This window comes from Indicator indicator, chromosome 32 (genome assembly GCF_027791375.1).
Source record: "Indicator indicator isolate 239-I01 chromosome 32, UM_Iind_1.1, whole genome shotgun sequence".
Lineage (NCBI taxonomy): Eukaryota > Metazoa > Chordata > Aves > Piciformes > Indicatoridae > Indicator > Indicator indicator.
Window position 1 is genome coordinate 2,833,499 of NC_072041.1, and position 69,215 is coordinate 2,902,713.

The 69,215-nt window shown below is 49.5% G+C and overlaps 1 protein-coding gene across 1 annotated transcript; it reads left to right on the top strand.

Annotated features, from left to right (window-relative positions):
* Positions 1 to 7,181: 7,181 nt before the first annotated feature.
* On the top strand, positions 7,182 to 34,641 carry C1QTNF12 (C1q and TNF related 12). The gene is made up of 8 exons (XM_054395082.1): positions 7,182 to 7,352; positions 15,262 to 15,381; positions 16,157 to 16,268; positions 16,498 to 16,679; positions 21,433 to 21,541; positions 24,132 to 24,222; positions 29,312 to 29,390; positions 34,543 to 34,641. The coding sequence occupies exons 1-8, from the start codon at positions 7,182 to 7,184 to the stop codon at positions 34,639 to 34,641; spliced, it is 963 nt and encodes a 320-aa protein (XP_054251057.1).
* Positions 34,642 to 69,215: the final 34,574 nt, after the last annotated feature.

Sequence of the window (69,215 nt, forward strand, 5' to 3'; positions counted from 1 at the left end):
GTGAGGTTGTTACACACAGGTAGGGTAAGGAGTTAGAAGCTTGAGCCAGAAGATAACTTGGTGATTGTTTTCAACCCCCTCTTGAAGTTTTTTAAATCCTGGATTTGTTTTTAAGCAGTTCTGTTCCCCCTATTCAAGGTCATGGGAGCTGCCTTCAGGCATGCACTTGAGGAGTAGGAATGACTGCCTTGTGAAGTTGTTTGTTCATAATAAACATCCGTGAGGAAATTTAGCCTCCGTAGGACTGGTGTTGGGAAAGGAATCACTGGGAAGAAGTCTCACAAAGCATCTCTAGATTGTGTTTTTCTTCAAGTGAGTTTGGTATCCTTTACACCTGTGGTAAAGCACCTACAGGTAGTAAGAGATTTGTTCTGTCATGACAAACATGTCACAACTGTCTCTGCAGTCTTGTTTTCAGTAGTGGGAGGTGGCTCTGCCCATGGCAGGAGGTTGGAACTAGATGAGCTTTAAGGTCCCTTCCAACCCAAACTATTCTATGAACCTAGCCCAGTAGAAGGCCCCACCAAAGGTCAAAGAGAGGAGATGCTTCTTGCCCCTCTGATGGCCACATCTCCACAGAGGAGATGCTTCTTGCCCCTCTGTTGGGCACATCTCTACAGAGGAGATGCTTCTTGCCCCTCTGTTGGGCACATCTCTACAGAGGAGATGCTTCTTGCCCCTCTGTTGGGCACATCACCACAGAGGAGATGCTTCTTGTCCCTCTGATGGGCACATCTCCACAGAGGAGATGCTTCTTGCCCCTCTGTTGGGCACATCTCTACAGAGGAGATGCTTCTTGCCCCTCTGATGGGCACATCACCACAGAGGAGATGCTTCTTGTCCCTCTGATGGGCACATCTCCACAGAGGAGATGCTTCTTGTCCCTCTGATGGGCACATCTCCACAGAGGAGATGCTTCTTGCCCCTCTGTTGGGCACATCTCCACAGAGGAGATGCTTCTTGCCCCTCTGTTGGGCACATCTCCACAAAGCAGATGCTTCTTGCCCATCTGATGGCTTCCCCAAGTTGCCTTGCAAGTGAGCAGTCAGCAAGTACCAAGTCTTCAGCAGAGCAAGCTCATAATTAGTCTTGAAAATTATTTCCTTGAGCTTTGTGCCTCACAAGATGCTTTTTAAATGTCCCTGAGTAATTTCTGCTAACAGTTTGTGGCTGTTAGTGGCTGACCTTGCAACCCAGTCATGGGCTTGACAAATCGTGGACAAAGAGGATGGTTTTTTTGACTGCCCAGCAAAGGCCAGATCTTGCTGCTTAAAGCAGCAGAATCCTGTTTCCAGTGCCCTGCATGCACCAGAAGGGAGGATGTTGAAAGCTTGAAGCATTCACATCTGCTACTGAAAAGACTTTTTCTGGGCAGTGAAGGAGGATAATTAATGAAGCTTCACCAGGAACCTTTATCAGCAGTGAAAAAGCTCTGGTCGTGTCACACCTCGGGACCAGGAACCTTTATCAGCAGTGAAAAAGCTCTGGTCGTGTCACACCTCGGGAGCTCTGAGGATCCCGCAGCGTGGGGAAAGCTTAGGAGCAGCAGCAGAGGTTCCCAGAGGTCTCGCTCGGCGTTTCCAGGGACTCACCACGAGGTGGCGCAGCGGCCCCGCCTGGATCGCCGTGGGATGGGTAGGGGAGAGGAGAGCCAAGTGGAGCTGAGGAGGACACAACTCTGCAGAATGGCAGCTGAAGGGCTTATAAACCCTTGATTTGTCTCCCCAGTGCTGCTCTTTACTCTGCTGCTGTGTTTAGGTTTGGTCTGAACGGTTTCTTTCATAGGAAGCCAATCACCAGCTTGAGTTGGTGTCAGACCATCACTGGGAACCTTCACATTTGAGCCAAAGGGATCCATCAGAGAAGCTCTCTAGCCCTGCTGTGAAGATCAAGAGAACCTAACCTGCTTTGAAGCAGGGGTGGGTGGCAGTGGGTGGCAATGAGCCTTCTGCTGCATTGGCTGAAAACATCATCTCTGAGCAGGGCTTTAGCAGTTGTTCAGTCTAGCTACAGTGGGCATCTGGGAGAGGCTCAGCTTTAGTCCTTGTGCCTTTTGGATGTTCTCAGCACAGTTAGCTAAGGTCTGTCTTGAGCTCAAGATGAGCAGGGATTGAAAGATCAAAGTTTCTTGCCTGACTATTCAGCTTCCAGCTTTACACACACCCCATGGGGTTTGCAAACCTGCATTTGGGTTCTTGCAGGCAGTTTCAAAATGCAAAAGTGGCTTCTGATGGTATCATAGAATGGTTTGGGTTGGAAGGGACCTTCAAGATATCTAGGTCCAGCCCCCCCTCCTGTGGGCAAGGACACCTTCCACTAGCCCAGGTTGCTCAAAGTATCTTCCTTACTTCACAGCTTTCCTCATGCAGAATTGGCTGTGGCACTCAGAACTCCTCCTGCTGTTGCTGCAACGATGCTGTGCTCAGAGAAGAAACTATTTGAGATCCTTGGGTTTGCTGTGCTCCAAAGGGCAACATCAGCCTCTTCCTAGCTCTTTGCACCTAGGGGTTGGATGTTGGGGCTTTGGGATGTGGGAATAGCAGCAGCAAGGTGTGCAGTGCTCTGCAGATGCTGCAAATTGCTGAACTGAAGGTTGGAGGAGAGGCAAAAAGTCTGCTGATGCTTGTTCCATCCCAGCACAGAGACAAGTGTGCATCTGGGAGCCAGCTACAGTCAGTTTGTCCTGTTGGACCATCAGATAACTTCACCTTGGAGCCAGCTACAGTCAGTTTGTCCTGCTGGACCATCAGATAACTTCACCTTGGAGCCAGGTACAGTCAGTTTGTCCTGCTGGACCATCAAATAACTTCACCCTGTGCTTGCAAAGTCAGTTTGGATTCACTTCCCCCCAAACCTGAGAATATAGTCTTGGGATTTGGCTCTTGCACTCGGAAAGGAGATGTTGCAGCAGACAGATGCAGCCTGCCCCAGCAGACCAAAGCAGTGATTGCCCCATTCCAGCCCTGACTGTCATTTCTTGCCCTGCTGTGTGAATCTGTCAGGCTGTTTAGCTGCAATATGACAGATTGTCCTATTAATGTGTCATCAAGTGCACTTTTACAAATTCATGGCTTGTCTACAACTAACCTGGAAAAAAAAAGAAGAAAAAAAAAGAAGAAAAAAAAAAAAAGAGAGGCTTAAGTATGAGAAGGCGCCAAAGAAAGTTAAATATTATTAACAAATAAAGTCTGCCACGTAGTTTTGATGGAATGTGAGCTCCTTGGGGGAGGGGTGATATGCTGTTAACTATTTAGCTCCTGTGCAGCTTCCCTCCTTGCTCTCACTCTCTTCTTCTTCTTCTTTCCCAAACTCTGTTCCTCTCACAATATGTTGTAAGGAAAAAAAAAACCCCACAACAAAAAAAAAACCCAACTCTGTGTTCCACTTCTGGAGTTTGCACTCAGGTTGGTTGTGCCTCAGTTTCTCTGAGCCATAGGTTCATAGAAAGTTTGGGTTGGAAGGGACCTGAAAGGTTATCTGGAACTTAAAGGTCATCTGGAACTTAAAGATCATCTGGACCTTAAAGATCATCTGGACCTTAAAGATCACACCTGGACCTTAAAGATCATCTAGTTCCAATCCCCCTGCCATGGGCAGGGACATCTTCTGCTAGCCCAGGCTGCTCAAGGCAAGGAGCTGTTGCTCCTCACCCACCCTGGCTGCATTTAAAGTGCAAGGAAGAGCTATGCTGGAGTAATTACTTTGGGCTACAGATGGCAAAGGGATTGTTTAAAGAGAGCAAATCTGTTGCCTTGCTGACTGCATAAAGGCACTTCAAACTGATGTGATCCTCAAGCTTCCCCGTGGTACAATCTCAAAGAAACCTTTGCCTGCTGTCAGAAGGATATTTGTTGGAGGTGCTGTGGAGCTGACAAAGCTTTGCAGGCAGCCCAACTGCTTCAAGATCTCCCTGTAACCTTTGGGGTTTTCTGTCCCCTTTAATAAGCAGCCCACCCTCCTCTAAAGGAATCAGACGCCCCCTCTGAGCCAGCCCCTAATGAGAGCTGGGGGAGGGGGGGGGGAATAGACAAGGAGGGGCTGAAAATGTTGTGAGGACAGAGCTAAGCAGGGTGTAAAGCAAGAGCTGTGATGGCTCAGCCTGCAGGGTGATGCTGCTGCTGCTGAGTGCCTTTTCCAAGCCACATATTTTTAGCTCTCCCACACGCTCTGCTTTTCCCAAAGTTCCCAGAAAAATGGTGATTTCTCTGAGATAATGAAAAGGGGGAGGTCCAGAGCAGGGCTGAGGGGAGGGAGCAGGGAATGGGCATTGATTTAAATCTGCCTGGCACATGGGCCAGTTCCACTTATCAGTGAGTCTAATAGGAATGTGAAGAGAAGAGGCTTGACAGCTCATTACAATGTGAGCCTTCCTCCTCCTTTTTTTTTCTCCCCCCTTTCTTTTTACTCCTCATTTTTTCTCCTTGTTTTTCCCTCCCCCTTTTCTTTTATCTCCTAGTTTTCTTTTCTCCTCGTTTTTTTTCCTCCCCCCCCTTTCTTTTTTCTCCTCGTTTTTTTTCTCCTCGTTTTTTTCTCCTCGTTTTTTTTTTCCTCCTCGTTTCTTTTCCCTCATTTTTTCTTCTCTTTTTTTCCCCTCTTTTTTCCTCTCGTTTTTTTCTCTTTTTTCTCCTCTTTTTTTCTCCTCTTTTTTCTCCTCTTTTTTTCTCCTCTTTTTTCTCCTCTTTTTTCTCCTCTTTTTTTTCTCCTCTTTTTTCTCCTCTTTTTTTCTCCTCTTTTTTTCTCCTCTTTTTTCCCTCCTCTTTTTTTCCTCCTCTTTTTTCCCTCCTCTTTTTTCCCTCCTCTTTTTTTCCTCCTCTTTTTTTCCTCCTCTTTTTTTCCTCCTCTTTTTTCTCCTCTTTTTTTCTCCTCTTTTTTCCTCCTCTTTTTTTCCTCCTCTTTTTTCTCCTCTTTTTTTCCTCCTCTTTTTTCTCCTCTTTTTTTCCTCCTCTTTTTTCCTCCTCTTTTTTCCTCCTCTTTTTTCCTCCTCTTTTTTTCTCCTCTTTTTTTCTCCTCTTTTTTTCTCCTCTTTTTTTCTCCTCTTTTTTTCTCCTCTTTTTTTCCTCCTCTTTTTCCTCCTCTTTTTTCTCCTCTTTTTTCTCCTCCTTTTTCTCCTCTTTTTTTCTCCTCTTTTTTTCTCCTCTTTTTTTCCTCCTCTTTTTTTCCTCCTCTGTTTTTCCTCCTCTGTTTTTCCTCCTCTGTTTTTCCTCCTCTTTTTTTCCTCCTCTGTTTTTCCTCCTCTGTTTTTCCTCCTCTGTTTTTCCTCCTCTGTTTTTCCTCCTCTGTTTTTCCTCCTCTGTTTTTCCTCCTCTGTTTTTCCTCCTCTGTTTTTTTCCTCCTCGTTGTTCTTTCTTTCTTTTATTTTTTTCCCCCCTCCCTTTCTTGAAGTTGATGGAAACTCATTCAGGGAAGAAGCCCTTACTTGCTGAAGTAAAGCAGCAAAAGCTGAGGAGGCTTTTGCCAGCGTGCAGCTGGGGAAAGAAGCAGTGAGAAGGCTCGGATGTGATCTGCACCTGAACTCTCGCCTGGTGTGAGGGGAGATGAAGATGAGGAAGGCACAGGAGCCTACATCCTGACAGCTGCTTGTGGCATCAGGAGTTCCTGCTCATTGCCTCACTAAAGAAAAGTGAAGATCAGCTCAGATGAAGAGAGGAGCTAAGACTTGGGAAAACTTTGTCTGTTCCTAGTGGTCCTAGGGACATCCTCAGGGTCTTTGCTTCTCCGTGCTTGAACTTCTGTGAGATGAGGAATTGATTTTTCTCCCCAGTAGGCTGAGCACTTGGCTGAGCTGGGATGCTTGCAGCCTCCTCAGGGGAGCAGTGGCTGTAGCAACCTTGGATTACAGATCCCCAGCACCTTGAAAGGGAAGGATGAGGACTTGTCACTGAGGAAAGGGAAGCGTCGCCGGAGGGAGGATGGATGGAGCAGATTCAAGCCTGCTCTGAGCTGAACGCAAACCTTCAAGTGACAGAAAGGGAAATCTGCTGAGGAGCAACAACCTAACAACCCCCCCCTAATGAGTTTGTGTTGTCAGCTCTGGCCTGACAAACTGTTGCCCTGAGCAATTTGACTTTCTAGGCTTCATAGTTGAGTGCATTTTAAACGAGTCTGAAGCCTTATTGAGGTGGTGGTGGTGGTGGTGGTGCGTGTGTGGGGGGAGTGACACTTCAAGGTGGGTGGCAGGGACTTTGCAGGGCCTCTTGTATTTATGTAAGCTTGGAGAGGCTGAATGGACTTACCTCTTGCCTCCAGTGAATCCAGATTTGCAAACAAGTTTTATCTAGACCAGTTCCATGTGTCCTGCTTGAGCAGAGAGCTCTCCAGCAACCAGGGCATCCCTGCATGCTGCTCCTTTGAGAGTGCATAGCCCAGAGGATCACCTTGAAGAGTTGTAACCTTTTTTTTTTATTCCTCTTTTTAAATATATATATATATATATATGATTTTTTTTTCAGAGAGAAGTCTCTGTCTATTCTTATTGCCCTTCTTCATTTTTTTTTTATTTAAGAGAGAAGTCTCTGTCTATTCTTATTATTGGTGGTAAAGGTGTTTTGGGGTTTTATTTGGGCTGGTTTGTTTATTTTTTGTGTGTGCTTGTGAAGTGCCCTTCCTCATTTATTTTTTTGATTTTTTTTTTTCAGAGAAAAGTCTCTGTCTATTCTTATTATTGGTGGTGAAGGTGTTTTGTTTTTTTTTTCTTTTTTTTTTGTGCTTGCAAAGTGCCCTTCCTAATTATAATTTTTATTTTTTAATTTTTATTTTTTAGTTTTTATTTTTTAATTTTTATTTTTATTTTTTATTTTTTATTTTTTATTTTTTATTTTTTAATTTTTAATTTTTATTTTTTAATTTTTAATTTTTAATTTTTAATTTTTATTTTTTAATTCTTATTTTTTAATTCTTATTTTTCAATTTTTATTTTTTAAGAGAGAAGTCTCTGTCTATTCTTATTCTTGGTGGTGAAGGTGTTTTGGGTTTTTTGGGTGTTTTTTTGTGTGTGTGTGCTTGCAAACTGCCTTTCCTCATTTTTTTTTTTTATTCTTTTTTATTTTTTTTTTCAGAGAGAAATCTCTGTCTATTCTTATTATTGGTGGTGAAGGTGTTTTGGGGTTTTTTTCTTTGGGTTTTTTTTTTTTTTTTTGGTGCTTGCCAAGTGCCCTTCCTGACTTGGCCCCTCCCTTTGCAAAATGAAGGGGTGCACCTGGGTATTTGTGGCAACTTTACTTTGTCAGCAGTTTTGCCTCTTCAGAGTCATGGCAGCAAAGAGAGAGAGGAAGATGAAGAAAGAACCAAACCAGTACACAGAGCCCTTCAATGCTACCCTCTCAAACAGTGAAGAGCTGCATGGGCATCCCAAGGTAGGTGTTTCTGTGTGGGCAGCACCTGGTAGCACTTTTTTCTGGCAGGGATGTGATGCTGGTTCCTTTTTTTTTTTTGTCTTTCCTGGTGATTGAGGCAATCTTGACCAATTTGGTTTTAAAGAGAAATGTTCTCTCTTTCTCCTCTCTCTCTCTCTTTTTCCTCTCTCTCTCTTTTTCCTCTCTCTCTCTCTCTTTTTCCTCTCTCTCTCTCTCTTTTTCCTCTCTCTCTCTCTCTTTTTCCTCTCTCTCTCTCTTTTTCCTCTCTCTCTCTCTCTCTTTTTCCTCTCTCTCTCTCTCTTTTTCCTCTCTCTCTTTTCTTTTTGCTTTTGCATGATTTATTTTGTAGCTTACTGAAGCCAAGACTGAAATCCTACAGTTTGTGGTTAGCATTTCCAGTCCCACAGCAGCTGATTAAGTATAAAGACACTTTGGAGCTGAGGGAAATGAACACTGTCCTGGGCAGAAGCAACTGATTGAGGCAAGTGTAGCACAGTGATGCTGGTGCAGTCAGGTCTCTCCTGCAGGCTTTTTACTCTCTGAAATGTTGCTTGGAAACTCTCTTAGGCAAAGACAAGAGTGTAAAACACCTGAGGGTGCCTGAGCTCACTGCACCTTCCACTAGAGAGGTTGTGGTGATGGAAAATCACAAATGAGGAACTTCTGGGGTGGTCAGAAGGTCTGTTTAAGGTGATGGTGGCTCTCGTGGGAAAAGGATTCAGGATGTTGCCAGCTGTCCAGAAGTGGCAAGTGTAAGGCTGTGGGAATGATACCTGGAGCTGATGACTTGCCAAGGCTTAGGGAGTAGATTTTGCAGGGTGTTGATCCTTCCAGTTGTGTGTTTGGGAGAATCACCTTAGGGAGTGGATTTTGCAGGGTAGGATCCTTCCAGGTCTGTTTGGGAGAATCACCTTAGGGAGTGGATTTTGCAGGGTGAGATCCTTCCACTTCTGTGTTTGGAGAATCACCCCAGGTTGAAAACTGCAAAAAATGTCCAATCAGTTAATCAGAGCCCCCAGAATCCTTTAAGATGAACATTTGCATAGAATGCTTGGGAGTAGGAGAAGAGGGTGAGGGAATTAAAAGCAGATTCTAGGATTAGGAGCAGGATGAAATGGAAGGGAGACTACACTGCTGAGAAAGAAGGGAGTCTCCCCTACCACTCAGCCCCTTCTCTCTCTCTGCTCACACAAAACTGTCTCTTGTTTTGTCTCAAACAGAGGTGACCTCTACAAGATGACTTTGATCACAAGCATTAGGGCTGGCAGTCACTATAGCAATAGAGGAGCAAAACCTGTCAAAAATTGGGGCATGGCAGAGGGGGCAAGCCAGAACAATTGGGCTGACATTCTAAATGTCCTCTGCAAGGCTGTTGGGAGAGTAATTGGTTAAGGTTGGACAAGTCTGGGGGGGAAAGAAAAAAAAAGAAAAGTCCTGTGTATGAAAAAGAAAAAAAGCAAGCTGGCTGCTGCACTTCAAATTGTCATTAGGGGACTGCAAGCAGCATTTCTTCAGCTCATTTTTTTTTTTTTTTTGGTTGTGTGTTGCAGGGCTCTGTCAGGACAGGTTGTATACATGTGGAATTCTTGAGGTGCTTATAATCAATCACTTTCTCCTGCTCTCTCTAGGATGGCTTTGCTCTGCTTGCTGTTGATTCTTCTTTTTTTTTTTTTGTTTTGTTTTGTTTTGTTTTTGTTTTGTTTTGTTTTGAAAAAGGGGCCAAGATCCAAATCTGGCACCACTCAATTGCAGTTTCTTCTGGAATTAATTTGGCTCGATCTGAAGCCTATTAAGACCTGGAGCAGAATAGATTCTGATTGCAAAAAAAAAAAAAAAAAAGAAAGAAAAAAAACAAGCAGAAACTGGTCCTGGTTAATTCTGCTCTAGTCATACCTAGGGTTGTTGCTGGAAGAATCACAGGGCTGGTTGGGAGGCTAGTGGGCATTCATTAAAGCAGACATTGTTTGGGAGCTGCAGTTCCTGTGTTGAAATCCTGTGCTTGCAAATATCCATGGCAAAGGTTTGGCTGCAGTGAGGGCTGGCAAGTGGAGTGCAGGCAGGTTCTGTGCAAGAAGGACAAGGAAGAAACCAAATCTTTGGTGCTTTGATACCTGCTCCCAGGGTTTGCAGCGTGAACCTTTCTCTCCTTGGGAGCTGTTTGAGGGTTGAAATTCAGGCTCTGGTTGCATTGCTGCTAAGTGTTGTGGGTTAAGGGAGTGGAACATCTCCTTGCTGGGGGAGCTGGGGCTCTTCAGCTTGGAGCAGAGGAGCCTGAGGGGTGACCTCATTCCTGTTGATAAAGATGTGCAGGGCAGTGTTGGGAGGACAGAGTCAGCTCAGGGATCTCCAAGGACAGGACAAGGGGCACTGGGGGCAAGCTGGAGCAGAGGAGGTTCCATGGGAACAGAAGGGAAAACTTTTTCACTGTGAGGGTGCTGCAGCCCTGGAGCAGGCTGCCCAGAGAGGTTGTGGAGTCTCCTTCTCTGGAGGCTTTCCAAACCTACCTGGAGGTGTTCCTGTGTGAGCTGCCCTGGGTGGTGCTGCTCTGGCAGGGGGGCTGTACTGGAGGATCTTTGGAGGTCCCTAACTTTCTGTGACTGTGATTGCATTGTGGTTTGTGTTTCTACACCACCTGCCCCAGCTGAGGGATTATTTCACACATTCCTCTAAACTCAGTGCTTAAGAGCTGCCACCAGTTTCTGGGGCAACTGACAGCTGCCATTTACAGCAGAGCATCACAATTTGCAGTCACTGAGGGAAGAAGTGAAGCTAAGAGTGAAGTTATCCTTCCCTCACCTAGCAAGCTGAAGGAGAGCAGTTCTCTGTGGAGGGCTGAGCTCTCTGAGCCTTGAAGGTGCTCCTGTGAGCAGTTTTGTTTCATGGAAGGATAGCCTGCAGGGGAAAGTGAAACAACAGCAACCTCCCAGTTCGTTTCTCTGCAATTCCCTGGAATTTTGGTGGCCTTGTGCAGTAAAAATTAAGGCAGTGTTTACCTTGGAAGAGTCTGTGGCCAGCTGGTAAGTTTACCAAAACAGCAGGAGCAGGGAGTGAAATGTTAGCTGTGAGTACTGATTTTTATCCCCACTGTGTTTCCCTTCTAATTAAGCAAAACACCTTGGGACTAATTTCTCTTGGGGAATTCTTTTGTATCTGTCTTCATTGTCAGTCAGTCCTGCTCTGGCATATCAAGGACAGGAAGGGCTGTGACCAAGAGGTTGCCTTCTGCCAGTTCCTTGTGGGCCATGTAAAATAGAATCAGACAATCATAGAATGGTTTGGGTTGGAAGGGACCTCAAAGCTCATCCAGTTCCAACCCCCTGCCATGGGCAGGGACACCTCCCAGCAGCCCAGGGTGCTCAAGGCCTCATCCAGCCTGGTCTTGAACACCTCCAGGGAGGAGGCATCCACAGCCTTCCTGGGCAGCCTGTTCCAGTGTCCACCACCCTCACTGTCAAGAATTTCTTCCTAATCTCCAGTCTCAATCTAAATTCTTCCAGCTTCAATCCATTCCCTTCCATCCTAGCACTCCAAGCCCTCATACAAAGTCCCTCCCCAGCTCTCCTGTAGCCCCCTTCAAATACTGGAAGGATGCTCTGAGGTCTTCCTGGAGCCCTTCTCTGGGCTGAACAGCTCCAACTCTTCCAGCCTGTCCCCACAGGGGAGGTTCTCCGGTCCTTTGATCATCTTTGTGGTCTCCTCTGGACCCACTCCAGCAGTGTGATGACTCCAAAGTGAATCAATAATATGAATACATGACCATAGAATAAATAGATAGATAATAAAGGCATCTATAGAATAAAGAAACAACACAAATGACCTACACATGACCTGAGCAAATAATACAAATGCATCATGTTGATTGTCCCAGCTGCCTCAGCACAGCAAATGCTTCACTGCTTGGTCTCATTTCTCATTGGTAAAGGTTTGCCAGGCTCATTATTAAAGCAGGTAGTCCTCCAGCAGCTGTGTGCTCCCCCTGTTCTCTTCAGGATGCTCAGTTGTGCTCTCCCTACAGACAGAAATCTCCTGGCACATCCATTAAGGGGGCAGCACAGCTGGCAGAGCACCAAACTGGATGTTTTCTCACCCAAAGAACCCCTTGCTCACATCATCTGCTTCCTTAAATCCATGCTGAGTGTGGGACCTGGAGGCAGCCTGTGTTCAGGTGGAAGGGAGAAGCTTTTTCAGAGCCCTTTGCAGTGAAGTTTAATCTTTCAGTCACAAACCCAGGGTGGGAATTCAGGTAGGAATTCCATTTCAGATTTAAGCTACCAAACCCTTAACACTTCTGCTCTAGGGCAAAATCCTGGAGATCTGTAAAAGCCACAAGTGGTCAGGAGCTTGGTTTGACATCTCATTAATAACCAAGGGTGTGCATAAGCAGAAGTTGTTAGCAGCTGACAGAGGACTTTTTTCATGCTGAAAAAGAAAAGAGATCTCTCACTTGTTAACATTACTGAATCAAATTGCTTCTAATTTTCACCAGGGCTTGTTGGGATAGGATGGGAGGCAATGGATAGAAGCTGGCAGAGTGGAGATTTGGACTGCAGGGAAGGAAGAAATTCTTTCCACTGAAGGTGGGGAGACACTGGAACAGGTTGCCCAGGGAGGTTGTGGATGTGCTCCAGGAGGTGCTGGAGGTGTTCAAGGCCAGGCTGGATGAGGCCTTGAGCAACCTGGGCTGGTGGGAGGTGTCCCTGCCCATGGCAGAGGGGTTGGAACTGGATGATCTTTGAGGTCCCTTCCAACCCAACCCATTCTGTGGATCTATGAATTTTATCATGAAGCTGACAGAACTCTTGCTGGTGTAGATCAGGTCTGACAACACAGAGCTCTGTGAATTAAGGGAATTGAAATGGTTAATCAGGTTCATTGTGTGCCTGGCAGCTGCTGAAGCAAAGAGTTTTGAACTATTCCGTCAGAGATGGGCAAATAGAGAGAGACCTGAGCCCAGCTTCCTGGGCAGTAAGTCCAGGTCCATGGCAGGTGGATTTGGCATGGTTGGGTAAAGTCCTTGGCCAGACATCTCTGGCTAATTGGGAGAACTTTGGAGGTCCCTTCCAACCCAGACTATGACTCTGTGATTGCAGGTGGAAAGGATGCTGTTCTCTCCCCAGAGTGGAACCTTTCCGTGCTTCCCCCCATCCTCTCCCACCCTGAGAAGTATTTAGTTGTGCCTGAGAACACTTTGAGATGCTCCCAGGTGCAGAGACTTGCTCCCAGGTGGTGTGGACTCTTCTCTTTCATTCATCCACTCCCTCAAACTACTTTTGTCCACTCCCCTTTGGTTTCCAGCAGAGATGCAGACTGGATCCCAGCAGCCTTGAATTTCAGGAGGGTTCAGACACAGTTCAGAAATTTCTCAGGTTCCAAACTCTGCTCCTTGAGTGCAGATTTCTGCTAGCAGCTCCTTCCATGCTGGCTGAACCCTGGCCAGAGGCTGTGTGTGTCCCTGGGCAGGGTGTGCTGCTCTGGGAGCTGGAGCCAGGAAGAACCACAGGTTCTGCTGTGTGTTCTGCAGGGCTCAAGTGGCCCTTTGGTGTGAGGCAAGCCAGGGAGAGGGTGTCACAAGCTGGTTCTGAAGGCCTTGATGCCATTGTATTCAGATTCCAAAGTCATGTTTGAAGTCCTGATTGGAAGTTCATGAAACATTTGCTGGCAAGGCTTCTGTCAGTCTCAGAGGTTCCCTCTCAAGGGTTAAGGAGCAAGCCTGATCTCACTGCAGCTAACAGGAGGCTTCCTCCTGACTCCCAGAGCTCAGCTTTGCTCTCCAGACAGCACCCCAGGAGGGACAAGTCCTCTTTGCTGGGATTCCAAGGCCCTTCTGTCAGCCCTGACTGATACCTGAGTTGGCTGCGAGGTCTCTCTGACTGCTGGAGGCTGCTGCTGCCAAGCAAAACAGAGGCTTGCATGCTTGGTGCTGGGATTGCTCATGCATGCCATAGTAATTAAATAATAATACCACAAGGATGGAGCATTCATTTTAGCTGTCAATCATCCTCCTGCTGGGGAAGCTGGGGAGTGCCATGACTGCCTTGTGGAGGGAGCTGTAGTTTAAGGGAGGCACTGGAGAGCTGTGGGGCTTGGAAAAGTATTTTTCTTAAACCAGAGGAGTTTTTATTTTTGATTTTTTTTTTCTGGGATGTGCCATCTGGATTTCTTTCCTGGTTTGCTTTGTTCCCCCCCCAACCCTCTTTCTCCCTGACAAGATGTCTGCTCTGGCATCCTTCTTCACAGCTGGAGCTCCAGAAAGGGCTGAGGGACATCTGTTTGCCTTCAGAGTTAATGGTCACCTTCACAGCATCACAGCATATCAGAGGTTGGATCCTGCCCCTGATTGCTGGCTTCTGCTTCTGGCTGGCCCACTGCCTTGCTTTTGCAGCAGGGGGGAGGCTTTCTCCCTGCCTTGCAGCTCACTGGAAGGCAGGAGGGTTTGAACAGCCTCTTCCACACCTGCAGCCAATGCTGCATCCCAGAGGCTCTGTTCTGGTGGTTGCTACCCTCTGCACTTCTGAGTTCCTGAGCCAGCCCTTTCTGAAGGCTGAACTGATTTAATTTCCCTTTTCTCTGCAGCCCAGCTGTGTTTGGTGGTTTTTTTTTTTTTTTTTTTTTTTTTTTTGCTGGCTCCTGTTGCACTGAGGGAATTCTCCATCCTGCCTGAGCTGGGTGCTTCCATTAAGAAGCTGCTTCCTCTCTGGCTTTTTCATTGATGGTTCTGAGTGGTTCATGAAGCTCCTGCATGGTTTCTGCTGTTGTTCTCCCTGTGCTGGACACTGATGTGTCAGCAGATTGCTACCTCCCCAGTCAACAGTTCATTGCTCTTGATAAGAGTGTGGCAGGATATTGGTAACCAAAGTGATTTCTGCTGCTTTTTTTTTTCACCTTTGCTTTAAAGTTAGAAGTTCATCCTTGGCCTAGGAGAAAAACAGCCTAGGGATGGCTGTTTGATCACTTCTGGGTGTAAGTCATGGGAATAAGTCCAAAAAGATGTGAACTCAAATGCAGAAAGACAGATCTTATTCATTTGGGTTTTTTTTCATCCAGAACTAGGCTCTGTGATGTCAAAGCTTTCCCTAGAGAATTCCTCTCTGGCTGTGATGCATTTGCAGAGCACAGGAAGGGGCAAGGTGGTTGCCTGCCCCAATAGGCAGCTTTTCTGGGAGCATACATGGACTCTGTACTTCATGGTGAATTGGTTTGCTACCCTGGGGTGTACATTTGTCCCCCCACAGCCTGGGATTTGAAAGCTATGGAGCACTTTCTCTCCCTTCTAATCCCCTTCCGTTGCTTGAGTGATCCAAGTGATCAATGTCAAATGCCAGTGGTGAGCAATCTCTGGCATCTAGGCAGCTTTCCTGTGGCATGTAGCAGACCTGGGAACCTCAGCAGCTTGAGAAAGGTCTCAGCCTCCCTGCTCTTGGCTCTGTCTGGTTTCCTAAGCAAAGGGAGGTGTGGGGGGAGGCTGCAGGTGATAAGATATTGAGCTAGTAGAAGTATTTTGGTGTTGTCAGAGCAGCATATGCTGAACCGTGGGATAGTTCTGCTGGCAGGCTTAGCCTCTCACTTATGAGGAGGAAAAAATCCCTCACTTTAAAAGGACACTCTGGAAGGCTGCAGGTGTCTTTCATCCACTGCATCAGAGCTCAGGTGGAAGTCCTGTCCTGCACTGGCAGTGCTCCTGTAGATGGAGACAATTCAGTCTGGAGAAGCCAAACCAAGCTGCTTGGTGCAGAAGAGTGAGATCCCATTTCATCCCACCTTCAATGTCCTCCCAAACGCAGTCCATTAGATCTGAGGTGTGGTTTAGGCAGCAGGCAACAGCCTGGTCTGGAAACGTCTGCATTCCCTGACTCCAGGTAGTGGCCAGAGGGACAGAGTGGTGTCAGTCCTTGTTGTTGCTTCTCCTCAGATCCTGGAGTCTCCAGATCCTCGAATCACAGACCCACGGCGGACCTGGATCTCCTTTGTGCACCGCCCAGATGATGGCAACACCTCTAAAAAGAGATGCAAAGGGAAGGACAAGAAATTAGTAGGTTATGGCTAAATTCCTGTTACCTAAGGACCTCAGGCAGTGATAGGACTGGGGGGGAATGGAGCAAAATAGAAGTGGGTGGATTCAGATTGGATGTTAGGAAGAAGTTTTACCCCATGAGGGTGGTGAGAGCCTGGCAGAGGTTGCCCAGGGAGGTGGTGGAAGCCTCATCCCTGGAGGTTTTTGCAGCCAGGCTGGATGTGGCTGTGAGCAACCTGCTGTAGTGTGAGGTGTCCCTGCCCATGGCAGGGGGGTTGGAACTGGCTGAGCCTTGAGGTCCCTTCCAGCCCTGACAACTCTAGGATTCTATGTGCAGTGGTGCTGCTAAGTGAGGAGTTCTCTGTGCTCCACAGTTTTATTTGTTGCTTGATTTCTCCAAGTATTTGGGAGTCTGATTTCCTCAAGTGTTTTGGAGAACCTTGAGACAGTAAGTGCTGTGTGCTTTGTAAGGTGAGGGACATCAGTTGATGGAATCATAGAAGTCTTTGGGTTGGCAAAGCCCTCTGAGCTCATCCAGTCCAACCACCACCCCAACTCCACCATGGCCACTAAGCCCTATCCTGAAGTGCCATGGCCACAACTTCTTGAAACCCTCCAGGAATGGTGACTCCACCACCTCCCTGGCAGCTGTCACTGAGCTGCCATTGGAGGAGCTGCTCCTGTGGCTGGCAGCCCTGTAGAGCTGGCTCATGGCTGGGAGCAGTTTTGGTTGCCAGAGCAGTTGCCTGGTTCTAATTCACTTCCTCCCCCCCCACTTTGGTTGCTTCTTTAGCGTGGCCTCGTTGGACCCCCAGGACCTCCTGGTCCCCAGGGACCTCCAGGAGCACCTGGTGCTGAAGTCACCCGAGAAGTCCTCCTGCAGGAGTTTAAGGAGATATTGAAAGGTAAAGGCTGTGAGAACTTTGTGCTTTTTTTGTCACCTGCCCTGGGTAAGCACCAGGGCAAATAATGACCTGGCTTTGCAGACCCTGACCTGGGAAAAACCTTTCACCAGTGCTACTTAGCTCAAGCTGAAGAGCTAAGTGCAGGAGTCTGCTCCCACAGCTGCTGGCCTCACAGACCAGGCTCTTGAGCTCAGCCTTTGTTTTCCTGTGCTTTCCCTTTCCTTCCCAGAAGCCATCGAGCGTCGAGCATCCCTGGCTGTCTCAGCCCACCCTAGCCAGCTGCCTCCACTCCTGCTCTCCCTGGAGGAAGTCTCACCCCACAGACGTGTGGAGGAGGCATTCCACTGCAAGCTGAAAGGACAAGTCACTGTAGATAAGAAGACCTTGGTAGAACTTCAGAACTTCCAGTCGGTGAGAAGGGGCTGCAGTTCCTGTCTGAGCCTGTGCAGCTCCACAGCAGCCACTGGGTGCAGCTCAGCCTTAGCTCCCCTGGTCTGCAGAGCTGCCAAGTGGCTCTGTAGGTCAAGTTGCTTCCTGAAAGGGCAGAATGACCCCAGCAGCTCATCCCAGGCATCACACTGCCTCTTCTGTGACTGGCAGAAGTAGGACTTCATATGGTGGGGAGAGGGAATCAAGCTGGAGGAGGGCAGCCTTAGACAAGAGATGAGGAAGAAATTCTTTCCAGTGAGGGTGGGGAGGCACTGGAACAGGTTGCCCAGGGAGGCTGTGGATGCCTCCTCCCTGGAGGTGTTCAAGGATGAAACCTTGAGCAAGCTGAGCTGGTGGGAGGTGTCTGGAGGACTGAAACTGGATGATCTTTGAGGTCCCTTCCAACCCAAACCATCCTCTGAATCTATGAAGCTGAACAGCAGCAACATGGACATTTAGCTCTGAGTCCTCTCCTTCCTTCTTGCAGCCCAGCTGAGTCTCTCTCCAGTTGTAAGTGAAGCTCTAACAGGTCTGTGCCGGAGAGAGCTGTCTCACAGGTCCCAACAGCAGCCAGGCTTTGTGTTCCAGCTAAGGATGGAGGAAGACTTGGACGTGTTTGGCACGAGTCTGGAGGATCTGCTCCTCTTTCAGTGCACACCCTCTTTAAATCCATAGTAACCTTCAGGTGTGGAAGGGTGGCAGAGGCAGGCAGAAACCCCTGCTTGTGGATTTGTGAGCCCAGCTAAGAGCCACCAGCTTGTCAGGGGGACCACTCCTGATGCTCAAGTCCTTCACATAAATGTTTCATAGATAACCTCATCACAGTCAGGCCACAAAGACAAGCAGACCATCGTGGGGTGCTGTAGGCATGGTTACAAGCAAGCTGCTGGATTGGATATTGAAGCTTCTGCTGTTTCAGAACCAGCTGCAAGCAGGGGCTGAATGTGAAGTGGAAATTGTAAGCAAATGAGTAGCTAAAAACAAACAGTCCTTTGGTAACAAAGGGGATTTGGGAGTCACAAAGGCTCATAGCAGGAGGCCTTCGGATCTGTGATTGCTTCTGGGATGTGACAAGAGTCATAGAATGGTTAGGGTTGGAAGGGACCTCAAGGCTCAGCCAATTCCAACCCCTCTGCCATGGGCAGGGACACCTCACACCAGAGCAGGTTGCTCACAGCCACATCCAGCCTGGCTGCAAAAACCTCCAGAGATGGGGCAAGAAGTGTTTGAGGAGAATGAAGAGGGAATGTGGCTTTCCACCAGCAGGCTTTGCTAGCACTGTCCCTGCAGTGAGCTGCAGAGCTTTCCTCCTGGCTGCACTGACTCCCATTTCTGAAGGATCCTGTCCAGCAGATCCTCTTCTCCAAAGCAGTCTCACAGCTGCAGGATGAGAGGCAGTGGTTATGTTACAAAGAGGCTGCTTCCCTGGATCCCTCCCAAATGCACTTGTGGAAGCTTGGTTTGACAGCACTGTGGGTGCTGGCACAGAGGCAAGATTGTACTTGAAGTGTGGGCAGGGCCAGGGGAGGTCTGCTGCCTCATTAATGAGGACGGAAAAAGTGAATAAAGACATCTCAGCAATGGGTGTGTAGGCTGCCTGCTTCCCATGCTTGGTTGTCCTCTGCCCCAGCTTCTTTCTAATTGCTTCTGGCCCTGAAGCTGCTGTGGGAGGGCTGGCAGGCCCCTGGATGCCAGCCTTGCATTTCAGTGCTGGGGCAAGAAGTGTCTGGTTTTAGCTTGTGCTCTGATGCAGGGGAATTTAGCAGGCAGGGAGGCAGTGGATGATACTCTCGCAGAGATGAAAACATCATCTCCAAACAGTCCAGGGGGGAGAGAGAGAATCCTCCTCCCTCCTTTCTGTCAGTTCAACAGTGTGAAGAAGCCAAGAGTTTGATATTTCCCAGTCAGGTGATAGGGATGGAACTCCAGCTCCTGGATTTGGACCTTACCCAAAGGGTTTTGGTTTGTTTTTTGAGACAGTGGAAAGAACCTGCACTGAGAAGCAGCTTTTATACTCTGCCACCTGAGTATGGTGATCAAGAAGAAATTCTTTCCAGTGAGGGTGGGGAGACATTGGAACAGGTTGCCCAGGGAGGCTGTGGCTGTCCTCTCCCTGGAGGTGTTCAAGGCCAGGCTGGGTGAGGCCTTGAGCAAGCTGGGCTGGTGGGAGGTGTCCCTGCCCATGGCAGGGGGTTGGAACTGGATGAGCTTGAAGGTCCCTTCCAACTCAACCCATTCTATGAGTCTGTGAAAAGCAGAGCTCCTTAGGTGTGGGTTTCTGTGCACAGAGACTCACAGCAGTGCAGGCTGAGAAATAAAAGAGCCTTAGAAGGCATTGTCTGGAAGGTGGCTGCCCTGCAGCTCCTTAGTGCTGTTTTCCTCTCAGGCAGAGGGAACCTAATGACAAACACCACTGCTGCCATCCAGGGAGAGGGTTTTCACCACCACAAGCAAACATAAACCTTTTTGTGGTGAGACTGCAGCTCAGACCTTGGTAAATAGGCCCTGGGAGTTAGTGGTGTGTGAGCTTTGCCTGGGATTTGCAGACACGGAGGCAGGTTGGGCACTTTTCTTCTTGCAGCCTGCAGTAACTCAAAGCAAACACCAGCAGACCCAAATATTTGCAGCCTTGCTTCCTTTCAAAGAGAAAGCAAAAGAAATTCTGCCTTCCCTGTGCTGTGGGAGCTGGCTGTGATGAAGCAGTTAACTCCCTTCTGATGCCTGAGAACAAAGCTGCTCTGCTAGGGGTTTGGATTTTAGCGTTAGAGCACCTGTGGCAACCCTGCTCTGAACTGGTGCAGCACCCTTCTGCCACCTAGCCCTGGAAGGCTTACCCAAATGTTGTGGATGCATTTGTGCACCTTTCAGGGGTAGAGCAGTGGGTGTCTGCCTCTGGAGTCAGGGTGGAACAGATCTTCTGTCCCACAAGAGCAGTGCAGGGCAAATCTCTCAGGCCAGCTTGCATGGGAGCCGTAGAATCACAGAGTGGCTTTAGATTGGAAGGGACCTCAGAGATCATCTACTCCAACCTCTGCCATGGGCAGGGACACTTTTAGACAAGGCTTCATCCAACCTGGCCTTGAACACCCCCAGGGAGGAGGCAGCCACAACCTCCCTGGGCAACCCATTCCAGAGTCTCACTGAAGAAGAACTCCTACTGAAGAACTTCTTTCTCAGCTCCAGTCTAACCCTGCTCTCCCTCAGCTTCAAACCATTCCCCCTTAGCCTGGTTCTAAACACCCTCAGGAAAAGTCCCTCTGCAGCCTTACTGCAGGATCACTTCAGCTATTGGAAGGCAGCTCTGAGGTCCCTCTGGACTCTTCTCCTCTCCACGCTGAACACCCTCAGCTCCCTCAGCCTGTCCTCACAGCAGAGCTGCTCCAGCCCTTGGATCATCTTTGTGACCTCCTCTGGCCTCACTCCAGCAGCTCTGTGTCCTTCTGATGCTGGGGACACCAGAACTGGCGGCAGGATTGGAGGTGGGGTCTCAGCAGAGCAGAGTCAAGGAGCAGAATCCCCTCTCCTGCCCTGCTGCCCACACTCCTCTGGCTGCAGCCCAGGAAGATGCTCCTGGTGCTCAGAATGCCCTTGTGGTGGAAGCAGAGGCTGACTAATCTTCTTTCTTGGCCCACTGAAGCCTAGCCTGCTTCTCTCCAGCTCCAGCCAGCTTCTTCTGGGGCAGGCCAAAACAAACAATAAACATTTCTCCAGAGTTTATTTTAGTCTGAGTCAGATAATCTGCTGTGAGTTTGTCTTCAGAGTGCTTCCTTGCCCTGAGGAGAGGCAACTCTTTTACTAAGGGTTGGCCTATTCTGTAGAATCCAAGGCTAGAACCAAATGAAACTAAATACGGAATCTCTAAGAGGCTATGCAGTCATCCTTTAACAGTATCAAAGTCACTTATTTTAGACCCAAAGTAGCTAGAAAACCTCTGGAGGCCCACACAATGAAGGGATCTCTGGAGATCATCAAGTCCAACCTCCCTGCCAAGGTAGATTCACCCGGAACACATCCAGGTGGGTTGGGAACGTCTCTAGAGATGGAGACTCCACCACCTCTCTGGGCAGCCTGCTCCAGGGCTCCAGCAGCCTGAAATTGAAGAAGTTCCTCCTCATGTTTAGAGATGGAACTTCTGCTGTTCAGGTTTGTGCCTCTTGCCCCTTGTCCTGTCTCTGGGCACCACTGGAACAAGCCTGGTGCCACCCTCCTGGCAGCCACCCTTGAAGTATTTCTGAGCAGTGATGAGATCCCACCTCAGCCTTCTCCTTTCCAGCCTAAAAACCCAAATTCTCTCAGTCTTCCCTCAGCAGAGAGATGTTCTGCTCCCCTCAGCATCTGTGTTTGTATCACAAAAGCAGTGGACAAGGTTCCATGGGGAGGTCTTTGGGAGCAGTAGGGACCTCTTGACTCGAATAAAGGGAGATCTTGTGTACCAGAACATCAGTGGAGGCCAAAGTCCATCAGGAGCAGCACAGCACAAGGATGCAGTAAGCACAGGATGAGTTAGAAGAGTCCAGCAGTGAGCAGAAAGGACGTTTTGATGTCTCCTCCTGACCATTTTGAGCATCAAATGCTGACAGAGAGCTCCTCTGGAGCTCTGTCTTCTGGGGACAGAAAGTAGAACCTTGCAAAGTTCTTCATCTTTGATCCCATGCACAGAAGCTTGTTCTTTGTCATGGGCAGAGGTGAACACTGAGAGTGCTGGGTTCAGGCTCTGATTTTCTTTGCCTTCCAGCCTCTGGCCAAAGGAGCTTTCCTCCGGGGGACAGGATTAAACCTGGCAACAGGACGGTTCACAGCCCCTGTGTCTGGCATCTACCAGTTCTCAGCCAATGTCCACGTTGGTGAGTGCTGTCCTTGTTGGTGAGTGCTGTCTTTGGTGCTGTCTTTGTTGGTGCTGTCATTGTTGGTGCTGTCTTTGTTGGTGCTGTCCTTGTTGGTGAGTGCTGTCTTTGGTGCTGTCTTTGTTGGTGCTGTCATTGTTGGTGCTGTCTTTGTTGGTGCTGTCCTTGTTGGTGCTGTCCTTGTTGGTGCTGTCTTTGTTGGTGCTGTCTTTGTTGGTGCTGTCCTTGTTGGTGCTGTCTTTGTTGGTGCTGTCTTTGTTGGTGCTGTCATTGTTGGTGCTGTCATTGTTGGTGCTGTCTTTGTTGGTGCTGTCTTTGTTGGTGCTGTCTTTGTTGGTGCTGTCATTGTTGGTGCTGTCTTTGTTGGTGCTGTCTTTGTTGGTGCTGTCTTTGTTGGTGCTGTCTTTGTTGGTGCTGTCTTGTTGGTGCTGTCTTTGTTGGTGCTGTCTTTGTTGGTGCTGTCTTTGTTGGTGCTGTCATTGTTGGTGCTGTCTTTGTTGGTGCTGTCCTTGTTGGTGCTGTCTTTGTTGGTGCTGTCCTTGTTGGTGCTGTCTTTGTTGGTGCTGTCCTTGTTGGTGCTGTCTTTGTTGGTGCTGTCCTTGTTGGTGCTGTCATTGTTGGTGCTGTCATTGTTGGTGCTGTCTTTGTTGGTGCTGTCATTGTTGGTGCTGTCTTTGTTGGTGCTGTCATTGTTGGTGCTGTCTTTGTTGGTGCTGTCATTGTTGGTGCTGTCTTTGTTGGTGCTGTCTTTGTTGGTGCTGTCATTGTTGGTGCTGTCATTGTTGGTGCTGTCTTTGTTGGTGCTGTCATTGTTGGTGCTGTCTTTGTTGGTGCTGTCATTGTTGGTGCTGTCATTGTTGGTGCTGTCATGTTGTGCTGTCTTTGTTGGTGCTGTCCTTGTTGGTGCTGTCATTGTTGGTGCTGTCTTTGTTGGTGCTGTCTTGTTGGTGCTGTCCTTGTTGGTGCTGTCTTGTTGGTGCTGTCTTTGTTGGTGCTGTCCTTGTTGGTGCTGTCCTTGTTGGTGCTGTCCTTGTTGGTGCTGTCTTTGTTGGTGCTGTCTTTGTTGGTGCTGTCTTTGTTGTGCTGTCTTTGTTGGTGCTGTCTTTGTTGGTGCTGTCATTGTTGGTGCTGTCTTTGTTGGTGCTGTCTTTGTTGGTGCTGTCCTTGTTGGTGCTGTCATTGTTGGTGCTGTCATTGTTGGTGCTGTCTTTGTTGGTGCTGTCTTTGTTGGTGCTGTCATTGTTGGTGCTGTCATTGTTGGTGCTGTCCACGTTGGTGCTGTCCACGTTGGTGGGTGCTGTCCAGAAAAGCTTTTTCTGTACTGCTTGAGAGGTGCAGGAAGGTGTCCTGGAGAGCCCTCTGTGCCCTGTTTGGTTTGCAGCATGTGCAATGGCAGCCCTGTGCAGTGAGCTTCCCCTTGGCTACCATGCCCCAAGCCCTTGTCCTTAGAGCTGGGTCCTTTCACCAGCTGATAGCCACAGCAGGCTGCTCCTGCAAACCAAACAGATCAATGCTCCTTGAATCCAAACAGATCAGCACTCCTTGAATCCAAACAGATCAGCACTCCTTAAATCCAAACAGATCAACACTCCTTAAATCCAAACAGATCAATGCTCCTTAAATACAACAGATCGACTCTTGATCCAACGACACTCCTTAATCCAAACAGATCAACACTCCTTAAATCCAAACAGATCAACACTCCTTAAATCCAAACAGATCAACACTCCTTAAATCCAAACAGATCAACACTCCTTAAATCCAAACAGATCAACACTCCTTAAATCCAAACAGATCAACACTCCTTAAATCCAAACAGATCAACACTCCTTAAATCCAAACAGATCAACACTCCTTAAATCCAAACAGATCAACACTCCTTAAATCCAAACAGATCAATTCTCCTTAAATCCAAACAGATCAATGCTCCTTAAATCCAAACAGATCAACGCTCCTTAAATCCAAACAGATCAATTCTCCTTAAATCCAAACAGATCAATGCTCCTTAAATCCAAACAGATCAATGCTCCTTAAATCCAAACAGATCAATACTCCTTAAATATGTTAGCCAGGGGCACTACTGCTGCTGGGCTCAGCCCTGGCCAGCAGCAGGTCCATCTTGGAGCTGGTTGGCATTAGCTTTATCAGACACAGGGGAAGATTCTAGCAGCTTCTCTCAGAAGCCATTTCTGTAGCCTCCCTGGAGCACTTTTGCTATGCCAGCCCAGTACAGAAGGGAGAAGGTTGCTGGTGTCTCTGTGAAGCCAAACCCCAGCAAGTGGTGGTCTGCCTTCTTGAGAAGGTGCTTGTGTTCCACTTAGCTTGGAGAAGATCCTCAGCATCATCAAGGCCAACCATTAACCCTGCTCTACAAAGCTCACCCCTAAACCACATCTCCGAGCACCACATCTAAAGGACCTTGTAACACCTCCAGGGTCGGTGACTCCACCACCTCCCTGGGCAGCCTGTTCCCAGTGTCTGACCACTCATGCTGGGAAAACATTTTTCCTGATGTCTCAGCCTACACCTGCCCTGCTGCACTTTGAGGCCATTCCCTCTGACCACTTATTTCTTCCTCTGCTTTCCCCAGACCACAGTGAGCTGAAGAGCAAAGTGCAGCTGCGAGCCAGGGACAACGTCCGGGTGCTGATCTGCATCGAGTCCCTGTGCCACCGCTACACGTGAGTGCCTGCAGCACCCTGGGCAGCTCCGGCTCCCACAGGGGCCAAGGCTGCAACCAGCTGTGCGGAACAGCTGCACCAGCAGGGGTTGGAAGGGACCTTAGAGATCCTCTACCCTCCTTAGGCAGGGCAGACTTGCTCAGGAGGGGTTTGCCAGGCTTTGCTGGAAGGAAGGATCCCCTGGGCTCAGGAGGGGTTTGCCAGGCTTTGCTGGAAGGAAGGATCCCCTGGGCTCAGGAGGGGTTTGTCAGGCTTTGCTGGAAGGAAGGATCCTCTGGGCTCAGGAGGGGTTTGTCAGGCTTTGCTGGAAGGAAGGATCCTCTGGGCTCAGGAGGGGTTTGCCAGGCTTTGCTGGAAGGAAGGATCCTCTGGGCTCAGGAGGGGTTTGTCAGGCTTTGTTGGAAGGAAGGATCCTCTGGGCTCAGGAGGGGTTTGTCAGGCTTTGTTGGAAGGAAGGATCCTCTGGGCTCAGGAGGGGTTTGCCAGGCTTTGCTGGAAGGAAGGATCTCCTGGGCTCAGGAGGGGTTTGTCAGGCTTTGCTGGAAGGAAGGATCCCCTGGGCTCAGGAGGGGTTTGTCAGGCTTTGCTGGAAGGAAGGATCCTCTGGGCTCAGGAGGGGTTTGTCAGGCTTTGCTGGAAGGAAGGATCCCCTGGGCTCAGGAGGGGTTTGTCAGGCTTTGCTGGAAGGAAGGATCCCCTGGGCTCAGGAGGGGTTTGCCAGGCTTTGTTGGAAGGAAGGATCCCCTGGGCTCAGGAGGGGTTTGCCAGGCTTTGTTGGAAGGAAGGATCCTCTGGGCTCAGGAGAGGTTTGCCAGGCTTTGCTGGAAGGAAGGATCCCCTGGGCTCAGGAGGGGTTTGTCAGGCTTTGCTGGAAGGAAGGATCCCCTGGGCTCAGGAGGGGTTTGCCAGGCTTTGTTGGAAGGAAGGATCCCTGGGCTCAGGAGGGGTTTGGCAGGCTTTGTTGGAAGGAAGGATCCTCTGGGCTCAGGAGGGGTTTGCCAGGCTTTGTTGGAAGGAAGGATCCTCTGGGCTCAGGAGGGGTTTGTCAGGCTTTGCTGGAAGGAAGGATCCTCTGGGCTCAGGAGGGGTTTGTCAGGCTTTGTTGGAAGGAAGGATCTCCTGGGCTCAGGAGGGGTTTGCCAGGCTTTGTTGGAAGGAAGGATCCTCTGGGCTCAGGAGGGGTTTGTCAGGCTTTGTTGGAAGGAAGGATCTCCTGGGCTCAGGAGGGGTTTGCCAGGCTTTGTTGGAAGGAAGGATCCTCTGGGCTCAGGAGGGGTTTGTCAGGCTTTGCTGGAAGGAAGGATCTCCTGGGCTCAGGAGGGGTTTGCCAGGCTTTGTTGGAAGGAAGGATCCCTGGGCTCAGGAGGGGTTTGTCAGGCTTTGTTGGAAGGAAGGATCTCCTGGGCTCAGGAGGGGTTTGTCAGGCTTTGTTGGAAGGAAGGATCCTCTGGGCTCAGGAGGGGTTTGTCAGGCTTTGTTGGAAGGAAGGATCTCCTGGGCTCAGGAGGGGTTTGTCAGGCTTTGTTGGAAGGAAGGATCCCCTGGGCCGGGCTGAACTGCACCCAGCAGAGGGCAATGCTGCTTGCCCAGAGTGGTCACCACCTCTGCTGTGCCTCAGCCCTTGTGACTGCAGGGAAAATCATGGAATCACAGAATGGTTTGGGTTGGAAGGGACCTTAAAGACCATCCAGTTCCAAGCCCCTGCCTTGGGCAATTACACCTTCCACCAGACCACATTGTTCAGCCTGGCCTTGGACACCTCCAGGGAGGAGGCATCTACAACCTGCCTGAGCATCCTGTTCCAGTGTCTTCCCACCCTCACTGGAAAGAATTTCCTCCTAATCTCCAGTCTAAATCTGCCCTTCTCAAGCTTCAACCCATTCCCTCTCATCCTGTCACAGCAACCCTTGTAAAAAAACAGTTCCCATCACAATGTCTGGTTTCGGCTCTGGCTTTGCTCAGCCCTGCCTGCAGCTCTTCCAGTGCAGCTGTAGCAACAGCACCACAGAAATACATCCCCAGCTGCCACTTGAAACCCACAGACCCACAACACTGCTGCTGGACTGCTTGCTTCAGCCCTCCCCTCCCCAGCTCCATGAGTCAGAGTGCTGCAAAGAGGACTGACCTCTCCCCAGGGATTTCCATGTAGAGGCTTTGGTGGTGGGTGAGTTTGAGCAGGACATAAAGGGAGGTACCAAGAAGGTGGAGACTCCCTTTTTGCATGGAGTCCCATGGAAAAGACAAGGGATGATGGGCACAAGTTGCTCTTGGGGAGATTCTGATTGGACTCCAGAAGGAAATGATTCCCCATGAGAACAGTCAGAGATTGGAATCATCTCTCAAGGCAAGCAGTGGATTCCCCAACACTGGGCAGCTTTAACCCTCAGCTTGCCAGGGTGCTGGGCCAGATCAGCACAGCTCCACTGTCACCTACAAAGCTTGGAGCAGATGATCCTTGGGGTCCCTTCCAACCTGCCATTCCATGATCCTGATCTCTACATTGTCCTCAGCTCCAGAACCATACAGAAAATCTAAATCCCCTTTAGACCATTCTGCAGAACAAATGGAAGTGACAGTGCTGAGTTTTTCTTCCTAAGGATTCCACAAGTTCCCAACTGATTTGGCTGAGGCATTTGAGGGAGCACAAAGTGGTTTTCTGCTGGAAGGCTGACTCCTGTCTCCAAGGATAATGTCTCTCTTTCTCTCCTCTCTTTTTCTCTGTCCTCCCAGGGCACAGTGAGTCCTCTGTGACTCTTTCTCTCCTTTTCTCTTCACCCAGTCTCCCTTACTCAAGAATGGATGTCAGTCTCTGGTTGCTTTCAACTTGTCTGTATCCTTGCTTGCTTGCTTTGATAGTTGGAAGCACAATATAGGAAGTTTCCCTGGGGGCCATGGAAGCTACTGTGCCTTCCTCACTGCAGGTCCTTCTAGCTGGAAGCTCCTGCAAACCTCTGCTGCTTCTAGCTGGGATGTGTGAACAAGCTGCTCATCACATGCAGCCCAGGCAGGTTTATTGGGATGATCTGAGATGAATTTGCCACCTGGAGAGTTTAGAGCTACATCCTGCAGAGAATAGTAACAAGGAAAGCTCTTTTATTGCTGAGGCAGAACTGCCCCAAGATGTTAATCGTTCAGCTAAAGCTCTCTGATGTCTGACTTGGACTTTTCATCAGTTGCCCAGGCTCACAATTTATGACTGGTTGTCCTGCAAGGCTGTCCTGAGTGGAGTGAAGCTGGGCAGCAGTAAAGCAGACTCAGCCCTGTGAGAGACATCTCTGTGGTGGGTGAGAGCAGGACTGGTCTGTGGCATGGCAGGAAGATGGGTGGAGGGCTGAGGGGCCTGTCTGGACAGACCTTGTGCTGGCACAGGCTGAGCTGCTACCTGTGCTTGTGGAATTTCCTAGGGATGTCAGGGTACAGTCATTCACTGCAGGGAGCTGCAAGAGGCCTGAGGGCTTTGGGCTGAGAGAGATGGAAAACTCAGAGGCAAGGAGACAGTTGGAGAAGGAGAGATTAATGGTGGGAAGTTCCCACCCAAGTTAGGCTTTTGGCAGGATATGACACATAGACTGAGCTCTTCTGTCAAGGTGGTGCCAAGTGACTTGCTCTCTCTGGGCCAAATTGCCCCTACCTGTGATGCACATCATCTCCCTGCTGGGGGGCTGGGAACAGCACGTTTGCACTTGCTGGGGTTTGTCACCACCACCACCTCGTGGGGAAGGAAAAAAAAAGGGAGGAAGAGGGTTGGTTGTCTTAGGAAAACAACAAGATCTGCTCCCACTGGCTAGGCAGGAGAACCAGCCAGGCACAGAGCTTTCATACTGCTTTGCAACTGAGCTTACAGGGGTTGCTCTGGTTGCTGCTGTCTCAGGCACCTCCTTGCAACCCAGAACCCTGTCCAGAGGAGCTGAGTCAGGGTTCTGTGAGCAGAGGATGCCACAGAAGCCAGCAGCCCTTCATCCTGCTGCTGCAGGGGTTGTGATGGCTGGTGCAAGATGATACTAGGAAAGAGCACTGCTGGAGAGGTGGTCCTAGAAGAGTCTGTGTTGGAGAAGACCTTTGAGATCATCCAGTCCAACCATTATCTAACTACCCAGCCTGGTGCTAAGCCATGTCCCTCAGCACCACATCTCTGCAGCTTTTAAACACCTCCAGGGATGGGGATTCAACCACCTCCCTGGGCAGCCTGCTCCAGGCTTTGAGAACCCTTTCAGTGATCTGCAGTTCTCCCTCGAATTGTCACTGAAGCACAAACTATTTCTTCATTTATTTAGGCTTGGATGTGAGCCCTAACTCAAATGACCTCCCTAGGCTGCTTTCAGCTGCAGAATCTGTTCTCTCTTGCCTAACTTGACACAGACACTGTGAAGGTGACACAGGGGCTCTCCTAGCTTGGAAAGGAGTGAAGTGCTGTGGGCAGAATGCACACTCTGCAGAGCAGCAAGGGGATAAAGTGTGGTGATGGTGGTCAGCAAACTGGGATGACTGGGGGGCTGATGAATCTGTGATTCTGTGGTGCCCAGTGACAGCACAAGGGGCAATGGGTGGAAGTTGAGGCACAGGAAGTTCCATGGAAACAGGAGGAAGAATTATTTCACTGAGAGGGTGGCAGAACACTGGAACAGGCTGCCCAGGGAGGTTGTGGAGCCTCCATCTCTGGAGATACTAAAAAAACACCTGGATGTGTTCCTGTGTGAGCTGGTACAGGTGATCCTGCTTTGGCAGGGGGGTTGGACTGGATGATTTCTCCCTTCCAACCCATAACATTCTGTGATTCTGAATCTAAAAGGCATGTTTAGCACCTGCTCAAGTGTGGAGGATAGAGATTGCAGGACCTTGAGAGAGGTCACTGTGAGAGAGTGGCTGACTCCTGCATCCTGAATGCTCTGCAGGTCTTCATGAGACACAACAGTGAGGACAAGGCTCTGCCATTCTCTTTTCAAGGCAGCTGATGACTGCTGGAATCCAACCAACAGCACATCTGTTTGCTACAGATGAGCACTAGGACCACCAGCTCCTATTTCTAGGGTGGCCATGAGACGGTTGTCTGCCTTACACTGTTGTTTATTTTCCTTTTGCTCCTGTTTAGGTCCTTGGAAGTCATTGCTGGTCTGGAAAGCAACAGCAAAATCTTCACCATCTATGTGCATGGCTTGCTGCAGCTGCAGGTAAGGCCATGCAGAGGGGGAACCCCTGGGCTGCAGGCTGATTTACTGGCAAGGCTGAGCTCTCACCAGGAGGTGGGGAAGGTTTTATTAACCTTCTTTTGGCAGGGGAGGAGGGTGGACTCGGTGAGCTCTGGAGGTCCCTTCCCACCTCTAACATGCTGTGATTCTTTCTAAGAAGGAACTGAATGCCTCACCTGGGGTGACTGAGAGGGTCTGTGGCAGGAACAGGAGCAAAAGCCAGATGTGTGCTGCACCTTCTGATCTTAAGCCACAGAAGTCACCTTCCCTCTGAGAGCTCACAGTAGATATTGTTCTGTCTCCAATCTCCCCTTGCACTGCCAAGGTGACAAAGATTCTCTGTTTCATAGAAGGGAATCTGAAACACAAATGACCACTTTGTCACCCAGGAAGGTGGCAGTGCCAGTGCCAGGGGTGGTTGGAACTGGTTGATCTTCCAGGTCCCTTCCAACCCAAACCATTCATTAGGGTTGGGTGATGGGTTGGACTTGATGATCTTGGAGGTCTCTTCCAAGCTGGTTGATTCTGTGTGATCCTGAGGTCTAATTAAGTAATAATCCTACAGAAAATTTCTTCCACTGAGTCAAAGAGTAAAAAAGCCAAAAGTTTGGTCAGCTCTGTTCCCCAGCAGGAGCCACAGGAAACCACCAGAGCTTTCTGTGCTTAGCTCAGGTGGTGAAATGCTTCTCTTGGTGGTGGAATGCATCTTTTGGTGGTGAAATGCTTCCCTTGGTGGTGAAATGCTTCCCTTGGTGGTGAAATGCTTCTCTTGGTGGTGGAATGCTTCTCTTGGTGGTGGAATGCATCTCTTGGTGGTGGAATGCTTCTCTTGGTGGTGGAATGCTTCTCTTGGTGGTGAATGCTTCTCTTGGTGGTGAATGCATCTCTTGGTGGTAGAATGCTTCTCTTGGTGGTGAAATGCTTCTCTTGGTGGTGAATGCTTCTCTTGGTGGTGAATGCATCTCTTGGTGGTGAATGCTTCTCTTGGTGGTGAATGCTTCTCTTGGTGGTGGAATGCTTCTCTTGGTGGTGGAATGCATCTCTTGTGGTGGAATGCTTCTCTTGGTGGTGAATGCTTCTCTTGGTGGTGGAATGCATTTCTTGGTGGTGAAATGCTTCTTTTGGTGGTGAATGCTTCTCTTGGTGGTGAATGCTTCTCTTGCTGGTGGAATGCTTCTCTTGGTGGTGAATGCTTCTCTTGGTGGTGGAATGCATCTCTTGGTGGTGGAATGCTTCTCTTGGTGGTGGAATGCTTCTCTTGGTGGTGAATGCTTCTCTTGGTGGTGGAATGCATCTCTTGGTGGTGGAATGCATCTCTTGTGGTGGAATGCTTCTCTTGGTGGTGGAATGCTTCTCTTGGTGGTGGAATGCTTCTCTTGGTGGTGAATGCTTCTCTTGGTGGTGGAATGCTTCTCTTGGTGGTGAATGCTTCTCTTGGTGGTGAAATGCATCTCTTGGTGGTGGAATGCTTCTCTTGGTGGTGGAATGCTTCTCTTGGTGGTGGAATGCATCTCTTGGTGGTGGAATACTTCTCTTGGTGGTGGAATGCTTCTTGGTGGTGGAATGCTTCTCTTTTGGTGAATGCTTCTCTTGGTGGTGGAATGCTTCTCTTGGTGGTGGAATGCATCTTTTGGTGGGGGAATGCTTCTCTTGGTGGTGGAATGCTTCTCTTGGTGGTGGAATGCTTCTCTTGGTGGTGAAATGCTTCTCTTGGTGGTGAATGCTTCTCTTGGTGGTGAATGCTTCTCTTGGTGGTGAATGCTTCTCTTGGTGGTGGAATGCTTCTCTTGGTGGTGAATGCTTCTCTTGGTGGTGAATGCTTCTCTTGGTGGTGAATGCTTCTCTTGGTGGTGGAATGCATCTCTTGGTGGTGGAATGCATCTCTTGGTGGTGAATGCTTCTCTTGGTGGTGAATGCTTCTCTTGGTGGTGAATGCTTCTCTTGGTGGTGGAATGCTTCTCTTGGTGGTGAATGCTTCTCTTGGTGGTGGAATGCTTCTCTTGGTGGTGAAATGCTTCTCTTGGTGGTGAATGCTTCTCTTGGTGGTGAATGCTTCTCTTGGTGGTGAAATGCTTCTCTTGGTGGTGAATGCTTCTCTTGGTGGTGAATGCATCTCTTGGTGGTAGAATGCTTCTCTTGGTGGTGAATGCTTCTCTTGGTGGTGGAATGCTTCTCTTGGTGGTGGAATGCTTCTCTTGGTGGTGGAATGCTTCTCTTGGTGGTGAATGCTTCTCTTGGTGGTGGAATGCATCTCTTGGTGGTGGAATGCATCTCTTGGTGGTGGAATGCTTCTCTTGGTGGTGGAATGCTTCTCTTGGTGGTGAAATGCTTCTCTTGGTGGTGAATGCATCTCTTGGTGGTGAATGCTTCTCTTGGTGGTGAATGCTTCTCTTGGTGGTGAATGCTTCTCTTGGTGGTGGAATGCTTCTCTTGGTGGTGAATGCTTCTCTTGGTGGTGAATGCTTCTCTTGGTGGTGAATGCTTCTCTTGGTGGTGAATGCATTCTCTTGGTGGTGGAATGCTTCTCTTGGTGGTGAATGCTTCTCTTGGTGGTGAATGCTTCTCTTGGTGGTGAATGCTTCTCTTGGTGGTGGAATGCTTCTCTTGGTGGTGAATGCTTCTCTTGGTGGTGGAATGCTTCTCTTGGTGGTGAATGCTTCTCTTGGTGGTGAATGCTTCTCTTGGTGGTGAATGCTTCTCTTGGTGGTGGAATGCTTCTCTTGGTGGTGAATGCTTCTCTTGGTGGTGAATGCATCTCTTGGTGGTGGAATGCTTCTCTTGGTGGTGAATGCTTCTCTTGGTGGTGAATGCTTCTCTTGGTGGTGAAATGCTTCTCTTGGTGGTGAATGCTTCTCTTGGTGGTGGAATGCATCTCTTGGTGGTGGAATGCTTCTCTTGGTGGTGAATGCTTCTCTTGGTGGTGAATGCTTCTCTTGGTGGTGGAATGCTTCTCTTGGTGGTGAATGCTTCTCTTGGTGGTGGAATGCTTCTCTTGGTGGTGAATGCTTCTCTTGGTGGTGAATGCTTCTCTTGGTGGTGAATGCTTCTCTTGGTGGTGGAATGCTTCTCTTGGTGGTGGAATGCTTCTCTTGGTGGTGAATGCTTCTCTTGGTGGTGAATGCTTCTCTTGGTGGTGGAATGCATCTCTTGGTGGTGGAATGCTTCTCTTGGTGGTGGAATGCTTCTCTTGGTGGTGGAATGCATCTCTTGGTGGTGGAATGCTTCTCTTGGTGGTGAATGCTTCTCTTGGTGGTGAATGCTTCTCTTGGTGGTGAATGCTTCTCTTGGTGGTGAATGCATCTCTTGGTGGTGGAATGCATCTCTTGGTGGTGGAATGCTTCTCTTGGTGGTGAATGCTTCTCTTGGTGGTGGAATGCTTCTCTTGGTGGTGAATGCTTCTCTTGGTGGTGAATGCTTCTCTTGGTGGTGGAATGCTTCTCTTGGTGGTGAATGCTTTTCTTGGTGGTGGAATGCATCTCTTGGTGGTGAATGCTTCTCTTGGTGGTGGAATGCTTCTCTTGGTGGTGAATGCTTCTCTTGGTGGTGGAATGCTTCTCTTGGTGGTGGAATGCTTCTCTTGGTGGTGAATGCTTCTCTTGGTGGTGAATGCTTCTCTTGGTGGTGAATGCATCTCTTGGTGGTGGAATGCTTCTCTTGGTGGTGAATGCATCTCTTGGTGGTGGAATGCTTCTCTTGGTGGTGAATGCTTCTCTTGGTGGTGAATGCTTCTCTTGGTGGTGGAATGCATCTCTTGGTGGTGAATGCTTCTCTTGGTGGTGGAATGCTTCTCTTGGTGGTGAATGCATCTCTTGGTGGTGGAATGCTTCTCTTGGTGGTGGAATGCTTCTCTTGGTGGTGAATGCTTCTCTTGGTGGTGAAATGCTTCTCTTGGTGGTGAATGCTTCTCTTGGTGGTGAATGCTTCTCTTGGTGGTGGAATGCTTCTCTTGGTGGTGGAATGCATCTCTTGGTGGGGGAATGCTTCTCTTGGTGGTGGAATGCTTCTCTTGGTGGTGGAATGCTTCTCTTTTGGTGAATGCTTCTCTTGGTGGTGGAATGCTTCTCTTGGTGGTGGAATGCTTCTCTTGGTGGTGGAATGCTTCTCTTGGTGGTGGAATGCTTCTCTTGGTGGTGGAATGCTTCTCTTGGTGGTGAATGCTTCTCTTGGTGGTGGAATGCATCTCTTGTGGTGGAATGCTTCTCTTGGTGGTGGAATGCTTCTCTTGGTGGTGAATGCTTCTCTTGGTGGTGGAATGCTTCTCTTGGTGGTGGAATGCTTCTCTTTTTGGTGAATGCTTGTCTTGGTGCTGAAATGCTTCTCTTGGTGGTGAATGCTTCTCTTGGTGGTGGAATGCTTCTCTTGGTGGTGAATGCTTCTCTTGGTGGTGGAATGCTTCTCTTGGTGGTGGAATGCTTCTCTTGGTGGTGAATGCTTCTCTTGGTGGTGGAATGCTTCTCTTGGTGGTGAATGCTTCTCTTGGTGGTGAATGCATCTCTTGGTGGTGGAATGCATCTCTTGGTGGTGAATGCATCTCTTGGTGGTGGAATGCATCTCTTGGTGGTGAATGCTTCTCTTGGTGGTGGAATGCTTCTCTTGGTGGTGGAATGCATCTCTTGGTGGGGAATGCTTCTCTTGGTGGGGAATGCTTCTCTTGGTGGGGAATGCTTCTCTTGGTGGGGGAATGCATCTCTTGGTGGGGGAATGCTTCTCTTGGTGGGGGAATGCTTCTCTTGGTGGTGGAATGCTTCTCTTGGTGGTGAATGCTTCTCTTGGTGGTGGAATGCTTCTCTTGGTGGTGAATGCTTCTCTTGGTGAAATGCATCTCTTGGTGGTGAAATGCTTCTCTTGGTGGTGGAATGCTTCTCTTGGTGGTGGAATGCTTCTCTTCCTCCTTTTCAGTTGGATGCAGTGTCTTTCTTCACAGCAAGAGAGACTGGCCCTTTGGATGGGCTGCCCAGGGAGGTGGTGGAGTCACCATCCCTGGAAGCATTTAAAACAAGACTGGATGAGGCACTCAGTGCCATGGGTTAGTTGATTAGGTGGTGTTTGGGTGACAGGTTGGGCTTGATGATCTTGAAGATCTTTTCAAGCCTGGTTAATTCTGGGATTCTGTGTTTCCCTCTTGCCTCTGCAGGCTGGGCAGTACACCTCCATATTTGTGGACAACAGCGCTGGAGCTCCCATCACCATCCAGAATGGATCAGATTTCATGGGCATGTTGATGGGTGCATAGCATCACCTGCAGCAGGGCAGCAGGAGATGAACCAGAGCCTCACAGTCTGCAGCTGACTGAAGAAACCTCTGCTTGGACTCTTGGAGACTGCTTCCTCTTAACTGTTGGCATCTTTCAAACCAAGCCCAAAGAGCCTTTTTCCTTTCACAGCTCCTCCAGCTTGCTTTCAGAGGCTGCTGCTTGTTCAAGGCCCACACCAGCCCACTCCTCATGCCAAAAGATGCTTTTATTTTTTCTGTTAGAACTCAGAAATGAACTCTGCCATTATTTAAGTTGTGCTTCACCACCAGATGCTCGCTGCCCAAGGCACTGAGATTTGGGAGCTGTTGCATTCTTAGCTTTCTTTCACAGCAGCACTTGTAACCGGCATGTCTTTGGGGACTGATGGTGGGGGTGTTTGGCTTTGTAAATGAAGGACTGAGAGGGAGGGCGTGTGTGTGGGGGGAAGTAAAATAGTGACTGCATTCACTATTTGTGTGTTGTGGAGGAAGGAGACAAGGATTTGCCAGCAGAGCTGCTCTTCTGGTTTACTTTTTCATACAATATAAATGCTGTAAGCCCTCTCTCGTGTTCAGAGTTGGATCTTTGTGACAAGGAGTGTGTGGAACTCTCTGACAACGGCTGCTTCACAGTTGGGGATCCAAGCCTGAACTCTTTAAGTGTGGTTCTTTCTGTCTGAGTATCTCCTTGACTGTCTTGATGAAGCTCTCTGCAGGTTGTTTGTGAAAGAGGAGGCCAAAGTCAGCAGTTCCAGCAGGAACCTCCTCGCTTGTCTTTCTCTGTTTTAGTAAGGTAGCCACATGGGGTTGGGCTGCAGCACACAGAGAGCATCCTCTGGGGTGCCAGATGAGCATCTGCAAAGTTGTGGAATTCATCACACTGGCTGGCAAAAGCCTGGCAAAGACAGGGAGGAGAGCAGCCTTTGCTCAGATCTGTCTCCTCTTTGGTGCTTCTTGTCAACTGCAGGGAAATAATAAAGCAAACACAGGGCAAGGCTTTGCTTCCATCAGGTGGCCAGGGGCATGAGGGGGTTTAGCTGAGCTCTGCTTGGAGGCTGAAAGTGCTGTCCAAGACCATCCCAAAGAGCATTTGGTGGATTTCTACAAACCTCTTTACTTGCAGGTGAGACTGAGCCCCCAAAGCAGCTTCCCATACAGCTCCAGGCTGTCAACTCATTTCAGCAAAGGAAAGGGATGCTGGCATTGCATGGGGTTAAGGTGGTACCCAAGAGGTGGTGATGTCCTTGTGCTTAAAGCCCCCACACTCATTTAATGCACCTCTGTAACCTTCCCTCTCAACAGACACCCAACCCTTTTATGGAGTCAGCTTAGCTAAGGAAGTGGTTACCTCACAGCATCAGAAATAGATGGCAGCAAGGCCCCAAATAGAGTCCAGAGACTTGTTCTTGAATGGTGTTGCAGTGGATGGAAGAGAGATATCCCTGGGTGGAAGATATCCCTGGACTGAAGATACCTTTGGGTGGAAGATATGCCTGGGTGGGAGGTATCCCTGGGAGGAAGATATCCCTGGGAGGAAGACATCTCTGGACTGAAGATATCCTTGGGTGGAAGATATCCCTGGATTGAAGATATCCCTGGGTGGAAGATATCCCTGGGAGGAAGATATCCCTGGGTGGAAGATATCACTGGGTGGAAGATATCTCTGGACTGAAGATATCCTTGGGTGGAAGATATCCCTGGATGAAAGATATCCCTGGATGAAAGATGTCCCTGCGTGGAAGATATCCCTGGGTGGAAGATATCTCTGGACTGAAGATATCCTTGGGTGGAAGATATCTCTGGATGAAAGATGTCCCTGCGTTGAAGATATCCCTGGGTGGAAGATATCTCTGGATTGAAGATATCCCTGGATTGAAGAGATCCCTGGGTGGAAGATATCTCTGGATTGAAGATATCCCTGGATTGAAGAGATCCCTGGGTGGAAGATATCTCTGAATTGAAGATATCCCTGGATTGAAGAGATCCCTGGGTGGAAGATATCTCTGGACTGAAGATATCCCTGGATTGAAGAGATGCTCGGGTGGAAGATATCTCTGGACCGAAGATATCTCTGGATTGAAGAGATCCCTGGATTGAAGAGATCCCTGGGTGGAAGATATCTCTGGACTGAAGATATCCCTGGATTGAAGAGATGCTTGGGTGGAAGATATCTCTGGATTGAAGAGATCCCTGGGTGGAAGATATCTCTGGACTGAAGATATCCCTGGATTGAAGAGATCCCTGGGTGGAAGATATCTCTGGACCGAAGATATCTCTGGATTGAAGAGATCCCTGGGTGGAAGATATCTCTGGATGAAAGATATCCCTGGGTGAAAGACGTCCCTGGGTGGAAGGTATCCTTAGGTGGAAGATATCCCTTGCTGGAAGAGATCCCTGGATGGAAGAGATCCCTTCTACAAAGATTGCAATTATTGATCAGCTATTTTTGATCAGCTGTTTTTGATCACCTACAGCACCTTGCTGCAACAACCCCAAAGACTGCTGGGGACAGCAGGAGGCATGAACCCAATGCCCTCTGCTTGCTGGGGCTGATGTTCACTTGATGATGTTTCTACAAGCTCCAGGAATGTTGCTGGTGGGGGTTGGTGGGGTGCAAAGCTCTCTGATTTCAAGAGCTGTGGGGGAAAAAACCCCAAACAACCCAAATCTGCTGTCGGAGAAGAGTGGCTCAAACTCTGGTTTGTTCATCTCCATCAGAGATGCCTTGAGACTGGGGAAAGAAGCCAAAGGAGCAGGGGACACAGAGATTGGGACTCTTGGTTTGTCCTCAGTTCACTGTCACCACTGGAAAGCTTGTGGGGTTTTGACCCTATTGATCCTCTTTTGACCCTATTGATCCTCTTTCGACCTTATTGATCCTTTTTTTTGACCTTATTGATCCTCTTTTGACCTTATTGATACTCTTTTGACCCTATTGATCCTTTTTTGACCTTATTGATGCTCTTTTGACCTTATTGATTCTCTTTTCACCTTATTGATCCCCTTTTCACCCTATTGATCCTCTTTTGACCCTATTGATCCTTTTTTTTGACCTTATTGATCCTCTTTTGACCTTATTGATACTCTTTTGACCCTATTGATCCTTTTTTGACCTTATTGATGCTCTTTTGACCTTATTGATTCTCTTTTCACCTTATTGATGCTCTTTTGACCCTATTGATCCTCTTTTGACCTTATTGATCCTCTTTTGACCCTATTGATCCTTTTTTTGACCTTATTGATGCTCTTTTCACCTAATTGATCATCTTTTGACCCTATTGATCCCCCTTTTATCCTCAGCATGGAGGGTTATCCCTTAAGGAGCTTTCCTTTTCATCTCCAAGCTCTTTCAGCCCAAAGGCTTTTGGCTGTTGCTGTTGTTTGGAGGTTTGTGGAGGGTTCTGTTATTATTTTTTCATTTGTTTGCTGGGTTTTTGTGGGGGGGGGTTGTGTTTGTTTGTGTTCTTTGTGCTTTTGTCTGAATTTTGTTTGGTTGTTTTTTTGGGAGTTTTCTTGTTTGGGTTTTTTCTTGTTTGTTTTTTTAGAGAGTCTTCTAGCTCTGTTTTGTTCATTTTTGTTGCTTTTTAAAAATTATTATTTATTTAAGAGTATTTTAGCTCTGATCTCTTCATTTGTGTTGCTTTTGAGTTTTTGTTTTGTTTCTTTTAAAGAGTATTTTAGCTCTGTTCTCTTCATTTTTGTTGCTTTTGGGGGTTTAGTTTGTTTTTTAAGAATATTTTAGCTCTGTTCTCTTCTTTTTGTTGCTTTTGGGGGTTTAGTTTGTTTTTAAAGAATATTTTAGCTCTGTTCTCTTCTTTTTTGTTGCTTTTGGGGGTTTAGTTTGTTTTTAAGAATATTTTAGCTCTGTTCTCTTCATTCTTATTACTTTTGATTTTTTAAAGAGTATTTTAGCTCTGATCACTTCATTTTTGTTGCTTTTGGGGGTTTAGTTTGTTTTTTAAGAATATTTTAGCTCTGTTCTCTTTTTTGTTGCTTTTGGGGGTTTAGTTTTTTTTTAAGAATATTTTAGCTCTGTTCTCTTCATTTTTGTTGCTTTTGGGGGTTTTGTTTTTTAAGAATATTTTAGCTCTGTTCTCTTCATTTTTGTTGCTTTGGGGGGGTTTAATTTGTTTTTTAAGAATATTTTAGCTCTGTTCTCTTCTTTTGTCACTTTTGGGGCTTTAGTTTGTTTCTTTTTTAAGAATATCTTAGCTCTGTTCTCTTCATTTTTATTACTTTTGGTTTTTTTAAGAGTATTTTAGCTCTGCTCTCTTCATTTTTATTACTTTTGATTTTTTTCTTTTAAGAGCATTTTAGCTCTGTTGTCTTCATCTTTCTTGCTTTTGGGTTTTCTTTTCTTGTTTGCTTGGTTGGTTTTATTTTATTTTTTTTTTTTCTTAAGAGTATTTTAGCTCTGAATTCACCACCCTGCAATTCTCTTGTATCTCATGGCCTCAGCCAGCAGTCAGTGTGAGGATGAGATTATGATATCCCTCCAGCAACATGATGGGGCAGAAGGGCTGGAAGCAGCCAAGAAGCAAGCTGGGCCTCCAATGTTGAGGTGCAAGGGTACAAAACTCATGACTAATATGGACACAAACCTCCTGGCTCAGACAAATGCTCTGCAAGGCTCCTGTGTTGTTTGGAGAGCTGAGCAGATTAATGGTGTGTGAAGCAAACTTTCAATGCTCCTCTGTAGTCATAAAATTTATAGTCCCAGAGAAATTGAAGAACTGGGGAGGGCTGGCTTCAGGCTGGAGAAGTTGTTTATAGCAAAATAAACCCAATGTGCCTGGGTTTAGGCTTGGATTTGCCAAGTGTGTTAAACCCACCCAGTGGCAAGTGGCTGTCTGGGGCATGCCAAGGGGAGAAGGCTGAAAGAGGCAGGAATTAAATGGCTGGGTTGGGTTGGGTTGGTTTTGGGGTCCTTCCAGCATGCTCAGTGCACTGTCATGGAATGGCTCAGGTTGGAAAAGGACATTGGAGGTCATCTACTGTCTGTATGAGCTGAGGTGGAATGATGTGGGGCAGGCATCTCACTGCTGAGGTCCTTGCAGAACTGCAAACACCAGCAGTTGGTATTGCAAAGAATTTTGGGGGTTTAGGGAAGCTGGAGGGGAGGCAAAGTAGGACCATAGAATCATTTTGGTTGGAAGAGATCTTTAAGATGGTTGAGTCCAACCATTCACCCAGCACTGCCAGGGCACCCCTAACCCATGGCCCTCAGCACCACAGCTAGGGTCATAGAATCTACCTGGATTTGAAACCTCCCCAGGGATGTGGACTCAACCACTGCCCTGAGCAGCCTGTTCCAGGGCTTGACATCCCTTTGAGGGAAGAAAATGTTCCTCATGTCCAACCTCACCCTCCCCTGGTGCAACTTGAGGCCATTTCCTCTTGTCCTGTCACTTGCTCTTTAGCAGGAGACTGACACCCACCTGGCTCCAGCCTCCTTTCAGGGAGCTGTAGAGAGCAATGAGGTCTCCCCTCAGCCTCCTTTTCTACAGCCTGAACAACCCCAGGTCCCTCATGAGGTTGTTTAGGCTGCTCCTTTCCCTTGCTCCCATGATTACCACGACACCAGCTGGCTGTAAGGGCACAGAGCAGTGCTGGACCAGCCCTTCCCACATGGAATCTGCAGTGGCTTCTTTCTGTTTAATTCCCACAGACCCCTGAAGCAGCCCTTGGAGAGGCTGTGTCAGAGGCAGGAGCTGAGCAGAGCTACCTCCACAAAGCCCATTGTGCAGCCTTGCTCTCCCTGCTGCCTGCTTCAGACAAACGAAAGGCAGCTTGCAGGCACTGAGCTCCCAGCCTCAGGAACCCCCTGGGTGTTTTCCCTGGCTGGCAGCTGACAGGCCCTGAGGTTTCTCAGTTCTATTCAGATTTCACGTTTTGTAAATGATTTCAGTGCCACACTCCAGACTGACTCCAAGGGTATTTATGTTGGATTAGCAGCAGCTCTGCTGCCTTTCCTCACTTGAGAGATGAGAGCCCAGCAGATGTAAACTGCCTTTGGCATGGTGAGCTATTAAGTGCCCAGCCCAATGAGTCCTTTGTCATATAAAACTCTTGTTATAAATAGGCACAGGTTATAAATCAGGCCTGAGGAGCAAGGATGGAATCAAACAGAGACCCTTCCAAGCTTTTGCTCCCAGAGGAGCCTGCAAACAGAAGGGAGCCACAGGATGTTAGTTAAACACATGATCCTCCAGGAAAACTCCAGGGTGGTTTGCAAACCATCCTGGAGGGGTGGCAAGAGGAGCAGGGAAAAATGAGCTCAGTACAGGCATTGGTGATGATATTTAGAGATTCATGCCAGAAACTTGGGCATTGTGAAAACTGTGATGGACAGGGTTACAGAATCCCAGGATGCCAGGCTGGAAGGGACCCCAGGGATCACCTGCTGCAAGCTTTCCAGGTGACAGTGGAGCTGCACTGAGCTGGCCCAGCACCAGCTTAGCTGAGGCTTACAGCTGTCCAGTGTAGGGGTATCCACTGCTTCCCTTGGGAGATGATTCCAGCCTCTGACTGTACTCATGGGGAAACATTTCCTCCTGGAGTCCAATCAGAATCTCCTCAGCAGCAACTTGTGCCTATTGCCCCTTGCCTTCCCCATGGGATTCCTTGCAAAGAAGGACTCTCCATCCTTTATCCACTGTCCTGACAGCAGACTCCAAGGTGCTGAATCTGCTCAGGTTCCACAGAAAGTTAGGGAGCTGCTGGCCCTGTAGATAGGAACAGAAGTGGGAGCTGGTGCCCTGTAGGTACGGAAGTGGGAGCTGGTGGCCCTGTAGGAACAGAAGTGGGAGCTGCTGGCCCTGTAGATAGGAACAGAAGTGGGAGCTGGTGGTCCTGTAGGAACAGAAGTGGGAGCTGGTGGTCCTGTAGGAACAGAAGTGGGAGCTGGTGGTCCTGTAGGAACAGAAGTGGGAGCTGGTGGCCCTGTAGGAACAGAATTGGGAGCTGGTGCCCTGTAGGAACAGAAGTGGGAGCTGGTGCCCTGTAAATCCCAGAGCTTTGCTTTGCTGCACCTGGTGTGGGGTAGGTTGTGTGCAGACCTCCTGCACTGCTGTGTGAGGATGGGCTTTGACCATCCAGATGAGACAGGAGACTCCAGCCAGGAGTACAGAGCAGGAGGGATGGGAAGTGTGATGGAGAGAGCTTGGCACCCTGGGTTGAGGAAAGGACTGGAATTACTATGGGACAGTGAACATATTCCACCTGGCTGCCCTGTGCTTCACCACAGAACACCACAGACCTCTCCCACAGCATCCCAGCTCAGGGTTTGAGATCCCTGCAGCCACTGGCAGGTGTCCACGGGCTGCAGACACTCACCCTGCTCCCTCTGCTGACACAGGGGAGCTGTGCAGGAACCTCCACCCTGTGCTGCTCCAGAGCTTGCTTGCCTGAAGGAGCTGTGAGGTGTTAGCATCACACACTCCCAGCATGGTGAGGTTGGAAGGGACCCCTGGAGATCATCCAGTCCAACCCCCCTGCTAAAGCAGAGCACCCACAGCAGCTTGCCCAGGATCACAATGGCTAGGAGGGGTTTGGAATCTCTCCAGAGACTCCACAAACTCTCTGGGCAGCCTGCTCCAGGGCTCCAGCACCCTCACAGTGAAGAAATTTCTCCTCAAGTTCAAGCGAAACCTCCTGGGTTGCAGTTTGTGCCCAGTGTCCCTTGTTCTGTCCCTGGGCACCACTAAAAACAGCCCAGCCCCAGCCTCTTGCCCCCCACCCTTCAGCTCTTGCTGAGCATTGCTCAGCTCTCCTCTGGGGCTGCTCTTCTCCAGACTCACCAGCCCCAGGGCTCTCAGCCTTTGCTCCTCACAGAGCTGCTCCAGGCCCCTCAGCAGCTTTGGAGCCTCTACTGGACTCTCTCCAGTAGTTCTCTGCCTCTCTTGGAACTGGGGAGCCCAGAACTGGACACAACACTCCAGGTGTGGCCTCACCAGGGCAGAGTGCAGGCATCTTGGGTGGGGTACTGCAGCCAGGGTGTTCAGCTCACAGCTGGGTGATGAGGGTTTGTGTCCTAGAGCTCTCTGAAGCTGACCTTAGGTGTCACTTGGTATCTCTGCTGACCACTGGGAAGGTTGTCTCTGGAGGGTGCTGGTGCTTTGCAGGTGTCAGTAACTCCTCTCAGCACTCTGCCAACCTGGGAGCATTAATTTCCCCCTGCTGAGAAGAAGGGCAGTGGAGTTAAATGGAGTCAGGGCTGCCATATAAGGGCACCAGCAGGGAAAGGAGTCAGCATTCCTGAAATCCACTGGTGAAAATGAAATGGAAATCTGCCGGGCAGGGTGGGGAATGTCTTCTCTGAAATCCTTCTGGATAAACACCTCCCCCCCTGCCACCTCCCCCTTCCCCATCAGGCTGCTGCCTTTGCATTGCCAGAGGGGCTCTGCTGTCAGAGGTGAGGAAATGTTGACCTCAGAAGATGACATTTCCAGCTGCAACCACAAGCAAGAGCTACTGCAAACATCATCCCTTTGAAGGGTCCAGCCTGGCCATGGTGCTGTCTGTGGTTTGGGTAAATCCATTCCAGCAGATCTTCACCTGGGCTAAACCAGGGGAATTAGGGAGCCCAGAAAGGTTCCTGCAGCAGTGGCTGCCCAGCTGGATCAGGACACTTGGGGAGCCCTTGGTGCTGCTTCCTAACCTGCAGGGAAGCTGAGATGGGAATTTCAGAGTCTGCCACCTCTCTGATCTCCTTCTCACTCTCTGGTGTCCAAGACCTCCTTATTTCCTCCCCCTGCAGACCTGCAAAGTGATTGGAGATGAATTTATTTCCCACTCTGTTTTCTCAGAGCTTTAGAGTGCCTCGATCGAGGAGAGAGTTAAAAATTCTCTGTTGGGTTAAAAGTAATTTTTTTTCTTAAAATCAATTAACTACAGAGAACTTCCACAGTCAGAAGTATGTGTGGCATCCCAATCCTGCCCTGAAAAATTCCAGTTTGGAATAAGAAATGTATCAGGTTACTCCTCTGGAGGCCACTCATCTTGCAGTCCCACACGAGTGACAAGTGGCTCCAGGTCCCTGCACCTCTTGTCAGGACCTTGTCACCTGTGTTCCAGGAGGCTTCTTCACACCACCAGTGGCCAGGGGCCGTGCACAGCACTCAGAAGATCTCAGTCTGTGCTCCCCCTGGATCTCTGGACCGGGAGAAATGCCTCCTCTCCCAAAAAGCTCCCTGCCATGGAGGGCTTGGCAGAGGCTGGAGCAATCTGGGAAGCCAAGAGCAAGGGCAAGGGAGCAAACCAGAGTCAGGCTGACTCCTGCAGAGTTGGTATTTGTGGAATTGCTCTGGGCTTGGATATTTACTCTTCCCCTAAAAGAAAAATGCCATGGCTAGAGGGAAGAGAATGTCAGACAGTGGTGCTAGACATCTCAGCCCTGCATCTCCAGCCACTGCCCCCTTGCCTTGCTAGGGCTCAATGGGTTACATTCTTCTGCCTTTCCCCCTGGTTTTAAACAAACAGGAGCTGGAGCCTTGGGGTTTATTAGAGAGAGATAGGGATCTTCCCTGATAACACCAGCCCGGGCTGCACCCGGGGAAGCCAGCAGCCTGCAGCTCACCCTCAGCAGGATCTGATAACAGGGGGAGGAGGAAGGTGGATTAAGGGGGAGGGGAATTGGGAAACTATTTGCAGCTGTGCCAGGTAACACTCCACTGTCTCAGTGTTGTGACTGTCTCAGGACTGCAGAGGAGGCAGAAAAGCTTTCCCCAGGCTCAGCAGGTACGTGGGAAGTGCTGTTTGTGCTGCTGGTGATGACAGCCTGAGTGGGGTGGAAGGAAAAGTGGTCAGAAAACTGAACAGACAGATAAGGGTGCACAAGGCAGGGCCATGAGACCTTCTCTGGAAGCCTCTCCCAGCCCAGAGCACTCACTCTTCCTCCTCCTCCTGCTTCCCCACACTGCCCTCCAGCCCATTTCCCAAGCCCTCATCAATGATGTTCAAGCTAACTCAATGTCTGTGCTTTCAACCTTGGCTTTCATTGCTTGGAGTGAAAAAATACTGAGTCAAGAATTGTTGTTTACAGCCTGATGAGCTCCAACCACGTGAAAACAAGGTGGAAGCCAAAGTCAATCCCTCCCCCACCCCCCTCTGCACACCACCAGTCAGCAGCACTTCCAAACACCAGGCTGGCTGCTCAGGGACCAGGCTGGGTGCTCAGGGACCGCTGTGGATCTGCTGCAGGCAGTGTGTGGAGGCTGAGCCTCAGTGTGCAGCAGGAGCTGAGATCATGTTTCCAGCCCTGAGGACTTGGAACCACTGGTGGTGCTCATCTCCAGAAGGGGCAGTTCCAAATGAGCTCTGTCTCCACTGGACCACTGAGACCATCTCCCTTCTTCCAGCTGGCCTAGCTCCCCTCAAAGAAGCTCTTGCTTCTCCCCTCCTCTCATGCCCAGTGGAATCACAACAGGCATTTGGGGTCACCAGGAATGTGCTGTTTTGACTCTGGAAGCTCAGCAGGAGCAGTTGCTAAAGACACAGCTCAGTTGTCTCAGGACCAAAACAAAGAGGAGGTGTGGGGGGGCATGGAGAAAATGACTCTTCCTGACTGCAGCCAGGTTCCTGTTGCCTGTGCCCTTTGTCCTGCTGCAGCAGCCTTGCCCAGGGACTGCTGCCACACCTTAATGTCCCTAATCATAGAATCCTTTAGGTTGGTAAAGACCTTTGAGGCCATCAAGTCCAACCATGGACCCTCCTCTACTGAGTGCAGCACTAAGCTGTGTCCCCAAGCATCACAGCTGCCATGGCTTTAGACACATCCAGGGATGGTGACTCAACCACTTCCCTGGGATGATGATTGTGAGTGGCATGGAGCCTGTGCTGCTTGCTCCCTTGCCTGGTGCCACAGGCTGATGGATCACTGCCTGCCCTTCTGCTGAAGTTCTCCCCAATGTGTGTGGGCAGGTTAAGGTCTGCTGGAACTATAGCCCTGAGCAGTACAAGGGAAAAAAAGCCCACAACAACCTGCCCATGGCAGGGAGGTTGGAACTGGATGATCTTTAAGGTCCCTTCCAACCCAAACCATTCTATGATGACTTTATGCAGGAGCATGAAGAAGTCAATCAGATGAAAATTAGGCAGGAGATTGTGCAGGGATTTTTTGGTCATTGCACAGCATCCATCCTTCAGTATCCAGAGTGCTTTGGTTGGACAAGGGGCAATGGTTTTAGACCAGAGCAGGGCAGATTTAGACTGGAGATTAGGAAGAAGCTCTTTACTATGAGCAGCTGGAAGAATTTAGATTGAGACTGGAGCTGAGGAAGAAATTCTTGCCAGTGAGGGTGGGGAGACACTGGAACAGGTTGCCCCAGGGAGGTGATGGATGCCTCCTCCCTGGAGGTGTTCAAGGGCAGGTTGGATGAGGCTTTGAGCAACCTGCTCCAGTGGGAGGTGTCCCTGCCCATGGCAGGGGGCTTGGAACTGGATGAGCTTTAAGGTCCCTTCCAATCCAAACCTTTCTATGAAGCTATGCAAACGTCCCAGCTGTGAAACCAGGAACAGTACCAACCAGAAGGCACTGAGAACATCCAAAGGTGCCCCCTGAAAAGCTGCACAGCTGAAGACAAGGCTCTGCATGTAGCCCTCATCCTCCTCTCTCCTTTCTGGTTTTTTTTTTTTTTTTTTTTTTGAGGACCAGCTGTGGTTTGTTAGCAATCTACCTCCCTGTGCAGGGAGTGACCAAAGACTTGGGGCAGTAGCAGGACTGGAAATGGGGAGGAGCAGGAAGAGGTAAGGCAAAAAAAAACTTGGGGCAGGAGCAGAGTGTGGTAGGGAAAGCAGTGGCAGGGTGGCTTTGTGGGATTCTCCAGTGTGGGATTTCCCAGTGGGAATTTGGACAACTGAGTGGAGAGGATCCAAGGGAGAGCCAGGAGGATGCTTAGGGGACTTGAGCATTTCCCCTATGGAGAGAGACTGAGAGCCCTGGGGCTGTTTAGTCTGGAGAAGAGAAGGCTGAGAGGGATCTGATCAATGTCTATCAATAGGTGAGGGGTGGGGGGCAAGGGGAGGGGGCCAGGCTCTTTTGGGTGGTTCACAATGATAAGGAACAACGGGTTCAAACTTGACCAGAGAAGATTTCACCTCAACAGGAGGAGAAACTTCTTTACAGAGAGGGTGACAGAGCCCTGGAACAGGCTGCCCAGGGGGGTTGTGGAGTCTCCTTCTCTGGAGACTTTCCAAACCCACCTGGATGCATTCCTGTGCAGACTATCCTAAGGGATCCTGCTCTGGCAGGGGGGTTGGACCTGATGATCTCTGGAGGTCTCTTCCAACCTCTGATACACTGTGATGCAAGGCAACAGTGATGCTGGCAGAGGTGGTTGGGAATCAAGTGAGGAAATGAGATGCCATCATTCAACCATCTCCCAGCCCAAGGGAGTCCTTGCACCTTCCTTGAGCTTTGACCTTGCCAGCATGGACTTGAGTGAAGCTGGTGCAGACTGACAGCTCCTCTCCCATGCTGATAAGGACAAAAAGGCTTGAAATAAGATACTGCACCTTCCCTGAAAGGTCATGCAGTGGACACTGGTGTCTGGGGCTGCAACAAAGAGTCAGGGACTTTGAGGGCAACTTTTCACTGGAGCAAGACATTCTCTGGTAAGAGAGAATTAAAGATAGGTTTGGGTTTGGGTGGATTTGGGTTTTTTTGCCTTGTAAATCTCCTTCTGAAAGCTGCTAGCTTGAAAGGGGGCTGGAGGAGGCTGCTGGGATCACCAAGTTGAGGATAAGGATGTCTGAGGGAGCCTGGTTGTGTCTAGGGAAGTGCTGGAGGCATGGATGGAGGCAACAAGGAACTTACCTCTTGTTGCTGCTGTCTAAACTATTGGTGACCTAGGAAGGTTTGGGATTGCTCAGAGGAAATACAGGCAAAGGACTTCCTCCTGCCAGATCTTTTCTGATGAGGCTTTGCTGGAGGAGGCTGGGGGAGACAAAGCAAAGTGCCAAATCTGATCTTAGACTTCCCAGTGTCTGATTTTTTTCCTCTCAGCTGTACTTTCTCTCTTCCCCCCCCCCCCTTTCTTTCTGGGGGATGTCTGCTGCTTTCCTGCAAATACATCCCTGCTAGAAACAGCCTAAATCTCTTCCCATCACCTATTTCTCTTGGGTTGTCTCAAATGGTGAGCCGTCTGTTATGGTTAGATAGGAACATAAAGAGAGCTGTGGGGGGAAAGATGATAATGAAAGGCAGGGAAAGTTTATCTTGGGAGGAACAAGCCCAGAGGAGGCTGCTCCCACCTGCTTGCTTACAAATAGAAGGAGAGAGACAATACCAGGGTTTGAAGAGGAAAGTAAACATTTGAGGTCTCTTCCAACCTTCTTGGTTCTTGATTCTTCTTGATTCTTGATTTTTTTTTTTTTCCCCTATTCTAGACAGAGTTGGGGACAGGCACAGAGAGGACCCTGGGAATCCTTTGCCAAAGCAGCTGTGAAACTGACCTGGGTGCTCAAGGCTTCATCCAGCCTGGCCTTGAACCCCTCCAGGGAGGAGGCATCCACAGCCTCCCTGGGCAACCTCTTCCACTGTCTCCCCTCCCTTACTGGCAAGAATTTCTTCCTCATCTCCAGCCTCAGTTTCCCCTCTCCCAGCTCAAAGCCATTGCCTCTCATCCTAGCACTCCAAGCCCATGTCCAAAGTCTCTCTCCAACTTTCTAGTATCCCCTCCCCAGGATGCACATCCAGCAGGGCTGGTGCCTTTGAGGAGTGGAGCAGGGCTGCAGCTGGCTGCCTGGGGAGAAGCAATCCATCTGCAGGTGAGCTGAGTTGGTTTCTCTGTTGCTAGTGAGGGGAATTAAGCAGCTTAGCTTTCATCACAGCCATGCATTAGCCACTGAACCTTCAACCCTTCCTGCCCAGCAAAGCAAATTGCAAGAGAAACAGTGAAAGCCAAACTGCCCCAAGTGACATTTACACCAAAACAGGGAAAAAGAGCAGGAAAGTGTTTTGGTTTTTTTTTTTTGATTGCCAATGGAAGCTGCCTACCACAAAGCCATAACAAATGGTAGGCCATGCAAGCAGAACTGCTTCACCCACTGACAGCTCTACAAATTGAAGATTTCATTCTGGAGCTGGCACAAGAGGCCCTCTCCATTCCTGCTAACCATTAGCTGCCCTGGCACTCCTCAGGGGCTTCAATTACCCACCTGTAGAAGTTATTTGCCAACTCAGCACCTCAGAGAGGAAAATCAATAAAGGCTCCATCAAATGTGGTTCTCGAAATAATCACTTCAGTGGTGGTTTTAGGTTTTTTTTTTTTTTGTTTTGTTTTGGTGGTTTATTTTTTTCTATTCCCTGACTCATAAAGCTGAAGCCTTCTTTTCTTTTTTTTGACTCTAATGAGCATTACCTCCATTTCAGCTGAGCTTTATAGACTCAGCATATTTGTTTTGGGTAGAAACTGCAGAGGCCAAGGGGGAAGTTAATGAAAAAATTGAAGTTCATATAGTTCTTGCTGCTTCTGGCTTTCAGGGGCTCCAATCAAAACAGAAGTCAGATTTCTTAAGCACCTTTTTTTTTTTTTTCTTATTCTTTCAAGCTTGTAGTACTCTCCAAGAGCACAACAAAATAATATTATGACAGAGAAGTTGTGGCTACCTCATCCCTGGAAGTGTTTAAGAGCAGGCTGGATGAGGCTTTGAGCAACCTGGTTTAGTAGGAGGTGTCCCTGCCCATGGCCAGGGGGGTTGGAACTGGATGGTCTTTAAGGTCCCTTCCAAGCCAAATTGGGATTCTGATTTTCAAATGGGAATGGGCTTCAGGGTAGATTTAGTTTGGATATTAGGAAGAAGTTTCTGACTGTGAGGGTGGTGAGACACTGGAAGGGACTGCCCAGAGAAGTTGTGCATGTCCCCTCCCTGGAAGTGCTTAAGACCAGGCTGGACGAGACTTTGAGCAACCTGCTCTAGTTGGAGGTGTCCCTGCCCATGGCAGTGGGGTTGGAAGTGGATGAGCTTGAAGGTCCCTTCCAGCTCAAACCATTCTGTGATTCCATGCTATGGGCTGTCTGAAACTTCTCTGAAGCTCTTAGTTTGGGAGAACTGTAAGAAGCCACAAAGCTCCTTTAGAAAAGCAGGTCCCTGAAACTGTAGAGTCATCAAACCCCAAGGTGTGTGCAAGATGTGCCAGCTCTGAGCTTTGCCCACACACTTCAGATGTAGAGTGATGGGGAGTGGAGGAAGAGCAAGAACTCATAGCAGAGAGTCACAGAATGGTTCAGGTTGGAAGAGACCTTAAAGATCGTGGTTTAGTAGTCATGAACTCTTGGGTGACAGGTTGGGCTTGATGATCCTTGAGGTCTTTTCCAACCTTATTGATTCTGTGATCATCTAGTTCCAAATCTCCACCATGGTCAGGGACCTTTTCCACTAGACCAAGTAGCTCAGGACCTTGTCCAACCTGACCTTGAACACCTCTAAAACCTCTCAAGTGAGGAAGATTGAAGTCCAAGCAGAAGCAGCTTACCAAGCAGAAGCAGATTACCCTGCTCTAGCTTTTCTCCAAGCAGCCAGCAGAGCTGGTTTGGTGACAATAGACCTGGGAATGTTTGGTGCTGGGGTAGGATCTCTGGGGCTGTCAATCTGCTGACCTTCCTTGCTGAGAATCCCAGCTGCTTCTGGGAAGAGTGTGCAATGCCAGAGGGAGGGAAGGAGGCATCACATGGACTGTGTGTGTCAGGAAGGTGGAAGGGGGGGAGGGAGGGAATCTCTTTTCCAAACCAACATTGTTAAGAGTAAAAGCAAACTGCAGTGTCTGCAAAGAAGCCCTTGGGGACAGAGATGGGAACAGGGTTGGGCAAGGCAACAAACAGAGCATTTGTCATCACAATCTCATAATTGCTGTCTTGTTCCCAGGCTGCTCTCTTGGTAGGCTTTGCAATACTCACTGGGGGACTCTTCTAGGACATGGCACTGTGAGCCAGGACCCCATTTGAGCATTATCCTGGGCAAACTGGAGCCACATCCCAAGTCTTTCTGTTTTTTTTTTTTTTTTTAATTTGATTTTTTTTATTCTCAGAGCAAGGAATGTAAATTGGCTTTGCAGAAGTATGTCAATTTTGGTGCCAAAGTTTGATCTGATATCATCTGTGTCTGGCACCTACCCAGCAGGTGCTTCCCCAGCTGACCTGAGGCACAGAGGCACAACTCAAGCCCTGGGTTGAGCTCTGCTCACCAGGCAGCTCCTGGGTCTTGCACAAGGCCACTGCCTTGCTGTCTCCTGACATCATGAATGGGTTTAGCAGGAAGGATCCTGCCACCTTCACCTCTACCTAACCCAAAGCACTGCCTCACAGTCAGTGCACAGGAGGACTAAATCCTTACTGCTGCTGCTGAGTTGCTCTACCAAGCCCTGAGCAGTCAGCTGAAGCTGTTCAGTGAGCTTGCATGAGTAGGAGGTGCTCAGAGCAGCCTAGGAGTAGATCTGACCCTTTGGGGAGAGTCATGACCATCTCTTTGGGGTACCTCACTGAGGCTTCTTGGGATGTACTGTGGTGATGTGCAGCAGAACCTTCTGCAGAGCTTGGTGGAGAATTAAATCCCAGAATCCCAGCGTGGTGGGGCTGGGAAGGGACTTCTGGAGATCATCTAGTCCAACACCCCTGCTAAAGCAGGTTAACCCGGGGCAGGTTGCCCAGGATTGGGTCCAGGAAGGTTTGGAATCTAGGATCAAGTAACTGAGTGGCCCAAATCTCCCTGGGATTTTCAAGGTGAAAAAAAAAGATTTTTTAAAGTGGATAAAAAAGATTTTTCAAGGTGAAAAAAGGGATTTTCAATCAGATACCCAACCAAAGGAGTGAGTTCCTACCCTGTCTTTAACTGTTAATGCTTGGGAGAGTAGATCTGATTGTTTTCATGATGGGACAAGGGTCCTCTAGTTCTCATTCACTTCCAGGCTCATATTTGATAGGAAACTCCCATGGAAAGCTTGCCAAAAATTCCTTGCTGGTAGATATGATTAAACAGGAGCCTTCTGGTGTGTAACAGCTAGTATGGAGGTGTTCATGGCCAGGCTGGATAAGGCCTTGAGCAACCTGATCTAGTGGAAGGTGTCCTTGCCCATGGCAGGGGGACTGGAATGGGATGATCCTTAAGGTCTCTTCCAACCTAACCCAATCTAGGAATCCTGAGGAAAGTGAAATTCCACCCCTCCCCCTTCCCTGCTGTGGCTGTCTGTGAACTTATGGGAAACCAGGATTACCATTCCAGGTAAAATATGTTCTCATTCAGTGCCTGGAATGGTAATGTGAGATGTGATGGAAAGGAATGGTGATATAACAGTGCAAGAATGTTTCTTTTAGCTAGAAGCAGCCTTTTTCTTGTTTTTTCTTTCCCTCTTTTTCTTTCCCTCTTTTTCTTTCCCTCTTTTTCTTTCCCTCTTTTTCTTTCCCTCTTTTCCTTTCCCTCTTTTCCTTTCCCTCTTTTCCTTTCCCTCTTTTCCTTTCCCCTCTTTTCCTTTCCCCTCTTTTCCTTTCCCCTCTTTTCCTTTCCCCTCTTTTCCTTTCCCCTCTTTTCCTTTCCCCTCTTTTCCTTTCCCCTCTTTTCCTTTCCCCTCTTTTCCTTTCCCCTCTTTTCCTTTCCCCTCTTTTCCTTTCCCCTCTTTTCCTTTCCCCTCTTTTCCTTTCCCCTCTTTTCCTTTCCCCTCTTTTCCTTTCCCCTCTTTTCCTTTCCCCTCTTTTCCTTTCCCCTCTTTTCCTTTCCCCTCTTTTCCTTTCCCCTCTTTTCCTTTCCCCTCTTTTCCTTTCCCCTCTTTTCATTTCCCCTCTTTTCCTTTCCCCTCTTGTCCTTTCCCCTCTTTTCCTTTCCCCTCTTTTCCTTTCCCCTCTTTTCCTTTCCCCTCTTTTCCTTTCCCCTCTTTTCCTTTCCCCTCTTTTCCTTTCCCCTCTTTTCCTTTCCCCTCTTTTCCTTTCCCCTCTTTTCCTTTCCCCTCTTGTCCTTTCCCCTCTTTTCCTTTCCCCTCTTGTCCTTTCCCCTCTTGTCCTTTCCCCTCTTGTCCTTTCCCAGTCACTGACATTAACAAAGCAGCTTGGCAGGAAGAGGGGGAGGATGGTGTCGCTGGGGCTGCAGGATTCGCAGGCTGACAGGTGAATCCCTGCACTGGGACAGCAGCAGGCTGGAGGTGGCAGGGGGGGTTTGCAAAGGAAGTTGTGTCACTGTTAGCCCCAATGTGCAGGGAATATCTGCAGGGAGCAGAATAAAAGTGCCTGATTGTAAAGGAGTTCATTACCATCAGCTAGATTAAAAAACAAACAACTGCATGTAGCAGAAAACAGTTCAGAGAGCAGTGTTTATGGAGTAGGTGCAAAGCCAGGAGCTGCAAAAGGAGATTCAAGAATTCAGAGAGCTGAGCATGGAGAAATGGCTTTAACCCACAGGATTCCAGAGGTGATTTGTTGCTTCACCTTCTGGATCTTTCTCTGTGGCTCCCACAGCTTTTGCCCCAAGTGCTTAGTTCTCTCTCTCTCTCTTTTTTTTTTTTTTTTTTTTTTTTTTTTTTTTTTTGTTCTTTCAGGACACATCCTGCAACACATCCCTTACTTCTCCTCCCTTACAAGCCAGACAAATTGGACCTCGTTAAGCATCCTCCCCCAGTTGCCTAGGCGCCAGGGCTGACAGTGTTGTGATGGCTAAAGAGGCTGTTTGACAAGGGATCTGCCTGCTGCTGAGTGACAGCCCTGGCCTCCTGCCAGCAGCTGGATGAGCAGGGCTGAGGGGGGTGGTGCTGCTGTGGCAGGCAGGACAGGCTGCAGCACCGGAGGCAGCCCTGAACGGTTTGCAGGTGATGTGCCTGATAAACGTGGCCAGCAGGTCAAGGGAGGGTGCCCCCCACCACTGTACTCTGCTCTAGTGAGGCCACTTTTGGAGTGGTCTGACCTCCCCAGTTCAAGAGGGACAGGGAACTGCTGGAGAGAGGCCAGGGGAGGGCCATGAAGGAGATGAGGGACCTGGAGCATCACTGTGAGGAGGAAAGGCTGAGAGCCCTGGGGCTGGTGAGCCTGGAGGAGAGCAGCCCCAGAGGGGAGCTGAGCAATGCTCAGCAAGAGCTAAAGGGTGGGGGGCAAGAGGCTGGGGCTGGGCTCTTTTTAGTGGAGCCCAGGGACAGGACCCTGTGCACAAACTGGATTCCAGGAAGATCTGTTTAAAAGTGAGGAGAAACTTTTCAGCTGTGAGGGTTTTGGAGCCCAGAAGGTTGTGGAGTCTCCTTCTCTGGAGAGATTCCAGCTCCACCTGGACATTGTGGTCCTGGGCAAACTGCTGGAGGAGAACCTGCATTAGCTGGGGGGGGGGTTGGCTAAATCTCCAGAGGTCCTCTCCAGCCCCCACCATGCTGGGATTTTGTGATTCTATGATTCTAAATTCATAGTCACTGCTCAGAACCCATAAGGGGAGAATTGTTCTCACTTTGGGAAGTACTCTGGAGCCTGGTCAGGAGAGGTGGTGTGGAAGCAGTTGTGTCCATGAGGAGCCTGAGGAAGCATTATGCCACCCTGCCTGTGCTCTCTGCAGGGATGCCCATGGTGCTGCTCTGTGCTCTTCCTCACTGCTAAAACAAGGAATGCATGACAGAAGCACCCCAGAGGAACCTCAGGGATCCAGATCTCCACAGGCTTTCTCTTTAGCATTGCTGGAGGACTATGTTTGAGCTTTGGGAGACTTCTGGGAGCTGAACAGCAGGCTGGGTCCAGTAATTAGCCTGGAGATTCTGTGGGGCATGCTGGGGTCTGATCATTTGCTTTCCTGTGATGAATGACCAATTGATTATGATCAGTGCTGACAGCCATAGCAAGTTAACAACCCCTGGAGATGTTTGGTTTAGCTTTTGGAGGCAATGTCCACCCCTCCTGTCATTTATTTTGCCTTTTTTTGGGGGAGGGAGAGTAATTGCTAGGCAAATCTTTAAAACAGAGATAAAAAAAAAAAAGGCCTTGGCTTATTTTCCTGGCAGACCCAAAGTATTCTTTTCATCAGGGACACTGAGCCTGAGCAGCTGAAGGGTTTGTGTTGCTCTGCACCTGTAGTTACTGTGGGGAAGGATGGCAGAGCCTTGGGTGACTGTGGAGTCTGTCCTCACCCTGCCCTTGAGCTGGACAACAGTGACAGCGGGGCATGGAGGAGTGTTTATGGGGTGCTGGGAGGTTAGATTCCTGCTTTGATGCACCTGAGGCATCACAACCACCAGGGAACAAAATGCATTTCAGTCATAGAATGATCAGAGAATCATGGAATGGTTTGGGTTGGAAAGGACCTTTAAAGGTCATCTTGTCCAACCCCCCTGCAGTCAGCAGGGACATCCCCAACTAGATCAGGTTGCTCAGAGCCCCATGGAGCCTGACCTTGAATGTCTCCAGGGATGTAGCCTCCACCACCTCCCTGGGCAACCTGTGGCAGTGTTCCACCAGCCTGATGGTGCAGAACCTCCTCCTGATGTCAAAGTCACTGCTGCCAGAGATGCTGTGGAGCAACTGTGGTGTGACAGAGCAAGGCCCTGCTTGTGCTTCTCAGCTGAGCAGGACCTGCTGCAGAGCAGAGCTGAAAAGGAAGTGTTCCAAGGGCAAAGCCTGAGGTCTGGGAGAGGGACTCTGGATGGTCTCTGGTGTGGCACTCCTGACCCAGTAAGCCAGTGCAGAATGGGTGCCAGGGGACTGGATTTCCCTGTGGGATGAGAAGCAGCTGGTTCACTAACCTTGTGATGTGCTTCAGTGATGCAGCAGTGGAGCAACCAGGTGGGACTGGAGCCTTGCAGCAGAAATCACTTGGAGTGATTGTAAGGGGGAAAAAAAAGACATTTTTGGGATGGTAGTCCACAAAGTGGGGGCTCCTAAATGGATCCCAGAACTCTGCCTTGGTCAATCAGGGACATTTTAGGACAAGTTCAGAGACTGAAGGAGCAGAGCTGTGTGTGGGGGGTAGATGTTCCTACTCCTCTTTGTGGGTAGGTGTTTTCTTTTTCTCCATGTGTGTGTTGGTTTTCTGACTGTCAGCAGCTTGTGCCCTTTTCTCACTTTGATCTTCAGATGAAAGAGCAGAAGGGGATGGGAGGTGGAGGTGGGGACAGGGAAGGGCAGGGGGGCAGCTGGTCACAGGCTATTAGATTTCCTACCAAAGAGCCCAGGAAGAAAAAAAGTAAAAAGAGGAAGGAGAAGTGAAAATGGAGAGAGAAGGGAAAGAGTTGAGATGTTCTAGAAGATGATCATTGTCCTCACATGGTGGCTCTGTGCTCAGAGCAAACCAGGAGGACCTACCCAGTCACTGAACTGGTGCTGGTTCCAGTCTGATGTAACTCAGGCAGAGCCTCCCAGCCCTGCCTGCTCACAGCAGGGTCAGGAGGTGTCCAGCCTGTCTCACACAGGTCTTGGGGTCACTCCCATGGCAGGCAGCAGCCACCCCACTGTGAGACATGGGTCCCTCAGCTCTGTGCTCAGGTGGGATCCAGCATGGTGAACAGAAGGGTCAAAAGGTTTGTAGGTGGTGATGGCACAGGAGGACTGGAAGGGAAAGAAGCAGTGAGAGGAAAGGAAGATTTCTAAGGCTCTGGGTTTCTGCCTGATCCTTCCAAAGGAGCAATTCCCCCTTTGGTTTTCCTGCTGAATGAACAGTGTCTGGAGAACTTGGGAGCTTTACACAGGAAGTTCCCTCGAAACATGAGGGAAAGAATGGTTGGAGTCAATGTTCTTAAAGGTCTTTTCCAACCAAGAGGATTCTGTGATAAGGGAAAACTTTGCTGTGATGGTGCAGGAGCCCTGGAGCAGGCTGCCCAGAGAGGCTGAGGAGTCTCCTTCTCTGCAGGGATTCCAACCCCACCTGGCCTGGTGCTGGGCAGGCTGCTGTGGGTGCCCTGCTTTAGCAGGGGGGGCTGGACTGGATAATGTCCAGAGGTCCTCAGAGCTGATCCTTTGCACAACTGCACACAGCTCTTGAGTCCTCAGAGCTGATCCTTTGCACAACTGCACACAGCTCTTGGCACCTCAGAGCTGATCCTTTGCACAACTGCACACAGCTCTTGGCACCTCAGAGCTGATCCTTTGCACAACTGCACACAGCTCTTGGCACCTCAGAGCTGATCCTTTGCACAACTGCACACAGCTCTTGGCACCTCAGAGCTGATTCTTTCCACCTCCACCCCAAAAGAACAGCTCTCTGCTGCTGGTCCATAGAAGGAAAGCAAAGCACACAAGCTGGGCAGCTGTGAAGCAAAGGGATGGTAGAAATATTGCTCATTTCTCCATTGTCTCTGCTCAAGACAGTGACTTTCCAGCCCTGAACCGTGGGCACAGAGCCAGAGGGCAGGGAATGAATTAGAATAATCAAAAGAGTTCTCCCTGGGAGTGTTGGTTGCCTTCAGGTTGTGTGGACCCCCTCCCTCTCTCCTCTTGCAAAGAGCTTTAATGCACCGCAGGCGCCGAATCACTTGACCTGGGTTAGCCTCTGCTCTGGGCTGCTTTCTGCTCGGCTGCCTAGGCTGGAGCCTGGGTTTTGCCTCCCATTCTCTGCCTGTCAATCCAGGTAATAGTCACAAAGGCCTTATCTGAGAGGCATTAGACTTTCAACGAGTTCCCTGGGCTCCAGGCCCTGGGTGCTGCAGGCACATGTGCATGCCATGAGGGGAAGAGGCGAGACAGGAGCTTTTAACACCCCTTAGCATCATCTCCTTCCTTGGCTGGGCTTCAGGGAGCCTCCTCAGCCTGCCAGCAAGAAGCAGAGCCCCTTGGCTTCAGAGCCCAAGAGTCCCTTGAGTTCAGATGTGTCAGCACTGGAAACCGAGCAGCTGCAGGATGCTTCTTGGAGGGCTCAGCTGGACCCAGATTTGAGGTGGTTTGACCTAACATGGGGAAGTGGTTTTGGAGTTGTAGATGGCTTCCAGAGAGGTGAGGAAGGCAGTAGAAACCATGGAATGAGCTGGGATGGAAGATCATCCAGTTCCAACCCCCTCCTGCCATGGGCAGGTGGTTGTGAGCTTTTTCTTATACTGCTCAGGGCTATAGTTCCAGCAGGTCTTAAAACTATAGGTCTTAAACTGCCCACACTGCCTTGAACACCTCCAGGGAGGGGACAGCCACAGCCTCCCTGAGCAACCTGTTCCACTCTCTCACTGGAAAGATTTTCTTCCTCATCTCTAGTCCAAACCTGCCCTCCTCAAGCTTCAGTCCATTCCCTCTCATCCTGTCACTCCAAGCCCTTGTCAAAAGTCCCTCCCCAGCTCTCTTGCAGCCCCCTTCAGGTACTGGAAGTTGTATCCATGCAGCAGGCAGCATAAGGAGCAAAAAACCAATTGGTTGATCAAGAGCTTAGGCTTAGTTAGACCAATCTGAACATGGCCAAGCAGCTGTGCCAGCAGAAGATGTGGCTGGACCCTATCTTAGCTGCCACCTGGACCTCTGTCTGAGAGGAGTGGCTGATGCTGTGAAGCAGGAGGCTCCCTTACTCCTTTGCAAAGTGCTGTTGGCATGGATTGTTCCACAGCACCTCCTGCTTCTTTGTGTAGCTATCCAGCAAGGTTTGCTGCTAAAGGGCAGCGACTCCCACGCTGCATCAGGCAATCTCACCAGGATGCTTAGGGGACTTGAGCACCTCCTCTGTGGAGAGAGACTGAGAGCCCTGGGGCTGTTTAGTCTGGAGAAGAGAAGGCTGAGAGGGATCTGATCAATGTCTATCAATAGGTGAGGGGTGGGGGTCAGGAGGAGGGGGCCAGGCTCTTTTGGGTGGTGCACAGTGATAAGACAAGGAACAAGGAGTTCAAACTTGACCAGAGAAGATTTCACCTCAACATGAGGAGAAACTTCTTTACAGTGAGGGTGACAGAGCCCTGGAACAGGCTCCCAGGGGGGTTGTGGAGTCTCCTTCTCTGGAGACTTTCCAAACCCACCTGGATGCATTCCTGTGCAGACTATCCTAAGGGATCCTGCTCTGGCAGGGAGGATTGGACCTGATGATCTCTGGAGGTCCCTTCCAACCTCTGATACACTGTGAGACTGTGATCTCCAGTCTAAACCTGCCCCCAGCTTCAATCCATTCCCCTTCACCCTATCACTAAACAACCCATGTCCCTCAGCTGCTCCTCTCCAGACCTGTCTCCAGCTTTGTTGCCTTTCTCTGGCCCCTCAATGTCCTTCTTGGAGTGAGGGCTCCAAACCTGATGGTGCCCAATTGTCCTGATGACTCTGTTGGGCAAGCTCTGCCAGCTGGTAGATATTTTTTTTGGGGTGTGTAGCAGTGTAGCATGCAGCAAGCCAGGCTGACTAGAATGGAGATAATGCTGTTATTAGTGGCTCAGCCTGAATGCCCAGGAAGTCATGATTCACAGATCTGAAACAACTGAAGTTGGCCAAAGGCAATGAGATGGAGGGGAAAGGAAAACAGAGGAGAATGTCAGTGCAGCAGGATCAGGGCCAGTTCACTATGTGTGGTTTGGGACAGCAAATTCCTAATTTGCCATGGCATAGAGGGGAACTTTACAGGAATTTGGAGGTTTGTCACTCCAATCCCATCTCATGCTTCTGGAAAATGCCATAACCAAGCTGTCAATATTGCTTGTGCCTTCCCTCCCCTCCCCCCCCCAAACCTCTGAAATAATTAAAAAAAAAAAAAAAAGGCAAATCAAAAACCCTAAAGGAAAAGGGCTCAAGAAGAGCTGAGTGCTTCCCTGTCCAGAGTTACCCCAGCCAGAAAAACTGCTGTGGGGAAAGCATGGAGATACTCAGAGGGTCATAGAATGATTCTTGGTTGTATTCCACAGCTAGAAGCTCCTCTGTGGAGCTACTCCTGGTTGTAGTCCACAGCTAGAAGCTCCCTCTGTGTGGAGAGATTCTTGGTTGTATTCCACAGGTAGAAGCTCCCTCTGTGGAGCTACTCCTGATTGTATTCCACAGGTAGAAGCTCCCTCTGTGGAGCTACTCCTGATTGTATTCCACAGCTAGAAGCTCCCTCTGTGGAGCTACTCATGTTGTATTCCACAGGTAGAAGCTTCCTCTGTGGAGCTACTCCTGATTGTATTCCACAGCTAGAAGCTCCCTGTGTGTGGATAGATTCTTGGTTGTATTCCACAGCTCAAAGCTCCCTCTGTGGAGCTACTCCTGTCTGTATTCCACAGGTAGAAGCTCCCTCTGTGTGGAGAGATTCTTGGTTGTATTCCACAGGTAGAAACTCCTCTGTGGAGCTACTCCTGGTTGTATTCCACAGCTGCAAGCTCCCTCTGTATGGAGAGATAGGGACTCATTTTTTTTCCCTGCCAGCAGAAGGGACCTGATGTTTATTTTGTGTTAGCAACTGGACAGTGCTGTAAGGAGCAATGCTCTAAACAGAGCTGGAAGCAGTGGAGGATGGAGCAAGGAGAGGTTACACTGCAGTGGTCTTGGCTCTGCCACAGACTTACTCCAGCAAGTCACTTACTGCCCAGCTTTAGAAGGACAGAGCAAGTGATCAAAAGGAGCTGGAGAGTACAGCTAGGGAAGGTCTGCATGGCTTCTGGGGACACAGCCTTGTCATGGAATCATGGAATGTTAGGGGCTGGGAGGGCCCTCAAGAGATCATCCAGTCCAACCCCCTCTGGCCAGAGCATGTTCCTGTAGCTGGCCAAAGTTCAAGCAAGCAGAATCCTGCACATGTGAGCTTTGCAGCAGGTTTATTTACTCCATTTTCACAGCTACCTGGGCAGTGGTGGGGTGATCCCAGTCAAAGGTGGGCAGGGTGATGCCTTAGTGTGGAATGCATGTGGTTCCCTCCACTTTTAACCCTTGCTCCCTCCATCCAGCACTCCCTCATCCTATTGCAGAGAGGAGATGAACGATCTGCTGACACAAAACAAGCAGGAGTGGTTGGGTCTGACATTTGAAAGGAGAAACCATTGTGGTCATGTTGTTTGGAAGGCTGCTGGGGAAGGCTGGCCAGGCAAAGGGACCTTGGAGTTTCTTTTATGATCTATTTTCATTTGTGAGCAGAGAGAGAGAGAGAGAAAACAGGAAAGTTAGAGTTTCACAATGTGCTGAAAGAAACAGGAGAGCAGGTCAGCAAGTCCAAGCCCTTGACTGGAAACCCAGAATTTATGGCTTGCTAGGTAATCTGCATGGAATTCCAGGAGTGAAAAGGCATTCACTGACCCATTCTGAGTCTGCTTCTAGTCCTTGGGCACCATCAGAAAGTGAGACCCATCATGCTTAGAGGGATCTTGCCTGGGGGCCAAGGCTGGGATCCAGACCACAGCCACATCCTGGAGTCCCAGCCTGGCAAGAAACATCAGGTGCTCCCCACAAAGCTCTCCTGGAAGTGCTGCAGCCTCATCTCAGCAGTGGGACAGGAGAGGGTGCTGGGTGTCAGAGGGCAGGTGAAGGTTGGGCTGTGTGCTGGTGGTGGTGTCAGAGGGCAGGTGAAGGTTGGGCTGTGTGCTGTTGGTGTCAGAGGGCAGGTGAAGGTTGGGCTGTGTGCTGGTGGTGTCAGAGGGCAGGTGAAGGTTGGGCTGTGTGCTGTTGGTGTCAGAGGGCAGGTGAAGGTTTGGCTGTGTGCTGTTGGTGTCAGAGGGAAGGTGAAGGTTGGGCTGTGTGCTGTTGGTGTCAGAGGGAAGGTGAAGGTTTGGCTGTGTGCTGTTGGTGTCAGAGGGAAGGTGAAGGTTTGGCTGTGTGCTGTTGGTGTCAGAGGGCAGGTGAAGGTTGGGCTGTGTGCTGTTGGTGTCAGAGGGCAGGTGAAGGTTGGGCTGTGTGCTGTTGGTGTCAGAGGGCAGGTGAAGGTTTGGCTGTGTGCTGTTGGTGTCAGAGGGAAGGTGAAGGTTTGGCTGTGTGCTGTTGGTGTCAGAGGGAAGGTGAAGGTTGGGCTGTGTGCTGTTGGTGTCAGAGGGAAGGTGAAGGTTGGGCTGTGTGCTGTTGGTGTCAGAGGGAAGGTGAAGGTTGGGCTGTGTGCTGTTGGTGTCAGAGGGCAGGTGAAGGTTGGGCTGTGTGCTGTTGGTGTCAGAGGGCAGGTGAAGGTTGGGCTGTGTGCTGTTGGTGTCAGAGGGAAGGTGAAGGTTTGGCTGTGTGCTGTTGGTGTCAGAGGGAAGGTGAAGGTTGGGCTGTGTGCTGTTGGTGTCAGAGGGCAGGTGAAGGTTGGGCTGTGTGCTGGTGGTGGTGTCAGAAGGCAGGTGAAGGTTGGGCTGTGTGCTGGTGGTGTCAGAGGGCAGGTGAAGGTTGGGCTGTGTGCTGGTGGTGTCAGAGGGAAGGTGAAGGTTTGGCTGTGTGCTGTTGGTGTCAGAGGGCAGGTGAAGGTTTGGCTGTGTGCTGTTGGTGTCAGAGGGCAGGTGAAGGTTGGGCTGTGTGCTGTTGGTGTCAGAGGGAAGGTGAAGGTTTGGCTGTGTGCTGTTGGTGTCAGAGGGCAGGTGAAGGTTGGGCTGTGTGCTGGTGGTGGTGTCAGAGGGCAGGTGAAGGTTTGGCTGTGTGCTGTTGGTGTCAGAGGGCAGGTGAAGGTTTGGCTGTGTGCTGTTGGTGTCAGAGGGAAGGTGAAGGTTGGGCTGTGTGCTGTTGGTGTCAGAGGGAAGGTGAAGGTTTGGCTGTGTGCTGTTGGTGTCAGAGGGCAGGTGAAGGTTTGGCTGTGTGCTGGTGGTGGTGTCAGAGGGAAGGTGAAGGTTGGGCTGTGTGCTGTTGGTGTCAGAGGGAAGGTGAAGGTTTGGCTGTGTGCTGGTGGTGGTGTCAGAGGGAAGGTGAAGGTTGGGCTGTGTGCTGTTGGTGTCAGAGGGAAGGTGAAGGTTGGGCTGTGTGCTGTTGGTGTCAGAGGGCAGGTGAAGGTTGGGCTGTGTGCTGGTGGTGTCAGAGGGAAGGTGAAGGTTTGGCTGTGTGCTGGTGGTGTCATAGGGAAGGTGAAGGTTTGGCTGTGTGCTGTTGGTGGTGTCAGAGGGAAGGTGAAGGTTTGGCTGTGTGCTGTTGGTGGTGTCAGAGGGCAGGGGAAGGTTTGGCTGTGTGCTGGTGGTGTCAGAGGGAAGGTGAAGGTTGGGCTGTGTGCTGGTGGTGTCAGAGGGCAGGGGAAGGTTTGGCTGTGTGCTGTTGGTGTCAGAGGGCAGGTGAAGGTTTGGCTGTGTGCTGTTGGTGTCAGAGGGCAGGTGAAGGTTTGGCTGTGCACTGCTGTTGGTGTCAGAGGGCAGCTGAAGGTTTGGCTGTGTGCTGCCGTTGCTGGTGTCCTGGCAGAGGTGCCCACAAGAAGCTTGCCAAAGCCTTGCCAGCAGGATGCTTGGCTAGATCCTGTGCTGTGGCTCCCTCCAGATTGCCTGCTCTACATTTTTGCATGCATAAGAACATGGAAATTTCCTCTCTAACCCAGAGCTGAGGTTCTCTGCTTTAGATGTCAGCTTGGCACTTAGGATTTGAGGCAAGTCCAGCTCCTGGTGGGCTCTGCTGCTCCTACTGCTGAGTTCAGACACCTCAGCCATGTTTTAGCCTGGGCTGTGTTTTCTGGCTTGCTATCTGAGAGGACAGGACAATGGGAAGCATGGAGCTCTGTCCATTTGGATGCTTGGGCTCCCATGAAGGGCTGAGAAATGCTGGGATGTGGATTGTCAGTCTGTGAGCTCAGAACTGAGAGAAGGGCAGAGTCCTGAGTCTTTTCAGCAGTCCCAGTAGGAATTCCCTCCAAGCTCATCCTCCTTTCCTGCAGAAGGCAACCACTAGGTGATTCTGCATCTTACAGGACGGTCATGAACTGGTGCATTGCAGAGTACAAAAAGGCTTTCTGTTTTATTATCCCCTCATTGGGTTTTTCTTAGCAAGGAAGGCAACTGTATCAAATTTGGGGCTGATGGAAACAAGACAGACGTAAAACTGGAGGCTGGAAGTCACCTGTTGCACTGATCTGCTAGTGAAGTGCATGTCCATGAGCTGTAGCCCTTCTAAGGGTTGCAAGAGTTAGGGCATTGAGGCATTTACTAGGCTGGGATAATCTTCCTTCAGGTTCCCAAGTGTGTTCCAGCCTTCAGAAGAATTTTTGCCAATAGATGGAGGGTGAGGAGCAAAACACAAGAGAGTCCTCTGATGGGAAGCAGAGAGGCAATTCTGGGCAGCAAGCAACCAGCAGGGAAAGGCAAAGCTGCAAATGATCCTCTCAAGTGATCAGAATTGTGATAAACCTGACTCTTAAGCCAGTTTTTATTAATGGGCTTCCTGGAGGCAAGCCTTTCTTGAGTCCCCATCCTGCCTCTGCTGTGAGCTTTTTCCTTCTCTGGAGGGCATCACAGGAGACAATTTTCCCTTCTGCACACTTTTGTTTGCCTGCTGGTAAAATAAGGAGAATAAGAAAAAAAACCAAAAGGCTTCATTCATTTCCTAGAAGTAAGATTCTGAAGATAAATTGATGAAAATCTTAAAACATTCTCCAAGATCTGAAAGAAAAAATGTCTGTTCTCCCCCATCCCCCACCCCCTCCATCAAATTCCAGTCCATTTTCTTCCTTTTTCTTTGGAAGTCTGCTGCTGCCCCTTGCTGCAAGAGAGAAAGAAAACCTTAAAGGCCTGGGTTGAGAGCACAGCTCTTGCTCAGACTGCAAATCTTCCAAAGGATTAGGGTTTTACTTCAAATAGAGGAATGTAAATGTGTCTGGCTCCATAGTGGCTGGAAATTTCTTGCTGGAGCCAGCGTTGGGCCATACTTGGCGGTGCTGAGCTGTTTGTTTGCCCACCCTGGTTGGACTACAGCTCTTGGGCTGGAAAATGTTAAACTGGGCTGTGAGTGCTTCCAGTGGCATGAGGCAGAGATGGTTGTTGGGGGGAGGAAGGCTTGGGAGGAGGAACTGGACCTAGGTGATTATTCTCTTGTGCTCACAGTTGTATGGACTACAGGGTGGAAAGCCAGGGGGGGTGGGGGAAGGAGCTGGGTTGGTTTAGTCTGACTACAAGGGTTTGGGATCATCTATTCCACCCCCCACCTCCCCTTCCCTCTCTGTCTTGTAGCTATCACTGGTTCCTGGCATTTTGTCCTCTTGTAGATTCCCAAAGGTATTTGGGGCTCTGAATCCCACTGAGGCCAGTGGGGATTTGGCATTTCAGTGCCAAATTGATGGTTTCAGGTTCTCCTTCCAAGTGCAGAAAGCCTTCATGCTGGGGAGTAGGCAAAAGAGAAACAGCAGCAGCACAAGCAGTGAGCTGTCATGGAGGTGAGCAGGACTCCTGGCTGGACCCAGGCAAGCTCTGCAGGGACCCAGGCAAGCTCTGCAGGGACCCAGGCAAGCTCTGCACGGATCCAGGCAACCTCTTCATGAATCCAGGCAACCTCTTCATGCTGCTAGTGGATCCCAGGGGAGGATCTGAGCACATGCAAGGTGCAGTGCAAGCATGGTGAAGCCAACAAACCTAGGGGCCTGCCCATAGCTCTGGGCTGAGCATTTGCTGCACCACATTAGCACAGAATCACAGAGTGGTGAGGCTTGGAAGGGAGCTTTGCAGGGCACCACTAAACCATGGCCCTCAGCACCACATCTCCATGGCTCTGAAATCCCTTCAGGGATGGGGACTCCACTACTGCCCTGGGCAGCCTGGGCCAGGGCTTGACCACCATTTTGGGAAAGAAATTGTTCCTCATGTCCAACCTAAACCTGCTCTGGGACCACCTGATGCACAGCACACTTTGGTTCTACTCTTGTCAGGAGTATTTTGAAACTTTCTTTTGACAAGGTTCTGTTCTGCAATCTAATGTTGGTATCAAAGTTTTGAAGTTATGAATCAAGCAGGGGTTTGGCTCAGAGCAGGGGAGTTATACAAAAGGCACAAAACATAAATCCAAAGGCCTGAAATGAATGCTAAGAACAACTAACGATGAGGCAAATGCACCCTGGTTCCAAGTGCGGAATGTCTTTAGTGCTTTAAGGGCTAATAAAAGATTGACAGAATGAATCTGTTTGGTAAGAGGATCCAACCTGCCCTCCTGTATGCTCTGCCAAGGGGAGAAGGTTTGGAGGTGTCCCTGCTGACTGCAGGGATGTTGGATAAGATGACCTTGGAGTGTCCCTTCCAACCAATGCAATCTGTGAATTACAGAAAAATAGAAGACAAGGGAGTGAGAGGTGCAGGTTCTGTCTGTAAGCAGGGAGTGAGAGGTGCAGGTTCTGTCTTTAAGCAGGGAGTGAGAGGTGCAGGTTCTGTCTATAAGCAGGGAGTGAGAGGTGCAGGTTCTGTCTATAAGCAGGGAGTGAGAGGTGCAGGTTCTGTCTGTGAGCAGGGAGTGAGAGGTGCAGGTTCTGTCTGTAAGCAGGGAGTGAGAGGTGCAGGTTCTGTCTATAAGCAGGGAGGGAGAGGTGCAGGTTCTGTCTATAAGCAGGGAGTGAGAGGTGCAGGTTCTGTCTGTGAGCAGGGAGTGAGAGGTGCAGGTTCTGTCTATAAGCAGGGAGGGAGAGGTGCAGGTTCTGTCTGTAAGCAGGGAGTGAGAGGTGCAGGTTCTGTCTATAAGCAGGGAGTGAGAGGTGCAGGTTCTGTCTGTGAGCAGGGAGTGAGAGGTGCAGGTTCTGTCTATAAGCAGGGAGTGAGAGGTGCAGGTTCTGTCTATAAGCAGGGAGTGAGAGGTGCAGGTTCTGTCTGTAAGCAGGGAGTGAGAGGTGCAGGTTCTGTCTATAAGCAGGGAGTGAGAGGTGCAGGTTCTGTCTGTGAGCAGGGAGTGAGAGGTGCAGGTTCTGTCTATAAGCAGGGAGTGAGAGGTGCAGGTTCTGTCTGTGAGCAGGGAGTGAGAGGTGCAGGTTCTGTCTGTAAGCAGGGAGGGAGAGGTGCAGGTTCTGTCTATAAGCAGGGAGTGAGAGGTGCAGGTTCTGTCTGTGAGCAGGGAGGGAGAGGTGCAGGTTCTGTCTATAAGCAGGGAGTGAGAGGTGCAGGTTCTGTCTGTAGCTCTGTCTCCTTGGCTGACTTCAGGCATTTTGATTTGTTTTCCCCCAAGTTTAAGGTCTTTTGAATACCATGGGAAGGGCATCTGTGCCTTCTTCAGGCTATGACTCAGCCAGCACTGCACATGAGAGGCTTTGGTCTCCATTCATGGCAGGTGATGGGAATCGAATGGGCCAAGGGATGTTTGGCTTTGGTCAGCAGAGATTCTGTGTTATCCCTTTCTGGCAAAGCTGTCCTTGGAGCTAGAAACAGCTCTTAACTCAGTGGGAAATAGGACCTGTGTTGTCCCCATGATTCCAGATTGAAGTCATCAGCAGTGTTTTGCAGCCCTGAGTTCTTTTTGTGTGTGATTGTCCCCCCTGTGATGTGTAAGGGGAGATAGAAATTATCACTCCAGGTCTGGATAAAGGGAAAACCAGCTCTGGGCTGGCTAAACTTACCAGGACTCTCCATATGCAGCTGATAAAGTGCAGGTGCAGGAATAAAAAGGCCAGGCTGTGTTAGATAAATATCATGACAAAGTGAATGGATGGGATGGATCCAAGGGGCTGTAGGAAATGATGGGGAAATGAGTGGTTCAGGACTTGACCTGGGGATGGATCTGTGCTCAAGCTGGCTGTGGGAATCCTTTCTCTTTCCTGGCACTTGGCTGTTGGCTCTTCAGAGGTTCTGTTTCAACAGCAGTGGAGAAGCTGACAGACCCCTGAGGTGCCCCTTTTCACCTCCCACCTCTTGGTTACAAACCATGAGGATCAGGCACCACTTGATGAAGGCAGAGAGCCTGGGGCCTGGAGGGTTTTTTTTTCATCAGCAGCAGGAGATGGTGTAACCATCAAGCTGTCTGAAGAGGTGCAGTAATCCTCCACAAAATGAGACCCATCCTTCACACTGACAGGTGCTCATCCCAGGGAAATTGCTCTTCCAGTCAGTGCTGAACAAACCCCCCTCTGGTTCCAAGCAGAGCCTCCTCTCCCTCTTTCCCAAGAGCTCCAGGGGCTCGTTGAGATTCGCTCCCTTCCCTTTTCCAGCAGAACTCTTTCTCCTAACTCCCAGGGACCACCAAAATCTCTTCCACTCCTGACCCTTCCTGTCCTTTCCAAAGAAATCCGCTCAGAATCTGGGGCTTTGCCAGGCTCAGCCCTCAGTGGCAGTTTGTATTTACATAAGTGGAACACTAATATTTACTTAAGATTATTCTGTATTATTTCAGGACTGAAGGCAAGAGTCTGCTGCATGCTTTTTGTATTTCAGAGGTGGGGAAGAGGGAATGGGCCCATGGCTTGCTGAAGTGAAGCAGAGGCTGCTCTGCTTTGCATTAAAGATAGAAAATCAGAGCAGGAGGGTGTCTAAAAGCAGTGGGAATGAGTGCTGAGATGATTGCTCAGCAAAAGGAGCATGGATGGGGGAAGAAGGGAAACTCTCTGCTTAACCTGGACTCTATAGAACAGGTTGGAAGGGATCTTAAAAATCACCTAGCTCCAAACCCCCTGCCATGGGTGCCCTTGGAGGAGTTCAAGAAATGTATGACTGTGGCTCTTGGGGACATGGTTTAAATGGCCTTGGTGGTTGGAGGTTGGACTTGATGACCCTGGAGGTCTTTTCCACCTGAAACAGTTCAGCAAGAGGAATATGGATGGGGGAAGAAGGAAAACTCTCTGCTTAACCTGGACTTTATAGAGTGGGTTGGGTTGGAAGGGGCCTCCAAAGGTCATCTAGTCCAAACCCCCTGCAGTGAGCAGGGACAATCCTCCATTAGATCAGGTCTGATTCTGCTTTCTAGCTGGCTGTGGACTGAGCCAGGGCATTGAGCTGCCATCTGGCCATGCTTGCTCCTCCTCAGTTGTGAGCTACCATCTGGCCATGCTTGTTCCTCCTCAGCTGTCATAGGTGAGTCCTTTCCTCGTGGAGGCAGAGAGTCTGAGCTGTACCCCACTGGTGTCAGGAGGAGTCTTGCATCCAACTCTGATTTCAGCAGCTTCAGAAAAGGGGGCTTGGGAAGGTCCCCAGGTGGCTGGAGTGGCAGTTTCATCACAGTGCTGGAGGCACAAACCTGGGTGGGAAGGGGGAGCCAGTTGCTCTCTGTTCACTTTCATCTTTCACCTCCATTGTAGACAGCACTGCTTGGTCACTCATAGAATCATTTAGGTTGGAAAAGACCTCTGAGCTCATCAAGTCCAACCATCCACACCACCATGCCCACTAAACCATGTCCCAGAGTGCTATGGCTACACAGTTTATGAACATCTCCAGTGATGGTGACTCCACCACATCCCAGGGCCGCCTCTTCCAGTGCTTGACCAAATCTCTGTCACTTGCTTGGTGGCTTCTTGATGTCAAAAGGAGTTTGATTCCATCCTGAGGAATAGAACTGATGGCTTTAATCTCTCTGTTCTGCCAGTATCTGTGCATTTATATTCAATAATAACACACCACCTCCTCTCTATTGATTTTTAACGCAGCATAGAAAGAGGCTGTGGGGGATATTAAAGCACTGAGGACCTGCAACTCAAACCTCTTTAACCCAAACATTGCCAATAAAGGCAAACCTTTTGCATAAACTGATGGCAAAGATTCCTTCCCAGAGCCAAAAATCTGGTTGGAAATCTACTCAGTACCTCTTTAGCTAACATTTCTCTAACCTAAGAGAGGAAATTCCCAGATGTTGGATGACGCAGATGCAGTTTTCTTCCAGGCAAAGGCAGGAAATCCAATGGTGAGCCTGAAATTCTACACTTGGACATTTCTGTTGTGCCTCA

Coding starts and splice junctions, on each gene's coding strand:
- C1QTNF12 (XM_054395082.1), top strand. CDS start 7,182: ATGAAGGGGTGCACCTGGGTATTTGTGGCAACTTTACTTTGTCAGCAG. Junction 15,382..16,156: donor AAGGGAAGGACAAGAAATTA/GTAGGTTATGGC, acceptor TTGCTTCTTTAG/CGTGGCCTCGTTGGACCCCC. Junction 16,680..21,432: donor AACTTCAGAACTTCCAGTCG/GTGAGAAGGGGC, acceptor TTTGCCTTCCAG/CCTCTGGCCAAAGGAGCTTT.